Source organism: Nycticebus coucang, chromosome 9, assembly GCF_027406575.1.
Source record: "Nycticebus coucang isolate mNycCou1 chromosome 9, mNycCou1.pri, whole genome shotgun sequence".
NCBI lineage: Eukaryota > Metazoa > Chordata > Mammalia > Primates > Lorisidae > Nycticebus > Nycticebus coucang.
Window position 1 is genome coordinate 116371830 of NC_069788.1, and position 61162 is coordinate 116432991.

The following is a 61162-nucleotide window of genomic DNA, read 5'->3' on the forward strand; positions in this document are numbered from 1 at the left end:
ATGGATAAAAGACTTAAATTTAAGGAATGAAATGATAAAAATTCTCAAAGGGGGAGAGAGACAAGATGGAGGACTGAAGCCAGCTTTCCACAGAGGCTCCCATCCAGAAGGAGAGTTAAGGGACAAAAATTTAGTAAGTATCCTGGTGGATTTGAGCTGCACCAAGAGAGAAGGTTGAAGAACGCACACCAACACCCCTGAGGCAAGCTGTGATCACAAGGACGCAAACAAAAGGTACAAAATCCATCACCAAGTGGACGGGAGTCCCCCTCCCCCATGAGACCAGCTCAAGAGCCCCACAATTAAACAAACGGGCAGAAATTAAAGGCCCTCCCACTACACTCCACGGGAGAGACCTTCAAAAAACTGGACCTACCTCCCCTACTAGGGTGCCATGGCATTCTCCTGCCAGGCATAAAACTGTATAAAACTTTAAACATCCTTTGCCGGCAACCCTGAACCCCCAATACTCCCCTTCCACTCACACTGAGGTCTGGAGGCCTGTCCCCCAGGAGTTTGGATTCTTGGGTGATTTCTCAAGGGGAGTGGACAGTCCCCAAGCTGCAACTGGTCAGCGCTAACTCTGAGGCACGCGAGTGAGGAGAGGGCACCCGGCTAAGGGGGAGTCACGCCTCGGCGGCACTTCCCTGTGGTGCGGTGCAGCAGCCCTCCCCGGGCAACAATACAGCCAGGCATAAAACTGAATGGAACTCTAGCTTCCCCGCTGAGCTCCCAGCACTCCCCCCCACTCTCACTCGGGGTCTGGGGGCCTGTCCCCCAGGAGTTCGGATCCTTGGGAGATTTCTCAAGGGAGTGCACAGTGCCTGAGCTGCGACTGGTCAGAGCTGACTCTGAGACATGGGAGCGAGGAGAGGGCACTCTGCTGAGGGGGAGTCAAGCCTTGGTGGCACTTCCCTGCAGTGTGGTGCAGCAGCCCGCCCCGGGCAACAATATGGTCAGGCATAAAACTGAATAAAACTCTAGCTTCCACGCTGAGCTCCCAGCACTCCCCCCCACTCTCACACGGGGTCTGGGGGCCTATCCTACAAGAGTTCGGATCCTTGGGAGATCTCTCAAGGGGTGTGGATAGAGCATAAACTGCGGCTGGACAGTGCTGACTCTGGAGCGTGAGACAGAGGAGAAAAGGGTCGGCTGGGTGTCCACACCAGAGCGGCAGTTCCTGGAGGCAAATCAACAGCCGTTTTTTCTTTAACAGCAAAACGGCTCACTTCTGGATATTCTGAAGCTACACCCCCGTCTCCCTGGGCAACCAGAGGAGGCCACCAGTGAGCAAAGGATTTGCCTGATGCTGCCCACAAACCTGGGAAGCTTCCAGGGCAGAGCCAACTCAGAGAGGTAATCGGACACAAACCCCCAGCAGCAAAGTCGTTTAAACTCAGAACATCCCGTCTTCTGCAGGCAATTTTAGCAGAAACAGAGACAGAACCCTGCAAAGTCGTCTGTTCTGTTCTGTTAGCAACATCCATCAGGGACGGGGCTAAGCCTGAGTGAACACCTCCCCCCAACCACCTGCATCAAGCACTCAAAGACGTCAGGCCCCACCTGCTCCTCCTAGATAGCAGCAGACTGCAGGGGCCTGGCAGACTTCCTTGCAATTCAGGCAGGTGCAAACCCCTGGAGTATCTGTTCACTACAGGCAACTGGGTTAGCCATCTGCAGAGATACCAGTGACTGGGTCCAACGGAGGGGCAAAGTGGGGAAGGAGGCATCAACCTTCCCAGACTGATCTATTTGCTAGGTGGCTCCTCCTGACTCCACGCAGCACTGGAGTAAGCCATATCAGAGGAGTCACCAGACCCCTGTGATCCAGTTCCCAGAGACCTCTTGAACTCTCCCACCTGAGACAGGTGCCGATTGAGACATTCGATTTGGACCTTTTGAACTGAACTAATAGACTGAGGACTTTTCAGGCAGTGCCCTGGGTATGCGGTTGTAGGAAGGTTTGATTTTCCTTTCCCAATTGGTGACAGAGGTGGGCAGGCGGGGTGACTTAATTGCTGGTTTTTCCACACAGCTGAGACTTCAAGCCAGAGTAAATGTTACAATAGGATCGAACAGAAACGAGCTGAAAACAAGACAGAACCACTTCGTCCCACCACACAAGACAGGGCTCCAGTTTTTCAGGCCACAACACTGTACTACAGGCCCTCAATAAAGCCCCAGGGGGAAAATCAAAGGGAGTAAAATAACCATGGGGCGGAATCAGCGGAAAAACTCTGGTAACATGAATAACCAGAATAGATCAACCCCCCCATGAAAAGATACGGCAGATGTAATTGAAGATCCCATTCATAAACAACTGGCTGAGATGTCAGAAATCGAATTCAGAATTTGGATTGCAGACAAGATTAATAAAATGGAATTAGGAATTCGAGGAGAAATTCAAAAGTTGTCTCAAGAATTTAACAAATTTAAAGACAAAACAACCAAAGACTTAGACACACTGAAGCAAGAATTTACAGCCCTCAAAGATACGAAAAATACAGTAGAATCCCTCAGCAACAGAATGGAGCAAGCAGAAGAGAGGATTTCTGACATTGAAGATAAAGTCTTCCAACACTCCCAATCTCTCAAAGAGGAAGAGAAATGGAGAGCAAAAATGGATTATTCACTCAGAGAACTCTGGGATAATTCAAAGAAAAGCAATATATGAATAATTGGGATTTCTGAGAATGATGAAGTCGCCTCGATGGGCACAGAGGCCCTTCTGCATGAAATTATGAAAGAAAATTTTCCAGACATGCCTAGAGAATCTGAAATTCAGATAGCAGACAGCTTCAGAACTCCAGCACGATTCAACCCCAATAAGTCATCCCCCAGACATATCATAATTAGCTTCACTAAAGTTAACATGAAAGAGAAGATTCTCAAAGCAGCCTGGTGAAAGAAAACCATTACGTACAAAGGAAATAATATTAGAATAACTGCAGATCTCTCTGCTGAAACTTTTCAAGCCAGAAGAGGGTGGTCATCGACTTTTAACCTCCTAAAGCAAAATAACTTTCAACCCAGGATCTTGTATCCAGCTAAACTGAGTTTCATTTATGATGGAGAAATTAAATACTTAAATGACATTCATATGTTGAAAAAATTTGACATAAGTAAACCAGCTCTTCAGGATATTCTCAGACCTATCCTCCACAATGACCAACCCAATCCTATACCACAAAAGTAAACTCACTCAGAAACTTCGGATCAAACTCCAACTTCCACACTGGCGAAAGGATTAAAAATGTCCACTGGACCTTTGAAAAACTCGATACCCAAAATTCCACCAGACTTATCAATACTCTCCATTAATGTGAACTGCTTAAACTGCCCTCTAAAGAGGCATAGGTTAGCTGACTGGATACAAAAACTCAAGCCAGATATTTGTTGCATACAAGAGTCACATCTTAACTTAAAAGACAAATACAGACTCAGGGTGAAAGGATGGTCATCCATATTTCAGGCAAATGGTAATCAGAAAAAAGCAGGTGTTGCAATTTTATTTGCAGATACAGTAGGCTTTAAACCAACAAAAGTAAGGAAGGACAAGAATGGTCACTTCATATTTGTTAAGGGTAATACTCAATATGATGAGATCTCAATTATTAATATCTATGCACCCAACCAGAATGCACCTCAATTTATAAGAGAAACTCTAACAGACATGAGTAACTTGATTTCCTCCAGCTCCATAATCATTGGAGATTTCAACACTCCTTTGGCAGTGTTGGATCGATCCTCCAGCAAGAAGCTGAGCAAAGATTTAAACCTAACCATCCAATATTTAGCAGACATCTATAGAACATTCCATCCCGACAAAACTGAATACACATACTTCTCATCAGGCCACGGAACTTACTCCAAAATTGACCACATTTTAGGTCACAAGTCTAACCTCAGTAAATTTAAAGGAATAGAAATTATTCCTTGCATCTTCTCGGACCATCATGGAATAAAACCTGAACTGAGGCACTTCCGCTTCTCTCCCAGCGAGAGAGAGACATGAGTGGCCAGGCCCAGCCACAGCCGCAGCAGCAGCCGCAGCGGTGGCATGGAGGAGCCAGACACAAAGAGAGGGGCTGTTTGCGGGGTGGGGTGGGGGGTTTCGCTATGTCGGATGGCGATTCGAGGGCCAGCACCAGCTCCTCCTCATCTTCGTCCTCTAACCAGCAAACCGAGAAAGAAACAAACACCCCCAAGAAGAAGGAGAGTAAAGTCAGCATGAGCAAAAACTCCATACTCCTCTCCACCAGCGCCAAGAGGATTCAGAAGGAACTGGCAGACATCACTTTAGACCCCCCACCTAACTGCAGTGCTGGTCCCAAAGGCGATAACATCTATGAATGGAGATCAACCATTCTAGGGCCTCCAGAAACTGTGTATGAGGGCGGTGTATTCTTCCTTGATATTACTTTTACACCAGAATATCCCTTCAAGCCTCCAAAGGTTACATTTTGGACCAGAATCTATCACTGTAATATAAACAGTCAAGGTGTTATTTGCTTGGACACATTGAAAGAGTCCAGCACTAACCATTTCTAAAGTTCTCCTTTCTATCTGCTCACTTCTTAAAGATTGTAATCCTGCTGCCCCGTTGGTAGGAAGTATTGCCACTCAGTATATGACCAACAGAGCAGAACATGACAGGATGGCCAGACAGTGGACCAAGAGATATGCTACATAAATTGGGTTTTCACAATTCTTAGATTATTTGTCTGTCACAGAAGAGAGCTGCTTATGATTTTGAAGGGGTGGGGGAGGGTGGGAGTTGGTAAAGAGTAGGGTATTTCTATAACAGATATTATTCAGTCTTACTTCCTAAGATTTGGTTGTAACTTAAGGTATCTTACTACAGTAGACAGAATTGGTAATAGCAACTTTTAAAATTGTCATTAGTTCTGCAATATTAGCTGAAATATAGTACAGAAAAGAATGTACATTTAGATACTTGGGTTCAGTTGCTTATAGTCTGTAAATTTAAAACAGCTTAATTTTGTACAGGTTACACACACAGCCATTTCTGTAAAGTCCTCTAAGACTACATACTTTTTCTTTTCTTTTTTTTTTTTTTAAGGAATTTGTTTTCCCTTCTTGGAAGGGAACATTGATATTTAACAATTTTTAGAGACTGTCATCTTATATATATAAAATGGGCACATGGCTATAAGACAACTTATAGGAAATGAGTAGTTAATGTATTTCACTTTATATGCCAATCTACTTTATTGTTAAAAGATTAAACATTGAATCAGGATTTGTGGAAACCTGTAGTGAAATACCTTAAGCTGTTAACTGTAACACGAGGAATAGGAATTGCTCAGTGGATTGGTTGTATGTTGTGGACTACTTAAGTCTACATTTGTTACTGTGCTAATAAACAATATTAAAAAAAAAACTTGAACTGAGTAACAACAGGAATCTGCATACTCATACAAAAACATGGAAGTTAAATAACCTTATGCTGAATGATAGCTGGTTCAGAGATGAGATTAAGAAAGAAATCGCCAATTTTTTGGAACAAAACGACAATGAAGACACAAACTATCAGAACCTCTGGGACACCGCAAAGGCAGTTCTAAGAGGGAAATTTATAGCACTGCAAGCCTTCCTCAAGAGAATGGAAAGAGAGGAAGTTAACAACTTAATGGGACATCTCAAGCAACTGGAAAAGGAAGAACATTCCAACCCCAAACCCAGTAGAAGAAAAGAAATAACCAAAATTAGAGCAGAATTAAATGAAATTGAAAACAAAAGAATAATACAACAGATCAATAAATCAAAAAGCTGGTTTTTTGAAAAGGTCAATAAAATAGATAAATCTCTGGCCAACCTAATCAGAAAAAAAAAAAGAGTAAAATCTCTAATATCATCAATCAGAAACAACAAAGACGAAATAACAACAGACTCATCAGAAATCCAAAAAATCCTTAATGAATATTACAAGAAACTTTATTCTCAGAAATATGAAAATCTGAAGGAAATTGACCGATACTTGGAAGCACGTCACCTTCCAAGACTTAACCAGAATCAAGTGGAAATACTGAACAGGCCCATATCAAGTTCAGAAATAGCATCAACTATACAAAATCTCCCTCAAAAGAAAAGCCCGGGACCAGATGGTTTCACGTCAGAATTCTACCAAACCTTTAAAGAGGAATTAGTACCTATATTACTCAACCTGTTCCAAAAGGTAGAAAAAGAAGGAAGACTACCCAACACGTTCTATGAAGCAAACATCACCCTGATCCCCAAACCAGGAAAAGACCCAATAAGAAAAGAAAATTATAGACCAATATCACTAATGAATATAAATGCAAAAATATTCAACAAGATCCTAACAAACAGAATCCAGCAACACATCAAACAAATTATACACCATGACCAAGTTGGTTTTATCCCAGGGTCTCAAGGCTGGCTCAATATCTGTAAATCTATAAATGTAATTCAGCACATAAACAAATTAAAAAACAAAGATCATATGATTCTCTCAATGGATGCAGAAAAAGCTTTTGATAATATCCAGCATCCCTTCATGATCAGAACACTCAAGAAAATTGTCTAGAAGGGACATTTCTTAAACTGATAGAGGCCATATACAGCAAACCCACAGCCAATATCATATTGAATGGAGTTAAATTGGAATCATTTCCACTCAGATCAGGAACCAGACAAGGCTGCCCATTGTCTCCATTGCTTTTTAACATTGTAATGGAAGTTTTAGCCACCGCAATTAGGGAAGAAAAGGCGATCAAGGGTATCCACATAGGGTCAGAAGAGATCAAACTTTCGCTCTTCGCAGATGATATGATTGTGTATCTGGAAAACACTAGGGACTCTACTACAAAACTCCTAGAAGTGATCAAGGAATACAGCAGCGTCTCAGGTTACAAAATCAACATCCATAAATGGGTAGCTTTTATATACACCAACAACAGTCAAGTTGAAAAAGCAGTTAAGGACTCTATCCCATTCACAGTAGTGCCAAAGAAGATGAAATATTTGGGAATTTACCTAACAAAAGACGTGAAAGATCTCTATAAAGAGAACTATGAAACTCTAAGAAAAGAAATAGCTGAAAATATTAACAAATGGAAAAACATACCATGCTCATGGCTGGGAAGAATCAACATTGTTAAAATGTCCATACTACCCAAAGCAATATATAATTTCAACGCACTCCCTATTAAAGCTCCGCTGTCATACTTTAAAGATCTTGAAAAAACAATACTTCGTTTTATATGGAATCAGAAAAAACCTCGAATAGCCAAGACATTACTCAGAAATAAAAACAAAACAGGAGGAATCACACTACCAGACCTCAGACTTTACTACAAATCGATAGTGATCAAAACAGCATGGTATTGGCACAAAAACAGAGAAGTAGATATCTGGAACAGAATAGAGAACCAAGAGATGAATCCAGCTACTTACCGTTATTTGATCTTTGACAAGCCAATTAAAAACATTCAGTGGGGAAAAGATTCCCTATTTAACAAATGGTGCTGGGTGAACTGGCTGGCAACCTGCAGAAGACTGAAATTGGACCCACACCTTTCACCATTAACTAAGATAGACTCTCATTGGATTAAAGATTTAAACGTAAGAAATGAAACTATAAAAATAATAGAGGAGAGTGCAGGGAAAACCCTTGAAGAAATCGGTCTGGGTGAGTATTTCATGAGGAGGACCCCCCGGGCAATTGAAGCAGCTTCAAAAATACACTACTGGGACTTGATCAAACTAAAAAGCTTCTGCACAGCCAACAACACAGTAAGTAAAGCAAGCAAACAGCCCTCAGAATGGGAGAAGATATTTGCAGGTTATATCTCTGACAAAGGTTTAATAACCAGAATCCACAGAGAACTCAAACGCATCAGCAAGAAAAAACAAGGGATCCCATCGCAGGCTGGGCAAGGGATTTGAAGAGAAACTTCTCTGAAGAAGACAGGAGCGTGGCCTTCAGACATATGAAAAAATACTCATCATCTTTAATCATCAGAGAAATGCAAATCAAAACTACTTTGAGATACCATCTAACTCCAGTGAGACTAGCCTATATCACAAAATCTCAAGACCAGAGATGTTGGTGTGGATGTGGAGAAAAGGGAACACTTCTGCACTGCTGGTGGAAATGCAAATTAATACATTCCTTTTGGAAAGATATATGGAAAACACTCAGAGATCTAAAAATAGATCTGCCATTCAATCCTGTAATTCCTCTGCTGGGCATATGCCCAGAAGACAAAAATCACAACATAACAAAGATATTTGTACCAGAATGTTTATTGCAGCCCAATTCATAATTGCTGAGTCATGGAAAAAGCCCAAGTGCCCATCGATCCGCAAATGGATTAATAAATTGTGGTATATGTACACCATGGAATATTATGCAGCCTTAAAGAAAGATGGAGACTTTACCTCTTTCCTGTTTACATGGATGGAGCTGGAACATATTCTTCTTAGTAAAGTATCTCAAGAATGGAAGAAAAAGTACCCAATGTACTCAGCCCTACTATGAAACTAATTTGGGGCTTTCACATGAAAGCTATAACCCAGTTACAACCTAACAATAGGGGGTAGTGGGAAAGGGAGGGGAGGGTGGGGGGTAGAGGGAGGGGGATTGGTGGGATTATACCTGTGGTGCATCTTACAGGGGTATTTGCAAAACTTGGTAAATGTAGAATGTAAATGTCTTGGCACAGTAACTGAGATAATGCCAGGAAGGCTATGTTAACCATTGTGATGAAAATGTGTCAAATGTCTATGAATCGAGTGTATGAAGCCCCATGATCATATCAATGTACACAGCTATGATTTAATAAAGAAAAAAAAATTCTCAAAGAAACCATAGGAAAAACACTGGAAGATATCGGCCCGGGGAAAGACTTCATGAAGAAGACTGCCGTGGCAATTGCAACAACAGAAATAAACAAATGGGACTTAATTAAACTGAAAAGCTTCTGTACAGCTAAGGAGACAATAACCAAAGCAAATAGACAACCTACACAATGGGAAAGTTTATTTGCAATTTTTTTTATTAAATCATAACTTTGTACATTGATACATTTACAGGATTCAGTGTGCTGCTTTGATATACAATGTGAAATGCTTACATTGAACTAAGTAACACATCCATCACAATTATACTCATTTTGTAATAGTTTTGAAATGTACCATTGCATCATGTACATTAGGTGCGGTCCCTCCAAATACCCTCCCTCGTCCTGTATCCTCCCTCCTCTCCCCTCTTTCCTCTTCCCTTCTACTTTCTGAACTATAGTTATGTTTTGCCATTTATATGAATGTATAGGTGATTACATATTGATTTCATAGTAGTATTGAGTACATTGAATACTTTTTTCCCCCATTCTTGAGATACTTTACTAAGAAGAATATGTTCCAGCTCCATCCAGGTAAACATAAAAGATGTGAAGTCTCCATCCCTTTTATGGCTGCATAGTATTCCACAATTTGTTAATCCATTCATGGGTCAGTGGGCACTTGGGCTGTTTCCATGTCTTGGCTATTATGAATTGGGCTGCAATAAACATTCTGGTGCAAATGTCTTTATTGTAAAATAATTTTTGATCATCTAGGTATATACCTAGTAGAGGAATTGCAGGATTGAACAATAGGTCTACTTTTAGTCCCTTGAGTGTTCTCTAAACTTCTTTCCAAGAAGGTCATATTAGCTTGCATTCCCACCGGCAGTGTAGAAGTATTCCCTTCTCTCTGCATCCATGCCAACATCTGAAGTTTTGGGATTTTGTGATGTAGGCTAATCTTACTGGAGTTAGATGATATCTCAAAGTGGTTTTGATTTGCATTTCTCTGATGATTAAGAATGATGAGCATCTTTTCATGTATTTGTAGGCCATGAGCCTGTCTTCATCAGAGAAGTTTCTGCTCAAGTCTCTTGCCCACATAGGAATGGGGTTATTTGTTATTTTCTTATTGATAAGTTTGAGTTCTCTGTGGATTCTGTTATCAGACCTTTGTCATAAGCATAACCTGCAAAAATCTTGAAGGTTGTCTGTTTGCTTTACTTACTGTGTTCTTGGATGTACAAAAGCTTTTTAGTTTGATCAGATCCTAGTAATGTATTTTTGGTGTTGCTTCAATTGCCCAGGGTGTACTCCTCACAAAATATTCTCACAGGCCAATTTCTTCAAGTGTTTCCCCTGCACTCTCTTCTAGTATTTTTATAGTTTCATGTCTTAAGTTTAAATCTTTTATCCAGGGAGAATCATTATTGTTAACCGTGAAAGATGGTGCCACTGCACCCAGCCTTCATTTTTTCTATGAATCAAAGGGATGTTGTGAATACAAAAAAAAAAGAAGAAATCAATGTGAAAGTGCATGGTGTGGTATATAAAGGGCTCAATAAGAGATGGCCGAAGCAGAGTTCTTTGCTTCGTACCTTAGAGGAGAGAACAGTGGGGAGATTCAAAACTAATCTTTCAGAACCTCAGCTGTGCTGCAAAGTCCCCCTCTCCCTTCTCGGGAGCCTCAGCTACTTTCCTGCTGGAGTTTGCAGGCCCGGCTCAGAGCATGCTGCCATCTGCTGGGACGAAGGAAGAAGTGCACACTGACACTGCCTCAGCCCCAGGCCGCAGGGGACACACCTGGAAACTGAGAAGGAAAGACTAGACAGAGCTCCTGCGCCCCCTCAGTTGTGACCCTCCTGTCCTTCAAGACAGTAGGGGCTCCCCCATTGACTAATAATTTGTTAGAAGAGCAGTATTTCAATTTGTTTTTTCTAAAAGTGATCAGATAGTATTCAGTTTTTAAAAGGAAGGGCCTTCTGACCCATGCTACAATGTAGATTGTAGAACCGTGAAGTCATGATGCTGAGTGAAACCAGCTGGTCACAAAAAAGACAAATACTGACTAATTCCACTTATATGAGGTATCCGAAGTAGTCAAATTCACACAAACAGAAGGTAGAACAGTGGTTGCCAGGGGCTAGGGGGAGGTGGAATGGGGAGTTAATGTTGAATGGGATCAGAGTTCAAGTTTTACAAGATGAAAAAGTTCTGGAGATTGGTTGCACAGCAATGTGAATATAGTTAACACTACTAAACTGTGTACTTAGAGATGGTCAAGGTGGTAAATGCCATTATGCATATTTTGCCACAATTAAAAAAAAAAAAAAAGCCCAGTAAGTGATAGGGATTAGCACCAGGCAGGTACTTGACTTCACACAATAGAATCTCAATAAATATGTGTTGAGTGAAGATGGAAAGAAGTGATGCTGACCAAGGCCTCAGATGCCAGGGTGGACAGGACAACTGACATCTTCCCTTTCCAAACAACCATGATTAGTCACAGTCACCTTTTCCTTGAGATGATAAATTTAATTGTCTTTCCTGTTCTCATCTTAAAACCTCCTGAGCCAGAACTTGACCTTGTGTGTTCTTGCTCACTAGTGACAGTGACAGCCAATTTTCAGTTGATTCCAGAGCTGCCAGGTCCCAGATCAGAGAACTTTAAAATCTCAAGGGTTCTGAGCAGCCTCATGTGTAAATTTAAAAAAAAGAAAATTAAAAAAAAAATGGATAAATATATTTTAAATAGTGATCTTTCAAAAGCTACAGAGCCAGCAAGTGACATAACAGAGGCCTAGCCTTTACCATCAGAGCCCTCTCCCAAATCCCCCCAGAAGCTACTGGCAGAGTGTGTGGCAAGCTCCTCTCGTCCCTGTCTTATCAATGGGGTTACTGCTCGGTAAGGGGGAAGGTTCTTTTTGTAAATACTCCAAGGCTCACCAGCCATAGCTTTTGCCAAGATAACAGAAGCACGTTAAGTCTGTTCTTAGAGGACTCTCATCCCAGAGGTGGGTGTCAGATCCTCCAGAGCAGTGGTCCTCAACCTTCCTAATGCCGTGACCCTTAATACAGTTCCTGTGGGTCGCGACCCACAGGCTGAGAACCTCTGTTATAGAGGAAGAAAGCAAAGTCGGCCAGGCGAGGTGGCTCACGCCTGTTATCCTAGCAGTCCAGGAGGCTGAGGTGGGTGGATAGCTTGAGCTCACGAGTTCCAGACCAGCCTGAGCAAAAGCAAGACCCTTGTCTCTACTAAAAATAAAAAAACTGAGGCAAGAGGATCACTTGAGCCTAATAGGAGGTTGCTTTGAGCCATGATACCATGCCACTCTACCCAGAACGACAGCTTGAGACTCTGTCTCAAAAAAAAAAAGAAAGCAAAGTCCCAAGACAGCATGAGCCCCCAGACATACCTGGCTCTGCAGCTGTCTGGATGGCCCCTAGACCCCCTGATGTCAAGTCTTTTGCCTGTGAACACCTGAATCACCCCAACTTTCCTGCCTAGTTACCAAGTCTCACTCAGAGGCAAAGCCAGAGAGACACAGAATGCTAGACTACATTTAAACCTTTGGTGACAGTGGAAAGTAGAGTATGCCACAAGGGGATTTAGTAAATTATGACCCTCATCTCCTAGGATTCCTGAGCTTGGAAAATTTCCCCAATTTGTCCTGAGTGCCTTTAATCCAGCATGGGGTGGTGAAACTCATGTCTGAGTCAGAAGAGTTAGAAGCCATCAGCAGAAGCCCAAGTCCAGGAAGGGGAAGAGGAGGTGTGATGTGCAGTCAGGAGGACTGGGAACACCGCACCCATGTGCACTCACTCAGGAGTTTGAATAACCAGTTTCTCCCAGTTGCTTTGGACGTCTGGGAGTGGATCTCTCTTCTAAGAGGCAAAAACAACCATTGAGTCCTCTCCCAAAGACTTGCAAAGGATACCCCTCCATTCCTGCTTGCCAGGAGTAGGGTAAGAGAAGTCAAAAGCTTTTCCTCCAGGAGTCAAAGCCACAGAGTTTGGGGCAACCTTGCAGAGGCCTGGGGGTCGGAGAAGCTTCACCATGGCTGACTGTGGGAGCATAGTTCCCATGGGGCAGCTGGACTTCATCTGATGGCTCCAGGGCAGTGTTGTCCAATGGGTTTAATGACCTTGCCATTAAATCAAATCTGACACATCCCTGGGTTGTCTCCCTGAGACTTGAGCAAGTTTTTTTTCCACTATTATCATTCATCGTGGGCTCCAAAACAGGTGGCCTAGGCCATGCTGAGCTGGGTGGGATTCTTGGGGCAAGTAGTGCGTCCCTGCAGGGATGAATAGAGGTGGTACCTCCCTCACAGTGGGGGAGGCTGGTGAGTGGGTCTGATGCCAAGTGTTTCCCAGGTCTCCTGCCTCATCCATTAAGATCTCCCTGGGGGGAAAGTACACAACCCACACAGGAGGAGAATCCAGTCCTGACCTTTTCTCACAAACCTCTCCTTATCAGAGCAGGTAAAACTATTTCCTATAGTGATGCTGAAACTAACAGTAGTTTCAGTCTGCAGCCATCTGTCTGTCTCTCACGAAATTCAGGTGTCCTGTCTCCCTGAGGCTACTCTCGCTGGCACAGTCAGCTCTGTCCCTTTGGTTTATTCTCTGAACAAAAGAAAACCCAGCTGATCGTCCTTGTTACACAGGGACAGCCAGGATCAAGGGTGGGAAGGCAGATTTTTCTATTAATTATTAAGAAGCCTCTCACAAGCGATGCAGTGGTGGGAGCACTTCCTTCAATGTTTGAAGGAGTAGTTTTGTTATGAAAGAATCAGTTTGGCAGAAGTGTGTCTGGGAGTGTGCAATGGAGACAGCTGGAAAGGTGAGGCTAGAGTTCTACCTTTGGCCTGCAGGGAGCAACTCCTCTCTAGCAATGACCACACAGAGTACTCAGGAGGTTCTGCATTTATTTGGCCAAGGAATAAGAGTTTTGTTTTTAAAAATTAAAAAACAAATCAGATCAATATATTTCCACTAAGCAATTTCCACCCCTATATCCTTTCATATAGAGGTGTCGCTTTTTTCCTATTTACAGTGCTAGGTACAGTGAGGGAGCATTTAACAAATACACAGTTATGGATTGCTCATTTGGTTGAAGGTAACCCCAGCTTGCCTGAGGCATGGAAAGCATAGGGTGAGAACAGAAGCAAACTAGAGTTTGGTGAATGTACACAGGAAAGTGCTGCCCTGGTTTGAACGTTTGTCCCCTCCCAAGTTCATGTGGAAATTTAATGGCCATTGTATTGGAATTAAGAGGTGATGACTAGGCCGGGAGGGCTCTGCCCTCATGAGCAGATTAATTTTTGAGGGAGTAGTTTTGTTATGAATGGATCAGTTTGGCCCCCTCTCTCTTGCCCCCTCTTTGCTGTTTGGCTCTGGGATGACACAGCAAGAAGGTCCTTGATGTTGAGACTTCCCAGCATCCAAAACTGTGAACCAGTAAGTTTCTGTTCTTTATAGATTTACCCCATCTCAGGTTTTCTGTTACAGCAGCACAAAATGGACTAAGACTAGTACTTTCTTTCTGGTTAATGACTTGCCCAGGAAAAACAAATGCTTTAATAAGTTTTTAAAAGACCTTTCTCCAACAGCAAGTCACTATTAATTTAATTCTTTAAAAACAAACAAAAATAGTAATCTGGGTTTTATAAATCTTCCCCTTCATACATAGTAGATAAACGAGTTCTGGGTTTATGCAGATTTATGTATGTTTAAACTTTTATGTTTATACTCAGCCCTTTCAAATGCATTGTTTCTGAGGTACCTACCCCTGACCCAGCTAAGTTCTGCAAAGACTGGATGAAGCCTTCAGAGTCCACCTGCCCCTGGAGAGCACCATGTAGGTGATTTTTACCAGGTGGCCCTGAGTACAGAGCAGGTCAGCCAGCTGGACTTGGCCAGCCTAGCAGCAGATGTGCACAGCCTCAGAGGTGGCGATGTTCCTCTTCCCATAGGATGGGATGCAGGCTTCCCGGGGCCTGCCTCTGCTGCTGGGATTTGTCCTACAGCCATCTGTCTGTCTCTCAGAACATCTTGGCTTTCCGAGCAGTAGAGAATTGGCACCTATTATAACACCAGTGTCCTAGAGCACCCTGATCCCAGGTAGACCCTCTTTTTTGGATGAAAGGCCAACAGAGAGGCAGCTGTGGAGGGTGGGTCTGCAAGGAGAAGGGCAGGGCAGATATGGGTGAGGGACATGATCTATAGCTCTCAGCCCCCCAGAGGGTAGTGGTCTTCCGTGAAAGTTCCAGATTGGTGTGTCAGCTCCATCCCTAAGGACTCTGAGCTGATCACTGGCTTCTAGTTTCATCACAGCCCATCTGAAGAGTGCAAAGTCACATTGTCTCACTGGGCAAAGCCTCCCTGGAAGAGGAGGCAGCAAGGCCACAGAAGCTGGGAGGGAGACATCTGTGCTCTCTTGGCTGTTCTGTGGCAAGTGTATGTGTGCGGTGAGCCCAGAGGCTGTTGCCCTGGACCCCTTTCTTCCCCACCCCACTATGTGGTATAAATGAGGGGCCTCAGCTGAGGATGTCTCACTGAATGCCAGAAGCAGAGAGGGTCAGGAAACCTGGGGGAAAAGGAGCGCCAGGGTAGGAAGGTAAGGCCTTTATACACAACCAGGGCAGGGCAAGAGAGTCAGAGTCACAGAAGAATGTGGTGGGCCCCAGGAGGGGCTGCAGTCTCTGTTAATAGCTAGCTCTGTTCTCACCTCGCAAGACAATCAGGAGGCACCCAGCTCAGGCCTGCATGGACCCAATGTAGACCCCAGGGTAGGGTGGGGGTGGGTGGAGGGAGTGTGTCCCTGCCCTTTAGGGGTGAGGCTGATCCCCAGGGGCCTACCAGAGGAGAGGAGCCAGGCAGAGTCGGGTTTCCCTCTGCTGCCCCTTCCCAACCCTCAGCCCTAGGCCCAGAGGAAAGATGGGGAGGCAGGGAGAAAATGCCCATCACTTTGCACCCCGGGAAAGCGCTGAGGGGGCCCCGGGCTGGGCAGCCATGATGTGGTAGACAGATTCCCTGAAGCGCTGGTCCCTGCTGAGCCGTTTGGCCACCTCTTTCAGCTCCTCCATGTTGTTGGCTTCCAGCTGCGAGGTCATGAAGGACTGGGACGGCTTCACTGTGGAGGCAGGACCCAACTAGCCCAGTGAATGGTCCCACTCACCAAGGCTTGGCCATCCCCAAACTTGCCCCCATCCTCTGTACCATTGAGCTCTTCCCAGCTCTTCCCACCCCTGGGCCTCCAGGAACCCAGTGCCCCGAGATTGCCCCACTTGCAGAGGACAGCAGAGCCAGGCTTGAGGCCATACTATCTGACTTTCCAGCTGGACCAAGCCTGCTCACTGCCCGCCTTGCCCTCTTCCTGCCTTGTCACCAACAGCCTGTGACCATCCCACCCCCCAGGCCTGCAAATGGCTACACTCACTGTCATTCCAGGAGGTGCTGGACCTGCGCCGGTGGAAGCGGCAGCTCTTGATGCGGCGAGTGGCAGCTTTGTGGATGTACACAGAGTTCTTCATGATGACCGGCATCTTGGCCTCCAGCTCGGCATTGCGGATACACTCCTCAAAGAACCCTGTGACGGCAGGACCAGGGAGGATGCTAAGCCACTGCATCCTTCCCTCCAGTCCTGGCCCTCCCCTTCCCTGGACCCTGGCGAGGCTGAGTGGGAAATACATCCACCTTATTCCTTGAGAGACCAGGGCTACCTGCTGAAGGCTCGCCCTTTGCCCCTCAAACCACAATCTGCAGCCATCTCAGAGGCAGCTCTGCGGAGAACAGAGCTCTGAGCTTTTGAAAAGGGGAAGATACTGGGGGCTTTCCCCATCCCAGACCCCCACCCAGAACCAACAGCCAAAGAGAAGCAGCACCAAGGAGCTGCCTGCAGGCAGGGCTGAGAAGAAACCCCATCAATAGCTGGGGGACGCCACATGCACCCAGCCCCAGTGTGGGGCTCCAGGCCCTGTTCCAGGCTGGGGCCTGGACTCTGGCTGGGTGTGAGCTCCAGAGCTGGGGGATTGGGCCTTGGAGGGCAGGGCTTACTTTTCAGATGGCTCACATCAGCCCGCATCCTCTCCTCCTTCTCCTTATTCCGCACCTTGGAGTTGAGCCCTTGTTCCAGGCTCCGCAAGGCCCCCTCTGCCTCCCGCAGGCGTCTCTCCAGGTCCATGCGGATCTTGACCTCAGCCTGAGGGTGTGGGGAGAGGGAAATGAGAGGGAATTCAGGTCCTGCGAGCAGGTGCCATCTATTCCGGAAGCCTTCCCTGGTCACCCCTGGCTCAGTGGGCTTGGATGGAAGTTGCCACATCCTGCCTCTGTGTGTCTCCCCCTGAACCAGATGGCCTAGACCAGTCCCTGCATCCAGCAGGCCTCTGTCACTGATGGCTGCTTCCCCTCATAGGTGGTGTCTCCAACCCCAGACCTGACTGCCTGGTCAGATGAGCGGAGATAATTCAGGCAGCTACCTGGTAAAGTGCAGGGATGTGAGAGAAGTGTCCAGGTGGCAGGAAAGGCCTGAGCCTTTCCCCACAGGTTCAGCCGTACCTTGAGCTCCCGCTCAGCCTGCTGCTTCTCCGCAGTCAGCTCCTGCAGCGAGCTCTGCAGTGCCTGGGACTGGCTGGAGTAGAACTCACGCTCCTCCTCCAGGGCCCTTGAGCGCTCCTCATTCTCCTTCATCCTGCAGGGACAGAAGAGGCACTTACTCGACGCTCACTCGCCAAAGGAAGTGGCCTCTGTGTGCAGAGCAGCCCCTCTTAGAGATCTGACTAGAGAAGCCCTGGTCCAGGCCCCCTGGTGTGCTTAGCAATGGGGGCCTTTAGCTTCCAGTCAGAAGCCTGGACTTCTGGTTCCCCAGCTTGCTGGTTGTGTGACCTCAGAAAAGTCACGTGACCCCTGAGGCTATTTCCTCACAAGTAAGAGGGGGCTAAGAGAACCTGCTCAGCCTGCCACCAGGCACCATTACCAGTTACCAGGGCCGATGCCTCTGTAGGGTTCACACCCTTGCAAGAGATAATTATCAATCAACTTTGGGAGGTGAAGCCTCCCTTCCCATTGAATCCTAGGCCAAAGGAAGTGACTGGCCATCTGGTCAGTGCCAATTAAAACCTGAGAGTCCAACTGTCCAGTTCCCCAACTGTCCAGTTCCAGGAAGGTTGCCAGCCTCCAGGGCTGACCATGGACTCAGGGCTCAGGCTCACCGCTTCTCGGCCAGGAGCTTCTCCTCCCAGAGCTGCTGCATCTTCTCCTCAATCTGCCTCAGGTTGCTGTGGAGGCCCCCACCGGGTGGGGGCTGCGCACTCTGACTGGCTGGTGTCCGCAGCTGGTTCTCATTCTCTTCCAGCATTTCCAGGGTCTTCTTCTTCTCTATGGAGAGTTCCTGGCATGGTAGAAGGAAAGGTAAAGAAAGAGCCTAATTTTGGTTCAGCAACATGGCTGCCCTCACCTTTTGATTACAGGGAGTGATTCGTGCCTCTCTCAATCCTCTGTGATAGCTGGAATGTCTTCATTCCTCCCCTGAGGTAAAAGGCCAAGGTTGGGGCGGCGCCTGTGGCTCAAGGAGTAGGGCGCCACTCCCATATGCAGGAGGTGGTGGGTTCAAACCCAGCCCAGGCCAAAAACCACACACACACACACAAAAAAAGGCCAAGGTTGGTCTTCCTCACGAGGAGGCAAGGCTACTCCGCCATGGAGGGAGTCAGAAAGGAGCCTACGTGGCTTCCGGTAGAGGTGGCACCAACTAGAACTGTCCCCAAGGCCCAGGGGCACCATGACCTTCCTGGGAGAGGGGGCGTGCATTGGGCTTATGTGAACACTCCCACAGGAGCCAGCCCATGAGCAGGTTTAGATACTGTCCTCATTCATCAGACTGGGATCTTGTACCTCAGAGAAATCTTAGATGTGAAAATATCCATGGGAACCACCTTCCACGATGAGAGACAGAGAAAGAGAAACAAAAAAGGCACCACAAACAAGGCTCCAGCCAGTCAAGGGAGACTAGGAACTCATGCAGCCTGCAAGGCAATGTGTGGGTTCAGCACACACATGGGTCACATGCCATGTGCCAGACCCACTTCAGAGACTGGGGTTAGAGGAACATTACGACACAGTCCACTGAAGTTCACAGTTTGGAAACACACCTAGAGTGTCAGGTCCCACAACAGATACACAAAATGCCATGGCAGCCCAGAACACAAAGTAAATACTGCTTAGAAGAACTGAGGAAGCTTGACGAAGGAGACATTTGAGCTGAGCCTTAGATGGATGAACAGTTTGTTCTTACCGGGTGTGGTAGCTCACTCTTAGCACTCTGGGAGGCTGAGGTGGGTGAATTGCCTGAGTTCACGAGCTTGAGACAAGCCTGAGCAAAAGCAAGACCCCATCTCTAAAACTATCCAGGCGTTGTGGCAGGTGCCTTGTAATCCCAGCTACTTGGGAGGCTGAGGCAAGAGGATCACTTGAGCCCAAGAGTTGGAGGTTGTTGTGAGCTGCGATGCCACAGCACTCTACCCAGGGCGACAAAGTAAGACTCTGTCTCAAAAAAAAAGGAGTTTGTTCTCCAGGCAGCAAAGAAGAGAAAGGATGCACTGTGTGGAAGGCACAGCTATGGAGGCCGCCGGGGGCATCTTAGCTCAGTGGAGTGGGTCTTTGTGCCAGGTGTAGAGGGGCAGGCAGAGGGAGAGTGGGTGGGAGGAAGGAGAGGCTGGGGTCAGAGTTCATGCTTTTGTGTCATGGTAAGGATTTGTCCTTGACACATGCCCCTCCCCCTCTCCTTTTCTTTCCGTGGAATGAAATGGAGGTGACTGGGGACTCTTGATTTCCCTTCACGCTCAGTTTCATGCAAGAACAGCAAAGTGAACAAGCCACAAGAAGGAAGAGGTGCACAACCTCACTGCTCACGCTACCCAATCCTCCATCTATCATAAACATATAATAAGCACTGAAGGAGGTGGATTTCCTGAGGGCATGGTCCAGGCAAGGATGAGCCTGGATTTGCCCTTCTGGATCTAGGACCGGCCACTTCCTGCTTTGAGCCTCATGCATCAGCTGGAGTTTCCAAGGACCCACAGAGAAGAGACCCTTTCAGATCAGGGCCCCGTCATGCCCATCCTCCTAGCAAATTACTCCTTGGGGAAACACTGTTGGAAAAACCAGTATCCAGTGGCCCAGCCAGGTAGCCTGCCTCCCAGTCAGCTGCCCACCAGGGCCCTCACCTCCAGCGTCTGCTGCAAGGACTCCGTGAAGTGCCTCAGCTCCTTTTTCTCTTGTTCCACACCCTTCAGGCATCTTGCCGTCAGTTCCAGCTCCCTGTAGGGACAGAGGGCTGGGTATGGCAGTGTCCACCTCTCCCAGCCTCCTCTGTACACTGAAATGCTTGGGCTTCACCTCCCTATAGATCTCAGAAAGGCCCGACAGCAGTTGTAGGGGCCTGGGGCTGAAAGAAGAAGATCCTAGCCCACTGGTGTTGGAGTCACTTGCTCCAGGTACACATGCATCCGTCAGCTGAGGTAAACCTGGGGCCACCCCAATGACAGAGAGAAGCACTGGAGAAACAACGGGACCCCAGCTGTACCCCACCTTCCTTGGACAGCACCTGCTAGAACCCACACTCATTCCAACATGGGACAAGGCTAAGACCCCGCTCTAGGGCAACACACTCCTTGCTGCCTTCTTGACGAAACTTGGCCACATCAGGCTTTGATACAGGTTTCCCCTCATCCTGCTTACGTTATCTTTCTTCTCCTGCTCAATTCTTTGAATCCTACTTGCCTTTCAAGGCCCAGCTCAATTTAACCTCTATTTAAGCCAATAATGATTATACATATCTTAATTTCTAAAACACAGGAAATCGGCACTATGCCTTCTAGCCCTGTTTATATATTATTGCATTAATGCTTCCTGAGTGTGAATTTGGTTTTCCCAACTACATCATAAGGTTCTCAAGGAAGGGGACTAACCTTTCATTCATGTGTCTGGCACAATTCTGGAAGCTGAGTAGGTGCCTAGCTATTTAATTGGGAAGATCCTCTGAGTTTCTCCCTCCCCAAAATACATGTCTGATTGACTTCCTTTTATAAGGTGGTAGCAAGAAAAATTCTATTGGGCCTATCACTGACGATGAGTGATGATGCTGATAACTATAGTGATAATGATTATGGCCACTACTGTCAACACTATTCAGAGAGGTGGCCTCCAAATGCCTGGTTAGGCTGTGTCAGAATCAGCTGGGATGCTTTTTTGAAAATATAGATTTCTGGCGGCGCCTGTGGCTCAAGGAGTAGGGCGCCGGTCCCATATGCTGGAGGTGGTGGGTTCAAACCTAGCCTCGGCCAAAAACCACAAAAAAAAAAAAAAAAAAAAGAGAAGTTATTCTACGGGTCTAAAAATATAGATTTCTGGGCCTACTATCAAGAGATTCTAATTCAGTAGATGATTGTAATATGCAACTAGATTTGCAAACAATACATGGGACTAAAGATCCCCAATGACTTCATTGGCAAGATGTGGAAGAATTGTGCAGGAAAGACAGAAAATGTTGGAGGTCTTCGCCAATAGCACCCCAGGCCAGCTTGCTCCTGTCTGACCCTGGGTACAGAAGGTTTCATGGAGGCAGGAGGGCTTTGTCACTTGGAGGGTTGCCTGTCTGTGCTCACCAAGCCTCATGCTCCGGTGGACAGAAGTGACCCATTTGTAAAGGGTATAGTGTACAGATTCTTCTGGGCACACCCAAGGCCTGAAGACTCTAACCAAGTCAAAAGTATCTCCTGGGTGGAGGCCTGACAAGGGGTACTCTAACCTAGGACCACGCTTTCCCACTCCTGTCCCGGACATCATACGTACCTCTTGATCTGTTCCTGTTCCATTCTCAGCTCCTGCACTACCTCCTCAAACTGCTGTTTCTCAGCCTCCAGCACTTGGTTAAGGCGCTCAAGCTCCTGGAGAGAACCACAAAAGAAGAGAAGAGTTGCAGGCAGCAAAGGGCCCTGAGATTAGGAAGCTCCACTCTTACCCAGGACCCTTTGGGATTCAGCACAGTCTGGGGCACATGCTGGACCACACTTGGAATTAAGTCCATAGAGTAACCCAGGGCCCCACTCAATGACAGAGTCCCAACAAACACAAAATCTTTGATGAACCTGGCCCATTTAAAACACATTTCACATGTTGAAGACAGGGTTCAGAAATGATGCCAACATTATTTCCTGAGGCTAGATGTAATTACAGAAATAATTCTAGATGTCTACTCTTCCAGGCAAGTCCAGTCTCTAATGAGCTAAGGTGGGATCGCCGGCCCTCCAGCCTGAAGGACAAAGTGGTGAGTGCTGTGTACTTCCACCAAAGATCCCTGGAGTGATGTCTGTTAGAAGCCGCAGGGAAAAGCCATTTCCAAACCAAAAATCAGAAAATAAGGATTCTTCTTTTTTTTTTTTTGAGGTAGAATGTCTCTCTTGTTGCCCAGGCTAGAGTACCATGGCATCAACCTACTCATAAGAACCTCAAACTCTGGGCTCAAGAGATCCTTCTGCATCAGCCTTCCAAGTAGCAGGGATTACAGGCACCCACCACAATATCCATTTAATTTTTCTATTTGGTCTTGCTCAGGCTGGTCTTGAACTCCTGATCTCAAGTGAGTGATCCTCTTGCCTCAGCCTCTCAGAGTGTAAGGATTATAGGCATGAGCCACAGAACCCAGCCCAAGAATTCTTTTTTTTCTAAGGTACCTGGGAGGTAACCACCCAGGTGGCTAGAGGTTCCCTCTGCTCAGCCCCAGAGGTACAAAAGAGACAGAAAGCCCTGCAGAGGCTCCAGGGGGGCAGGCTAGTCCCTTCAGGAATGCTGGCAACCAGTCGTCCAGGGGTGCTATTTTCCTGGGATCAGTGGCAGGTAGCATTGAGGGACACATTTCATGTGAAGTTTGGCTGGAAAGGTTATTGTGACAACTTTGCTCCTCCACATTTTACGCTGGGGGTGGTGGTTATTTCTACATCCACTTTCTTTCTCAACTACCAGCTCCAAATTATACTCTCCTTTTTGCTTGGAGGGCTTCGTTCCCAAAGGGAATGGAAACCCCACCAGGGAGGAGTTGCCGTTGACTTTAAGATGATTCAGAGAAGGAATGAACTATGAGGTAAAGGGAAGAGCCTCATTCCAATCCCCAGGGCCTCCATCCCTAAACTTCTTACCCAGAGTGCTGCTCTCTCTGGCCCTTCTAGTCATTACCGGTACTTTCAGTGTGGATCACTGGTTACAAACTGACCTCACTCTACCACATGTCCCCACCAGGGCAGCCACTGGTATTCTGCTGCTCCCCCTGGGCACACTGCATACCTACAGTGCATCTGCTGGGTTGGGTTGGCTCATGAGGCCAATGAATATAAGCAGAAGTGAGCTACTTCTAGGCAGATGCCTTTAAGAGACCATGTGTTGCCACCATGGTGGCTCACGTCTGTAATCCTAGCACTCTGTGAGGCTGAGGCAGGCGGATTGCTTGAGCTCACGAGTTAGAGACCAGCCTGAGCAACGGCAAGACACCATCTCTAAAAACAGCCGGGCATTGTGGGAGGTGCCTGTAGTCCCAGCTACTTGGGAGGCTGAGGCAGGAGGATCACTTGAGCCCAGGAGTTTGAGGTTGCTGTGAGCTGTGACTCCATTGCACTCTACTGAGGGTGACAGATACTCTGTCTCAAAAACGAGAGAGACATGGGTGGCGCCTGTGGCTCAAGGAGTAGGGTGCCGGTCCCATATGCCAGAGGTGGTGGGTTCAAACCCAGCCCTGGCCAAAAACCACAAAAAAAAAAAAAAGAGAGAGAGAGAGAGACAGTGTGTGTCTCCGTGTGCTCTGTTCCCTTCCCTCTGCCATGTGTGCATTGTGTCTATGCATGAGAAACCGTATATAGACACAACATAAATGTAATTGAAATGTTATTCTCGTAGACCCTACCCCACTGCAATATCATATGCAGACACATGATCTTGTTGATAACGATGATAAACCTCTACCGTATATGGACACAACGTAAATGTAATTAAAATGTTATTCTCGTAGACCCTGACTCCACTGCAATATCATATGCAGACACATGATCTTGTTGATAACGATGATAAACCTCTCTGTGGCCTCAGATTTGACCAACCCAACTTACTCCCTCTCTGGTGGCCCCTGCCTGCCATAGCAGGGCTGTTTCAGGGCCTAAGAAAATGACAAGAATCCCTGAGCAACCTGAACAATCACACAGCCACCTGGTTCTTACAGGTCTTGAGGCTCCTGCTGCTTCAAAAATGACCCCGCAGGACCCAACTGGGAAATCTTGGCCCACCACAATTCTCTCTCTCTGGAAAGCCCTTTCTCCAACACTCCAACTTGCAAATATTCCCCTTGACTTAATATCACCATAATTACTTAATATTATCTTTTCATAATTGAAAACGGGGAAAGAGCAATTAAAATGCCACCCCTTCCATCTTTCGCCAGCATTTAAGCACCTCACGCGATGCCAGCAGGTCCCAGCTACAATTCTGAGAACCAGAGAGTGAGACTAACCTACCTGCAAATAATATGGCAGAACCATCATTTGATTTTTCTTATCTGTACCCCCACCCCCCATGGTCCCAGCCATAAGCTCTGAGATGCTTTTTCTACCTGAGTCAATCACTACACCTGCAGGGCAGCATTTATTGCCTGTGAAAGAGTCAGAGAAACAGGTGCCAGTGAATCAGAGGCCTCCAGGGTCAAGAAACTTTAAAACCAATCAGAGTCTTCCTCAGATGGGTCAAGTCCCCTGCTTGTTTTTCCTGCCCAGAGATGATCCAAGCTCTGTTTGAATGGCTCTCACCATCAGGAGACAGCTCCTTTCTTCCCCTGAAGAACCTGATAAAAAACCTTTCTTGGCTCAGCACCTGTAGCTAAAGCAGCTAGGGCGCCAGCCACATACACGGGAGCTGGCAGGTTCAAATCCAGCCTGGGCCCACCAAACAACAATGACAACTACAACCAAAAACTAGCCAGCCATTGAGGCCGGCACCTGTAATCCCAGTTACTTGGGAGGCTGAAGCAAGAGAATCACTTAAGCCCAAGAGTTTGAGGTTGCTGTGAGCTGTGATGCCATAGCACTCTACCCAGGGGGACACAGTGAGTCTCTATTTAAAAAAAAACAACAAACTTTTCTTTACAGTCTCCACTCTCTGCCAGACTCAGTGCTGCCACTCTCTGAAAGCTACACATACAACACATTGGTGAATGATGGAAGATTTTGTTGAAAGCTTTGTGGGGCTCCAATGATAGGGTTATATCTCTTTTATGGAGCTAATCTTCTCTTCAAAACTCCTTAAGCCATCCTATCTTTGGCCCAAATCTTCTCTCCCTTCAGTAGCTGCCTCACTTTCCAACCTTTCTCCATCTCAGCCACACCCTCCCCTGCAGCCCATCTCCTCTGCTAAGATACCTCTGTGTCCCAGACAACAAAGTAAGAATGAACAGCTCTTAGCAAAACAGAAGACAGATGAAGCAAAGGACAGCTGCCAACACCTGGCACTCCAAGTTGCTCAAGCACACTTGGGACAGGGGGTAGCCCATTTCAACTCCCAGCTCTTTTTAGTCAAAATCTGCCTCCCTTTAACTCCTTCTATGGGTCCAACTTCGCCCCCAAGGGGCCATAGAACAAGACTAATCTGTTTCCCTTCAAGTATTTAAAACACCTACTATGTTCCCAAGTCTCCTTCCCTCTGTGCCAAACAATTCTGCTCACCACGGTTCATAGAAAATGATTTCTAGTCCTCAAAAAGACTAATTATGCTTTCTTTCCTTTCCTTTCTTTCTTTTTTATTTATTTACAGGCTGCATCCTCCCGAGATCTTGTGCAGGTTATGGCCCCGAGTCTCAGCCCCCCAACCCACCACTGTGATCCACACCTCAGATGGTGAGGGGGAGTTGGAATGTCCAGCAGGGTAGATTAGGAAAATAGTCTGAGAAATGTCTAGAGATCAGCAGCTTAACGACAGGCTATAAATAAAGCTAAAGAACAGCTGACAAATACCCTGGAGCCATAACTATCTAATCTGTGGGCTGTAACTTTCCCTCATTAAGTCCCTACAATGGTGCTGTTTAAATCCCTTATTTAGTGCTCCTATGTTCCTTAGCCTGATAGCTTGCTTCCTTGAATAAGAACTCCCTGTTTAATTGAGACATGAAACTGTTACCTTCTCACTTTTTTTTTTTTTGTAGAGACAGACTCTCCCTTTATCGCCCTGGGTAGAGTGCCGTGGCATCACACAGCTCACAGCAACCTCCAACTCTTGGGCTCAAGTGATTCTCTTGCCTCAGCCTCCCGAGCAGCTGGGACTACAGGCGCCCGCCACAATGCCCGGCTATTTTGTTGTTGTTGCAGTTTGACCAGGGCTGGGTTTGAACCCGCCACCCTCGGCGTATGAGACCCACGCCCTACTCACTGAGCAATAGGCACCGCCCCTTTTTGAGACAGTCTCACTTTGTCGCCCTCCGTAGAGTGCTGTCCCGTCACAGCTCACAGCAACCTCAAACTCCTGGGCCCAAGCAATTCTCCTGCCTCAGCCTCACAAGTAGCTGGGACTACGGGGGCCGGCCACAACCCCCGGCTATTTTATTTTTTGTTGCAGTCGTTTAGCTGGTCCGGGCCTGGTTCAAACCTGCCACCCTTGGTGTATATGGCTGGTGCTGTAACCACTGTGCTACGGGCACCAAGCCCCTTCTCACTTTTTGCCTTGTGTGTGCATGCCCCCTGAATTCCTAATAAAACGCCTTGAATAAACAGGTCAGGTTGGCTGGATTCTTGGGTCGCAACATTCAAGTATTTATTTATCTATTTTTTTTTTTATTAAATCATAGCTGTGTACATTAATGCAATCTTGGGGTACAATGTGCCGGTTTTATATACCATTTGAAATATTTTCATCAAACTGATTAACATAGCCTTCACCGCATTTTCTTAGTTATTATGTTCAGACATTTATACTCTACACTTAGTAAATTTAACATGTACCCTTATAAAATGCACCGAAGGTGTGGTCCCACCAATTACCCTCCCTCCACCCATCCTCCCCCTCCCCTCCCTCTCCTTTTTCCCCTTCTTCTTGGGTTATAGTTGGGTTATAGCCTTCATATGAAAGCTATAAATTAGTTTCATAGTAGGGCTGAGTACATTGGATACTTTTTCTTCCATTCTTGAGATACTTTGCTAAGAAGAATATGTTCCAGCTCCATCCATGTAAATATGAAAGAGGCAAAGTCTCCATCTTTTTTAAGGCTACATAATATTCCATGCTGTACATATACCACAATTTATTGATCCATTCATGGGTTGATGGGCACTTGGGCTTCTTCCATGACTTTGCAATTATGAATTGGGCTGCAATAAACATTCTGATACAAATATCTTTGTTATAAAGTGATTTTTGGTCTTCTGTATATATACCTAGTAGAGGAAGGATCAAATGGCAGGTTTATAGATCCCTAAGTGACCTCCAAACTTATTTCCAAAAGGAATGTATTAGTTTGCATTGCAGCAGTGCAGAAATGTTCCCTTTTCTCCACATCCACGCCAACATCTATTCTTTTTTTTTTTTTTGTAGAGACAGAGTTTCACTTTATGGCCCTCGATAGAGTGCCATGGCATCACACAGCTCACAGCAACCTCCAACTCCTGGGCTTAAGTGATTCTCTTGCCTCAGCCTTTGGAGTAGCTGGGACTACAGGCACCCACCACAATGCCAGGCTAGTTTTTGGTTGCAGTTCAGCCGGGGCCGGGTTTGAACCCGCCACCCTCGGTATATGGGGCTGGCGCCCCATGCCAACATCTATGGTTTGTGATGTGGGCTAATCTTACCGGAATTAGATGATATCTCAAATTGGTTTTGATTTGCATTTCTCTGATGATTAAGGATGATGAGCATTTTTTCTTGTGTCTGTAGGATGTGCCCCTGTCTTCTTCAGAGAAGTTTCTCTTCAAGTCCCTTGCCCACCCTGAGATGGGATCACTTGTTCTTTTTTCTTGCTAATACGTTTGTGTTCTCTGTGGATTTGAGTTATTAAACCTTTGTTGGAGACATAACCTGCAAATATCTTCTCTCATTCTGAGGGCTGTCTGCTTTACTTACTGTGTTATTGGCTGTGCAGAAGCTTTTTAGTTTGATCAGATCCCAGTAATGTATTTTTGGTGTTGCTTCAATCGGCCGGGGTGGGGGGTCTTCCTCATAAAATATTCACCCAGGCTGATTTCTTCAAGTGTTTTCCCTGCACTTTCTTCTAGTTTCCTGTCTTAAGTTTAAACCTTTTTTTTTTTTTTGGTAGAGACAGAGTCTCACTGTACGGCCCTGGGTAGAGTGCCGTGGCATCACACGGCTCACAGCAACCTCTAACTCTTGGGCTTACGCGATTCTCTTGCCTCAGCCTCCCAAGCAGCTGGGACTACAGGCGCCCGCCACAACGCCCAGCTATTTTTTGTTGCAGTTTGGCCGGCTCTCACTGGATTAAATCTTTAATCCAGTGAGAGTCTATCTTAGTTAATGGTGAAAGATGTGGGTCCAGTTTCAGTCTTCTACAGGTCGCCAGCCAGATCACCAAGCACTATTTGTTAAATAGGGAATCTTTTCCCCACTGAATTTTTAAATTGACTTGTCAAAGATCAAATAACAGTAAGTCGCTGGGTTCATCTCTTGGTTCTCTATTCTGTTCCATACATCTACGTCTATGGTTTTGTGCCAGTACCATGCTGTTTTGATCACTATCGATTTGTAGTGTAGTCTGAGGTCTGGTAGCGTGATTCCTCCTGCTTTGTTTTTATTTCTGAGTAGTGTCTTGGCTATTCAAAGTTTTTTCTGATTCCATATAAAACAAAGTATTATTTTTTCGAGATCTTTAAAGTATTAAGTAGAACTTTAATAGGGATTGCATTAAAATTGTATATTGTATTGGGTCATATGAACATTTTAACAATGTTGATTCTTCCCAGCCATGAGCATGGTATGTTTTTCCATTTGTTAACATCTTCAGCTATTTCTTTTCTTAGAGTTTCATAGTTCTGTTCTCTTTATAGATATCTTTCACATTCTTTGCTAGGTAAACTCCCAAATAACATTCAAGTATTTAAAAGAGCTACTGTGGGGCAGTGTCTGTGGCTTAATGGAGTAGGGCACCAGCCCCATGTGCCGGAGGTGGTGGGTTCAAACCCAGCCCCAGCCAAAAAACTGCAAAAAACAAATAAAATTAAAAAAAAAAATTAAAGAGCTACTGTGTTCCCAAGTCTCTTTCCCTCCATGCCAAATAATTTTGCTCACCATGGTTCATAGAACATGATTTCTAATCCTCAAAAAGACTAATTATACTTTCTTTTCTTTCTTTCTTGACTTCCTTCCTTCCTTCCATTCTTTTCTCTCTCTCTCTCTCTCTCTCTCTCTCTATCTATCTCTCTCTTCCTTCCTCTCTTATTTTATTTATTTAGAGACAGAGTCTCACTCTGTGGCCCAGGCTGGAGTGCAGTGGTATGATCATAGCTCACTGCAACCTCCAACTCCTAGCTCCAGCCATCCTCCCACCTCAGCCTCCCAAGGTGCTAGGACGACAAGGGCTATATTCTTTCTGAAAAGAATGCAGTGACAGGGTGGTGCCTGTGGCTCAAGGAGTACGGTGCCAGCCCCATATACAGGGGGTGGTGGGTTCAAACCCGGCCCTGGCCAAAAAAAGACTTAATACAGTAAAGATTCTTCCCAGTTAATTTACAGACTCAATGCAATTCCATTAAAAAACCCTGGTGAAGACTTTTTTCTTATAATTCCTTTGTGCCACACATATTTATTGAGTGCTTAATGTGTCCTAAACACCTGATAGGCGATGCACTGAGGATGTGAAGGTGAGCAAAACAAGCATATCCCTTCTCTCCTGGAACTTAGAATCTAGTGTAGCTCTTAATAAAGTCAGACCAGGATTTTAGATCAAATGCAAAAATCAAATATTACTAATATAAACACATTAGAGTAGCATTGCACACCAAGACACACGGTATGCAGGACAGGAACACAGTTCTGTGCAAAGCTGCTCTGATGGGAAAAGGGCCGGGGGGAAGTTCAAGTGATTCTGGAGCTAACAGGTGAGATGAATCAATAGAAGGAAGAAAAAGGAGCATTCCAGGCAGAAGGAACAGTGTGTGCAAAGGCCCTGTAGAAACCCACCGCCTTGAAAGAACCAAGACAAACCTATATGGGTGGGCCCAGGGCAAGAGAGGATATTGTTGGCAGGCCTAACGCACTCCCACAGGACTCCTTCTCACCCTCCTCTTCCTCCTCTCCTCCCAAGACAAAGAACACAAAGGACCTAGTTAGCCCCAACTCCCTGGAGCCAAAGAACCCTAACCCACCAAAGCCCTCCAGGCAAGCTGTGGAATTTACCCAGCCCCCATGGCCCAGTATAACAGGGGTCTCTAACTCTCCGTGGGCACAGATGTCATCTTTGCAATGCCCAGGTGGGTCGCTGTCCCTTTGAATAAACGTGGCCTTAACTTCTGCGCTCTAGTCTCATCGGAGTAAGGAGAAGAGGGCAGGTAACATGATCTTGTGTGAGATGTGGAGAAAAGGATACAGAGGGGCCAGAAAGAGTTTGAGGAGGTGGGAGGCCACTGCATGAATCCAGGCAACACCTAATAGCAGTGTGAACAAGAGCAGGTGAAGAGAAGTGGTGGCCGTAAAGATTCTAAAGTTGAGGGGGGGATGCAACCTTAACAGGCCTTGAGGGTGAGGCAGATGGGGATGAAGGGAGGGGACAAGGTGAAGCATGACTCCCAAGTCTCTGACCTGAACAAACAGCACATGGCAGTACCTTCCTAAAGACAAGGAGCTCCAGAAGGCCGCTGGGTTTGTTGGGGACGATCACAAATCCAGTCTCGAATGTGTGCTTGTGGTATCTTTACACATGTGGCTGGAGATGGGAACAGTTAGACATAAGAGGATGGAGCTCTACAGAGAAGAGGTGTCAACATCAGAGTCACTCGCACATAAGAGGCAAATGAAGTGGGGGGGTTAGGAGGAGCCTAGAACACCTTGGATCTACTCCACAGGGAGGAGAGAGGGCACGGGTAGTACTCTCTGAACTCCCGGGTAGGACTACTGGGAAGCATATGTAAGCTGAGCCATGCAAAGTGCTTAATAAATACTAGTTAGTATTACAAACTAAAACTCTGTAGTATCCATTCAAGAATGTACCAAAAGGCCAGATGTGGTGACTCATGCCTGTCTCAGCACTTTGAGAGGCTGAGGCAGGAGGATCACCTGAGGCCAGGAAGTCAAGACCAGCCTAGGGGCCAGGCGGTATGGTTTATACCTATAATCCTAGCACTCTGAGAGGCAGAGGTGGGAGGATTGCTTGAGGCCAGGAGTTCAAGATCAGCCTGAGCAAGAATAAGACCCTGTCTCTACAAAAAATACAAAAATTAGCCAGGCTCAGAGTCACACACCTGTAGTCCCAGCTACAAATAGAGGAAGCTAACAACAAGTGAAAAACTAAACAATGTGAAAAATCAACAACTCTTCTTAGATCTGCCAGAGGTCACAGGGCAAACTGCTATCTCCAAAATTGAAGTGACGAGCGGATACAGAGAATCAGACCAATGGAATAGAAACCCACCAGCAGACGTCCCAGGCAGAAAAACCTGAACTTTAACTGATGAATTCTAAGAGGATCAATGTGGGCAAGTCTGAGAGGTAAAAACTCTGGTTGGGGAGTCTTTCATGAGTTTAAAACTCACAAAAGCGACACTTTTATGAGTTTTACATTCACAAGCCCTACCAGGTTCTTGCAGTGAATATCAGAGAAAAATCCTTTTGTGCTTCTGGCAGGGGAAGAGGAAAGCAATTATCTGAAATATAACAAAGCATTCTGTTCTTCTTCACAAAAATCTGCCCTCATGAAATACTATTTTACCAGAGCCTAACCTGCTGTGGTTTTATCAAAGTCTAACCTACCTGGGAAAAGAGACACATCCCAGCCCTCTCTAGCCATCCTGCCCCACCCAAGTCGGGGGGGAAACACTGAAAAGCACCGTGAAGTTCACAGTCCGGGGCACAGGCTCACCAAAAGACAGGGACTTGATGGCAGGACTGTAGAGTGCTTCCCCTCACCCACACCTCACCGCCACACTACTAAAGTCCTGTGTGCCTGGCACATCACATCCTCTTTTCAGCAGAAAGTTACAAGGCATATTAAAAGGCCAAAAACACAGTTTGATGAGGTTGAATACACATCAGCCCCAGAGTCACACATGGCAGGAATATTGGAATGATCAAATCAGGAATTAAAAAACAAAATAAGACAAAAAAACCCCCTATGATTAATATTCTAAAAGCTTTAATGGAAAAAGTAGAAAAAATGCAAGTAGATGAGTAATGGAAATAGATGAAAATTCTAAGAACGAATCAAAAAGTAATGCAAAAAATAAAAAGCACCATTAACAATGAAAAATGCCTTTGTTGGGCTTATTAGACATGGCAAAGGAAAGAATCTTTAACCTTGATGTTATGACAATAGAAACTTCCAACACTGAAAATCAGAGAGAAAATCAGGAGAAAAAAAAGAAAACACCAGAACAGAATATCTAAGAACTGTTAGAGGGACAACTGTAAAAGTTAAACATGGTAACATGTTTCATAGGAATAACCAGAAGAAGAAGGAACGGAAAAAACAGAAGCAATATCTGAAACAATAATAACTAAAAATTCACCCAAATTAATATCAGACACCAAACCACAGATCCAGGAATCTCAGAGAAAACTAAGTGGATACAAGTCCCAAGAAATTATACCTATGCACTTCATATGCAAACTTCAGGAAATCAAAGATAAAGAAAAATTTTGGAAGAAGTCAGAAGAATAAAAACACCTTACTTATAAAAGAGCAAAGATAAGGATTACTTCCAACTTCTCCTTAGAAACCACGAAAGCAAGAAGAGAATGGAGTGAAATATTTAAAGTGTTGAGAAAAGAAAACTACCAACCTAAATTCTATATCCTGTAAAATCATCCTTCAGGTATAAAAGAGAAAGAAAGACTTTCTCACACAAACAAAAATACATGAAATTCGTTGCCAGCAGACATACCTTGTAAGAAATGTTGAAAGAAATTCTTCAGGGAGAAGGAAAATCATATAAGACAGAAACTCAGATCCAGGTAAAGAAATGAAGAGCACCAGAGATTGAATAAGTGAAAGTGAAGTAAAAACTTTCACTTTTTAAATTTATAATTGATCTAACAGCAGTTGTTCAAAATAAAGAATAGCAACAGTGTATTTGATTAGGTATGCTCATAAGCATCTCTGTGTGCTATGTATGCTTATGTATAAGTGAAATTAATGACAATGATATTACCAGAAATGGGAGGGAGGAATTAGTAATATTTTATTATTATCAGGTACTTGCACTACTGGCGAAATGATATAGCGTTGTTTGAAAGTAAACTTGGATTAGTTGTATATTGCAAACTCTAGGATACCCAATAAAAAAGGAAAAGAAGGAGAGGAAGAAGAGGAGGAGGAGATAGTTCACGTATAATTGAGATGCTAAAAAAGGAGAGAAATAGAATCATATAAAAATTGTATTTAAAACCACAAAAGTGGGTGGCACCTGTGGCTCAAAGAAGTAGGGTGCCAGCCCCATATGCCGGAGGTGGTGGGTTCAAACCCAGCCCCGGCCAGAAACTGCAAAAATAAATAAATAAATAAACAAACCACAAAATCAGAACATATGTGGAAGACAAAAATAGGAACAAAGGACAAGGGTAACAAACAGAAAACAAATAGATATGTTAGAAACATACCTAACAAACAGGGTAGATACACATATCACTCCAACTAAATCAATAGTCACTTTAAATACCAATGGTCTAAACACACCAATTAAAAGAGATTGTTAGAGTGAATCATAAAACAAAACCCAACTATGTCTTTAAGACACCCACCTAAATATAAAGACACACATAGATTAAAAATAAAGAGATGGATGCTAGCACTAATTAAAAGAAAGCAAAAATAGCTATGTTAATTTCAGATAGAGAAGAATTGAGAGCAAGAAAAGTTATCAGGATTAAGAGGAGAATTACATTATGATTAAGGACCAATACTTCAAGAAAACATAATCTTATGGCCAGGCGTGGTGGCTCACGCCTGTAATCCCAGCACTTGGGAGGCTGAGGCTGGTGGATTGCCCTGAGTTCACAGGTTTGAGACCAGCCTGAGCAAGAGTGAGACCCCGTCTCTAAAAAATAGCTGGGCGTTGTGGCAGGCACCTGTAATCCCAGCTACTTGGGAGGCTGAGGCAAGAGAATTGCTTGAGCCCAAGAGTTTGAGGTTGCTGTGAGCTATGACACTAGGGCACTCTACTGAGGGTGACAAAATGAGACTGTCTCAAAAAAAAAAAAAAAAGAAAGAAAAGAAACATAATCTTTAATGTGCATGTGCCTAACAACAGAACATCAAAATACATGAGGCAAAAACTGACAGAACTCTAATGAGAAATAATTGAGTAATTATTAGATATAAGTTGGAAATCAACTTCTATCCAAAATTGATAGATCCAGTAGGTAGAAAATCAGTAGGGACATAGTTTAATTCAATAGCCACATAAACCAATTGGATATAATTGACACCTATTATGGACTAAAGGTTGATATTCCCTTGAACCCCAGTATGATAGTATTTGGAGACAGGGCCTTTAGAAGGTAATTAGGGTTAAATGAAATCATACAGGTTGAACAAAATGAAACCTGTCTTGCTGGTACTTTGATCTTAGAATTTCCCATCTCTACAACAGTAAAAAATAAATTTGTTTGATTTGAGCTACTCAGTCTATAGTATTTTGTTACGGCAGATCACACTGACTAAAAAATCAATAGGCTGCTTCATCCAAAGATTAAATCTCATCCAGCAGATTATACATTTTTCTCAAGCTCCCATGAAACATTCACCAGAACAAACCATATTCTAGACCATAAAACACACTTTCAATGTATTTATTTATTTATTTATTTAAGACAGAGCCCCACTGATGCCCTGGGTAGAATGCCACAGCATCATAGCTCACAGCAACCTTAAACTCTTGGGCTCAGGTGATCTTGCCTCAGCCTCCTGAGTAGCTGGGATTATAGGTGTCCACCATAATGCCCAGCTAGTTTTTAGAGATAGAGTCTTTCTTTTGCTCAGGTTGGTTTCAAACTCCTGAGCTCAGGCAATCCACCTACTCTGGCCTCCCAGAGTGCTAGGATTATAGGTGTGAGACACTACACCTGGCTATCATCTTAAATTTAAAAAATAGAAATCATATAATGTCCACCGTTAAACCACAGTGGAATTAAACTAGACATCAACAACAGAAAGACAACCGGAAAACTCGGTTATTCAAAGTTCACTTAAATTATATATTAAATAACACATTTCCAAACAACACATGAGTCAAAGATGAAATCTCAAGGGTAGTTTTTAAATACTTGGAATTAAATGAAAATGAAAGTGCAACTCATCAAACTCTGCAGGATGTAGCAAAAGCAGGGCTTTGAGAGAAGTTTATAGCACTGAACCCATGTATTAGAAAACAAGGAAGATCTAAATGCAAACAATGTAACCTAATCATATGTACCCTCATATTAATCTGAAATTAAAAAAAAAAAAAAAAGAAGATCTAAAATTTAAAATCTTAGCTTTCAGGCCAGATGTGGTGGCTCATACCTATAATCCTACCACTCTGGGAGGCCGAGGTAGATGGATTGGTTGAGCTCAGAAGTTAGAGACCAGTCTAAGCAAGAGCGAGACCCCATCTCTACTAAAAATAAAAACCGGCCCAGAATTGTGGCAGGCTCCTTTAGTCCCAGCTCCTCTGGAGGCTGAGGCAAGAGGATCACTTGAACCCAAAGAGTTTGAGGTTTCTATGAGTTACAATGACGATGCCACAGCACTCTGCTGAAGGCAACGGAGCAAGACTCTGTCTCAAGAAAAAAAAATCCAAAAGAAGTACAAGATCTATATGTAGAAAACTATAAAATGCTATATAAAATACCAAAGACTAATTAATAAATGGAGATATATTTCATGTTCATGAGTAGAAAGACTCAATATTGTCAAGATATTTCTTCCCAACTTGATCTACACTTTTGCTACAATCACAGTTAAAATTCTAGCATGTTATTTTGTGCATACTGACAAATTGATTCTAAAGTGTATATGGAGGGCGGTGCCTGTGGCTCAGTGGGTAGGGTGCTGGCCCCATATACTGAGGGCAGCAGGTTCAAACCTGCCCCGGCCAAATTGCACCAAAATTAGCTGGGTGTTGTGGGGGGCACCTGTAGTCCCAGCTACTTGGAAGGCTGAGGCAAGAGAATCACCTAAGCCTAGGAGTTGGAGGTTGCTGTGAGCTGTCACGCCATAGCACTCTACCAAGGGTGATAAAATGAGACTCTGTCTCTAAAAAAAAAAAAAAAAAGTATATATGGAGAGGCAAAAGACCTGGAATAGTCAAATCAATATCAAAGAAGAAGAAAATTGGAGGACTGACACTATCCAACTTCAAGACTTATAGAGCTTCAGTAATCAAGACAGTTTGGTATTGGTGAAAGAAGAGACAGAATAGAGTCCAGAAATAGAGATTCATATAAATATAATTAACTCAACTATGACAAAGGAAAAAAGGTAATGCAATAGTATCAGATAGGATAGTCTTTCAACAAAAGTACAGGAACAACTGGATAATTACATGCAAAAGAAATGAATCTGGACACAGACCTTACACCATTCACAAAATTTAACTCAAAATGGATCACAGACCTAAATGTAAAATTTGAAAGTATAAAACTCCTGGGAGGCGCCTGTGGCTCAGGGAGTAGGGCGCCGGCCCCATATGCCGAGGGTGGCGGGTTTGAACCCAGCCCCGGCCAAACTGCAACAACAAAAAAAAAATAGCCGGGCATTGTGGCAGGTGCCTGTAGTCCCAGGAACTCGGGAGGCTGAGGCAAGAGAATTGCCCTAGCCCCAGAGATGGAGGTTGCTGTGAGCTATGACACCACAGCACTCTACCGAGGGCGACAACATGAGACTCTGTCTCAAAAAGAAAAAAGTGTGCTCTGTGAAAGACAATGTCAAGAGAATGGAAAGCAAGTCATATATTGGCAGAAAATATTTGCAGACACATCTAATAATGGACTGTTATCCAGTTCAAATAACGCTTAAAACTCAACAATAAGAGCAACCCAATTAAAAATGGGCAAAAGACCTTAAGAGACACTTACCAAAGAAGACACATAAATGGCAAATGAGCATACAAAAACATGCTCAACATCGTGTCACCAGGAAATTGCAAATTAAAAACAATGAAATGCTACTACATACCCATTAAAATCATCCAGATCCAAACACTGACACCACTAAATGCTGACAAGGATCTAGAGCAGTGGTTCTCAACCTTTGTAATGCCATGGCCCTTTAATACAGTTCCTGTGGGTTGTGACCCACAGGTTTAGAACAGCTGATCTAGAGCAACAGGAACTCTCATTCATTGCTGGGGAGAATGCAAAATGGTATATCCACTTTGGAAGACAGTTTGGTAGCTTCTTTAAAAGCCAAACATACTTTCACCATATAATCCAGCAATCACACTCCTTATTACTTATCTAAAGAATTAGAATGTTATGTCTAGAGGCTGGACACCAGCTCATGCCTGTAATTCCAGCACTTTGGGGGGCTGAGGCAGTAAAGAAGCTTGAGGCCAGGAGTTCTAGATCAGCCTGGGTCTGTTAGTGAGACCCCATCTCTTTAAAAAATTAGCTAGAGGCTGGGCATAGTGGCTCACACCTGTAATCCTAGCACTTTGGGAAGCTTAGGCAGGTGGATCACCTGAGTTGAGGAGTTTGAGACCAGCCTGAGCAACAGTGAGACCCCATCTCTAAAAAAATAGCTAGATGTGTGGCAGGTTCGAACCTGGCCCTAGCCAAACTACAACAAAAAAATGGCCAGGCATTGTGGAGGGTGCCTGTAATCCCAGCTACTTGGGTAGCTGAGGCAGGAGAATCACCTAAGCCTAAGAGTTGGAGGTTGCTGTGAGCTGTGACACCATAGCACTCTACCAAGGGCGATAAAGTGAGACGCTGTCTCTAAAAAAAAAAAAAAATGAAGCCAATCTCCAGCTGTAGCATAAAAATGCTGAGTAGAGTGGAAGCTACAACTTATAAACCTGGAGTAGCCAGAACTTTCTGTTTCTGAAGCCAACATGGGACGAGATTTGTAGCAGCCCATCACAGATGGACCTGTCAGCTAAGACCTGCTGCAACTAAAGCCTTTCTCTACTGTATGGAGTTGTTCTGCTGAGTCTTGGACCTGACTTAAGTTTTAGGAGTACAAGGGTGGAAAGAAGTCACCAGAGGACAAATTTCAGCTCAATGAAAAAAAGAGCTTTCAAATGGCTACGAAACCAAAGGACACTTCTAGAGGTAGTGAGTTGCTCATCACAGAACCAGGTACAAAACCCATCAGGGAGGTCAACAAACAGCTTCCTTTAAAGTGGGAAGTTCTTTCCAACTCAGAGATCCTGTATTCTCACTGGAAGCACCCTTGGCAGCAAGAAGCCTGCTGGAAATGCTGTCCTGCCCTGGGCATTTCTGATTTCCCATGTGCCTAGCCACATGCAAGGCCAACCTCTCATAGCTCAGTTGGAAGAGGAAAGGTAGGCAGCCTGCCTGTCCCCAGATGGTGAGAGAGACGGGCCTTAGGAAGCCGAGAGCCTGACACCCCAGGGAGGGCACAGTCTTCTGGCTCTGGGAAACATGCCAGGTGGCTTCCCCCTGCACTCTGCTCTTTCCCTCCAAGTCCCAAGTCCTTTCTGCTACATGAAAGATGTCAGCTGCACACTGCACAGCACACATGGGTCTTTCCCGCTCACAAATCACCTCCCTGCATTCTATTTCATTAAGCCTCCCAGCAATGCATGAGGTAGGCAGCAGCCAGCATGTCTCTTATCAGACATCCCCGATGGAGAAACTGAAACACGAGAGAGACTCTAATTGAGGTCTCCTGGTTCCAGACCCCAAGTTTTCCTCTCAGCAGGCTGTCTCAAAGGGACCACACGAATCATTAGGAGACTTTATCTTGTTGTTAGACCATTGTACCAAATGCCTTCCTCAGTGGCCCAAGGCACACCCACTCAATCTCTGAACTGGAAAGGACATGGGAAAGATTCAGGGCACAGGTGGACCCATCTACAGATGAGCAGGTTAAGGGAGGAAAGGCTTTGACAGAAGGACTCAGTGGCAAAGAGTAGCCTCTGAGCTCTCTTCTGACCCAGGGCACGCAGCTGACAAGGAATGAGAGGCTGGCACAGTCTCCTTCCTGCCTGCCCAGAGCAGCCCTCATTGTGGGGATCAGGTGACTCTCACTCACATTTTATACCAAAAAACCAGGGAGCCCACAACCAGCAGGCCTCCCTCCTTCAAAATGCTGTGGCATTAAGGGAGGCCTGTGTGTAGCAGGTCTCCTCTGTCCTAATTTCCTGGCTAAAGACCTAGATAGAATATCTAAATTTTCCTCCAGCCAACTGCTGCCCCAGATTTAGCCTCTCTGATGGATAAGTCTGTCTCTCGCCCGCCAGTGGCTGAGTCTGTCACTCCATCCCATCCCTGGGCTTCCTGAATTGCCTCTTTGTAAGTTGTTGAAAACACAGGAGAAGGCTTACTTGAAGTGTATAGAATTGTTTGAAGGAAATGCCAAAACTCTAATTTGAGACCGAGAGGAGGGACTGGAGGCACGGAGGCCCAAACTCAGGGGTGGAGGAAGACAGCACTACCTCAATGCCAGTCCTCGCATCCCTGCCACCCATATACAAATCCTCAATCTTTTTTTTCTTTTTAATCAACAAAAATGATTCTGAAGTCCTGCTGGAATGATAAAGGAGCAAGATGAAGTGGGCTTCAGTGGCCCACCACCCTTGAAGGAGTGACAGTCTCCACTGGCTGTCTCAAGCCAACGCCTGGGCCCACACTCAGAGAACGAAGGGACTTTTTATTGTCACACCCAATCATCCTATGGGGCCAGAAGCCATTACAGCCACCTGTGAGCACTGACAAGCTGCTTGGGACCAAGCAGCTTATAACAATTCTGGATGGCGCTTTTTCACCCTTTTTGCTTTCTTCCCAGGGGTTGGCAAGAAGACACTTCTTGCCAAGAAACTATGACAAGTCCCAAGCAAGCACCATCATCCCATTTGGCCTCCCTGCCCTGTCCCCTGAGCGTCCAGCTCGTCTGCTCTGTTCCCCAGTGCTGGGAACACGAGCCAGTGCAGTTGGGTGTGCTGCAGAGCGGGGCAGGAGGGGAGCCTGTGCCTACCTCTCTCTGCTCCCTCTGAAGGCACAGCTCTTCCGTCTCTTCCATCAGTTTGTCTGCCAAAGCAAGAACACACACGTACACACTCACAAGGGGCTCACTCTGGATCTGAGGCCCTAAGGTGGCCTCTGTCACTCCCAGCACCTCCTAAGGGAGAGGTCAGCAGCCCTGCCTGACAGAAGGTGGGGCAAGCTCCTGGGAGTGGAAGCCGCCTTACTGGCCTGAGATACTGCCATCTTTCCCGCCATCATCCCTACTTCTACATCTTCCGAAGCTCCAGTGGGTCCACACGGTAGGTGGGCTTGTCCCCACCCTCTGCCCCCCTGCATCGGTGTCTGACTGGCAAGGGAGGGCAGAGTCCTAAGTGTCTGGAGCAGTCAGAGGGATACAGTGTTGGACCTCAAGAGTCTAAGCAGGTGGAAAGGAAGAGGGTCCCAGGGAAAGGTGCAAATCCTCAGTCTCATCGCCTTCTCTTTCCAATAAAGCATGTTTACTAACTAGTCAGGCACATAGGGCCCTGGAACCCTGTGGCCAAGTTTAAAGTGGTGGTGGGGGCTGGGGGACATTGGTTCCAATTGCAGGCGCCGGGGACCCAGAGTAGGATAACAACATCGACTCTACTTACGGAGCCCTTACTGAGTGCCTGGCACAAGCACTTAGAGACATTTTCTCATTTAGCCAGATCCTCATACCACATCTAAATAAGGGAGTATTTTTATCACTATTTTAAGGATGAAGAAATTGAAGCTGAGCTGCCTAAAGATGCATCCAGCAAGAGGAGTGATGAAGCTGGATGCAGAGCCCAGGCCCCTGACCACCAAGCACTCCTGCCTTCAGCCACGGCCAAAAGGATACCTATTGCCCCATAAAGCCCTCCAGGTGCCGACTGGTCTCTGGTTCTTCATAGCCTGCTAAGCCCCACCCTAGACACTTCCAGCCCGGCCGGCCTGAGGCCTCCATCAAAGACCCAGCTGTAGCTGCAGCCCAGACCCTGAATGCCACCATCAGGGAGTCTCAGCTTCCAGTCCCTGCTCCAGCCAACCTAAATACTCCTGCTTTTCCTTAGCCAACTGCAGCCCCTGGGCCTCCAGGCTTTTGATCATGGCTTCCCCCAGCTGGGCATTCTTCCAGGTCCTGAGGAGGAAGGGCAAATGGGACAGAGGAGAGAAGGGGAAGGAACAGAAAATCATTACAATGGAAGGGGAGAGGAGAAAGAGGGTGCACACATTTTGTATTCGCCCATCCTTTCTCCTCCAGAATCTCAGTTTGCGTTCTCCCTGGCAGCCATGGCTCTGGGCACACTACCAGCACTGATCACTTACAGTAGCTGGAGGCTGACCCAGGCCACAAAGTGGGCCATGGGGGGCTGGGCCAGCAGCACTTTTAGAGCAGGGAAGAGATCGGGTCGCAGGTAGATTTCTACACGGCAGCACGGCCTGCGCCTGCTGCAAGACCTGACACAGGGCGCACAGTCAGTCTTGTCTGTTGGACGATGAGCGTGACCCAGCTTGAGCAGGGAGGGTCTGTGCAAACAGGTTGTGTGAGGCTGGGGATCTTTGTGGTCCAGACCCTGATTTATAGACCACTGGCTCAGGTCTTTGCTAGAATGAATTATGGCCTGGAGGGATGGGGGGGTGGGGAGAAATGAGTGTGAGAAGGCACCAAATATGAGCAGTGATGCTGAAATTACTCCTAAGAGTTGGAGACAAATGGTGCCCATGTCTGTCATCTGTGACTCTATACACCTCCTGAGCCCACTTAGGGGACCATTCATAGATGCCTTATACCACCCGACCTGTCTCCTCTCACCCATCCTAGCCAACTCCCACAGGCCTGTCCCTGTGCCCACCAGGATCCCAGCAGAGGCAGGGAGTTCAGGGTTGGCCCCTTTGACCCTCAGGCTGCCCCTCCTGGATGTGACACTTACACCTTCCCAGACTCCTGCAGCATCTCCAGCCACTGGATCTGCTCAAACTCAGACTCAGCAGCCAGCAAGATGTTCCCCTGCCAGGAAGAGGAGACACAGTTTGGCGGAGATATAGCCACTCTGCCGTGATAGAGGCCTAGCTCTGCTCTCTCACATGTCCCTGGGCACTGACCTCTCTCAGGCCAGGCCGTGGAGGGGTTACCCCAAGGGAGCGCAGGCTGAAGGGAGAACATTACTCACGTGGAAGTCCTGGTGGGAGATCTTCATGGCGTAGGGCATGCTGGGCTCTTCCTTGGCCTCCACCAGGCAGCCCCCAAGAGGGATGACACCCTGAGGGAGAATCAGAACAGGCAGCCCCCACCCCACCCAGCTCAGGTCACTCATAGCCTCAGCAGCCCAGGGACAAAGCCAGGCCCTGGGGCTACTGTACAGAGGACAGAACTGACTACCAGGATGGGGCAGGAGACAGGAGGGTAGGCATCTGGCCTAGCAGGGGCCAGGGGATCTTTCTCTCCAGACTTTCTGTCAGCAGCTGGTCCCCATCCCTCACAAGAAACACCCCTTGATGTCCCCACTGAGGCCCTGGCGAGGGGCCGCCTCACCTTGGGATGGATGTTGAAGTATTTATTGGTTTCAAAGCTCTTTTTTTCACTCTCAGAGTAGTAAAGCAGAAAACTCTCTTTGATGATGAAAAACCTATAGTGGGTGGTGGGATAGGAGGGACAACCAGGAGAGAAGAAGTGAGGTTTCTCAGCACAATAAGGGTGCCCCGGGGGGTCTTGGACTCTACTCAAACTCACCCTCTCCAACTCACCTTCCACATGCGCACAAAGGCCTCAGCTGGCCAGCCGAGCTTCCCAGGCAGCCTGACCCTCACACCAAAGGGCAGGCAGCTGAAGTGGGAGCCCCAGACTGGCTGCTCTGTCCCGCATAAATCACCACCCAGGTCCTTCCCCTCAGGCACCTCCAGCCCCGAGAGCTATCACCTCCAGTCACTTAGGGTCCCCTTTAGGAGTGGAGGGAAGGAAAGAAGATGCAGGATGCCAAGATGAGTCTTCGGCAAGTAATGATGAAGGCTGGCGACCAAATGGAATTGGGGTGCCAGCCTGGCAAGACCAGGTCTGCAGCCCTGAACATCCCCCAGTGTGACACCTACATTCCCTTTGCCTCTCAGACTACTCTCCAGCCTCCTGTGGGGACTTGGATCTAACTGAATGTCTCTGTGACCTGGGGACTATTCCAGAGCTAATGATGACAGCTGATGAGATAAGACACCAAGTGCCATCCAGAGGCAGATCCAACTGAGTCCCGAGGCTCGAAGAATCAGGCACACCCAGAGTGGCTGGCTGCCTCCTCCAGGGCCCTGCTGATAGCACTGTTGTAGTGACGGGATGTGAGCAGAAGGTGGAAGAGATTGTGAAACTTGTTGAGTGTGTGTGTGCAAAGCATGCAAGTGCATGCGTGTGTGCACATGCGTGTACATCTGGGAGAGAGTTTAAAGCAGTGCTGTCAGCTCAGGTGGTGCACAATGGCCAACAGTGTCCCTCTCTCCCCTGCTCTATGTTCAGCAACATGGCATTGGTAGCTTGACAATGGCCATGGGAAGAGTATTATACCATGAAAGTCAAATACTACGAAACTGTTGCACTCCCTCCCCAAGAGTGTGGGGCTGCACATTCCACTAGCACACAGCCAGTTGGCTGCAAGAGCCTTCTTGTAAGGGGCTTGAAGAGTTGCTGGTGAGCATGACGAAGTCAGTGAATCACAGAAGATCCTGCCAGCTGTGTGATCTGTCTAGAGGCCACAGCAGCCAGGACTGCTGACTGCTGCCCTCTGTCCTCTCCTGGGGAGAGTGAAGCTCAGCTTTGCGTGAGCCTCCTGCCAACCCTTTTTCTTCATTTGCGCCCACCCTCTCTGCCCAGCACATAGAGTTGCACCCCTGTGGTCCCTGCTCAGGGGGATACCCAGCTAATGCCAGCTCTTCCCCCAGGGCTTTCTGCCTGAACTGCAGCAAGAGCACAAGAACACCCACTGCAGAACCGCAGTGACATTCTGGGCCTGCCAGCACCTGACTGCTGCTCGCCTCTCAGCTTTCTTACCATGTCTGCACTTCCATGGTCTATGCTCCAGGGGACCACTGCGCACACTGCCTCTCTGCACCAGGCCTGCAGGGCCCTACATGGAGTCTGGGCTGCTCTCCCCAGAAACGCCCTCTCTCTTCATCCGGCCGGGCCCTTCTCACTGACTAGCTGGCCCACACTGACTCTGAACTCCTCCAGGACTTGCAGGCTGGGCCATGCACCTGGCACCCACTCCCACACCCTATGTGCTCAACTTGTCCTGACAGGGTGCTAGGCCCCCAGAGGCCAGAGCCATCCTACCTTGGCCTACCCTTAGGCCAAGGTAATGTCCCTGCATCTGTCCCCTGTTTCAAAGGAATTTCACAGGGTAGTTAAGAGCACAGGCTTTAGATCAGACAGACCTGCCTTGTTTCAGCTGGGAGACCTTAGGCAAGTAAGGTCCTCCATGGAATGGAGGTAACGGCACCTACGTTACGCGGTTATTGCAAGGATCAAGTGAGATTGTGCTCCTCACCCTGCCGTTGCAGAGGACTCAGGACAGAGCTGAGAAGTGTTCCCACAGTATGAACATGCATTACTGCAGGGAAGGGTGAGGCAAGCAGACAGGACTGCCTCCTGGGCCGCTGCCTCACCCTCCTCAGCTTCAAAAACACTGCTGTGGACTGAATTGTGCCCTGCCTCCACATTCCTGTGTTGAAGCCTGACCAAATGCGACTGTACCTAGAGATAGGGTCCTCAGGAGGTGATTAAGGTTAAATAAAGCCATAAGGGTGGGGCCCTACTCTAGCAGGACTGTGGCCTTGAAGGGAAAGAGCTCTCTCTCTCTTTCTCCCTCTCTCCCCGCACCATGTGAGGACATATCTAGAAGGCGGCCATCAGTAAGCCGGGAAAAGAGCCCTCACCAGATCCTGACTTATGCTGACCCTGATCTCAGGTCCCCAACCTTCAGAATTTTGAGAATATACATTTGTGTGGTGTACGTCACCCAATCTCTGGAGGGTGAGTGGATAGATGATTACTACATGTGAAGGCAGGCACAAAGCTGAGCTGTGGGGTCCCACAACCCTCAATCCTCAAGCTGCAGCCTCAGGCAAGCTCCCAGACCTCTGAGCCTTTTCTTCCTCTGTAAAATGGAGGCATGGATATCTGTCTCATCGGGCTACTGTGAAGATTCCTCCAAGGATTCAGCAAATAATTTCTAAGCACCCACTCTGCACCAGGATCTGCTGTAGGTTCTAGAGATACAGTTGTGGATAAGAGTGACAGAAATCCCTCCCCATGGAGCTTACACTGCTTGCATATAGTGGAGGCAGATGGTAAGTAAATGAGAGAGATGTCCCATGTCAGGAGCTGATAAGTGCTAATTAGGGTGGGGGTGCAAGTGAGGGGTGAGGGTGAGGTCAATATTAAAGAGGTAGTCGGGGAGAAGCTTTGTGGAGAGGGAAGAGAAGGTCTTCTGGGCAGTGAAGCCACAGGTGCAAGGGCCCTGAGGTGGTAGCTGCAAAGCTGAAACAGGCCAGACTGCAAGGCCCTATGGCTACGGTAATGACGATGATGATCAAGCTAACATTTATGTAGACCTTACCACAAAGCACACCTTATTCCAAGTATTTAACACTCACAACGATCCCGTGAGCCAGGTGTCCCTTTTACATGGACAGAAATGAAGCAGAGGGGTGGCACAACTCACTGAAAGTCATATCTCTGGTTGGCAGAGGCTGGTTTTTCTCTGAGTAAGAGAAATAGCTCCTGGAGGAGGGCTTGGAGCAGGGGCAACACAGCTCACCCAAGATGTTGAGGTGGAGGCAGGGTCTCTTAGGGGCTCTGGCCACATGTTGTTAGGGGAACAAGAGAGGATCTAGTGAGTGGAGATAAGTAGAGTCCTCAGCACTTGCCTGGTACACAGGAGGGCTTCCCAAATATCACACCCTCCCTCCCCCTCTTGCCTCAGGGGAAGGAAGCTGAATGTCCTCTCCCTGTGGTGACTATACTTCAGGGGGCCTAGAAGCCTGTAGGTTGTATGGATTGTGAAGGATTGTGCCGGGATCATCCCAGCTTGGCTTGAGTGGAGGCAGGGGCCCAGAGAGAGGAGCTGGTATGGACTTGGGGTACGAGGGTGACTGCCTAACTGGCAGGGGTGAGCTCTGCCCACACAGGGCCCATCTGGCTGGCATACCTCCAGGACCCCCACAGCAGCTTTGCTTATGACCTGCCCTGGTGACAGCCCCGATGCCCCAGCTGATAATTCTTACTCCTTCTCAGCAGCTGGAGTCCCAGCACCCCTCCTTCCATCCTTCCTTCAAAGTCCCCTTGATCTCACACACTGAGTAAGCCAGGGGCCCCCTCTTTCTGGACTCTGTGGAGTTGGGCTAGCTGTGCCCAAGGGCCAGAGATGGTCACTCTTCTGTAGCCATTCTCATGCACTGGCTCCTGTGCTAGGGGTTCATTACACTTATATCAGAGTCTTTGATGCACAGGATAATCCTGGATGTTAAGCTTTTCATTCCCATTTTACAGATAAGGAAACTGCACTTAGAGGTGAAATATGTGAGCAGAGCCATACATCCAGGGCACAAGCTGGGGTTGGAACCCATGGGCTGTAATTGTGCCTATACTCCCCACCCCATACCACCTATGGAGATGCCAGAAAACAGATGGGTCAGAGGCAGCAGGTTTGGAGCTTGGGGCAACCAAGGGTTACAGCCTGCTGTCAGCAGAGCACCTAGGGCAGGTCACCTGTTTAGGCCTCAGGGGCTGCCTATGAACTGAGGATAATAATACCTCTGTCTCTCAAGGTAGTGGGGATACTGGGTTTGCTCACATAGACTTCGAACAACAATATTCAACAAATGAATACGTTCTATTATTATACTATTGTTATTTATTATCACTGGGCTGCTGTCTGCCCAAGTCTCCCCTGACCTCCCTTCCCATGTGCTCACCTGGCTGCTCCTGGAGGGAGCACTTGTCTCCAGCCCAGCTGGCAGCACCCTGTGCCCCAGACACACGGTAGGTCCTTCCCCACACCACCTTACAGGCCCAACATCAGTCCTGTGAGAAGTTTTGTCCGCTAGCCCCAACCCTCACTCCTTGCATGCCCTATAGTGTGGTAGAGCCCTGAGAATGTACAGGACCAGGGGCTTGGGTCAACCCTGGCTGCCTCCTCGCCCCAAAAGCACTTACAAGGTGTCAAGGTAGCACTCACTTTGCTAAATGTTTTACTGATGTTATCTCACTTAAATTTCTCTCCACAACTGTAAAAGATGAAGGTGTTGTTTTCTATTCCATTGGTAAGGAAACTGAGGCACAGAGTGATTGAGCAATTAGTTAAGCGGCAAACTTGAAACTCAGCTGCTGACAAAGCTCAAGCTCTTGACTGCTGAGACCTGGCTCTCCTCATCACATATGATCTGGAATTTCCGAGAGCTTATCTCTGTAGAGGGACTGGGCTCCTGATCGGCTGAGGTCAGAGGGCATTAAGATTCCCTTGGTACAGCCAGGTCCTATGTGAGGCCCTGGGGTTTCACTGCCCTCAAGGCACTAGTGGAATGCAGGACAAAAAGTCTAGGAATCAATAATTAAGAAAATAAATGGTTGGGCGGCACCTATGGTTCAGTGGGTAGGGTGCTGGCCCCACCCACTGAGCAAAGTGAGTGCTACCTTGACACCTTGTAAGTGCTCTTGGGACAAGGAGGCAGCCAGGGTTGACCCAAGCCCCTGGTCCTGTACATTCTCAGGGCGGGTTCGAACCAGCCCCGGCCAAACTGCAACAAAAACAGCCAGGCGTTGTGGCGGGCGCCTGTAGTTCCAGCTACTTGGGAGGCTGAGGCAAGGGAATCACCTAAGCCCAGGAGTTGGAGGTTGCTGTGAGTTGTAACACCAGGGGCACTCTACCAAGGGCAATAAAGTGAGACTCTGTCTCAAAAAAAAAAGAAAGAAAATAAATGGCTAGGTGAAGTGGCTCATGCCTGTAATCCTAGCACTCTGAGAGGCCAAGACAGGAAGATCCCTGAGCTCAGGAGTTCAACACCAGCCTGAGCAAGAGCAAGACCCCATCTTTACTAAAAATAGAAAAATTATCCAGGTTTTGTGGCAGGCACCCATAGTCCCAGCTACCTGGGAGGCTGAGGCAGGAGGACTGCTTGAGTTCAAGAGTCTGAGGTTGCTGTGAGCTATGACACTACGGCACTCTAGTCTGGGCAATAGAGCAAGACTCTTGTCTTAATAAATAAACAAACTAACTAACTAACTAATGTTTGCTTCTGAGCCTGGCTAGGCACTGTTCTAGTAACAGCTTAAATGTGCTAACTTGTTGACTCCTCACATGAGGTAAGTGAGGAAACTAGAGCAGAGAGAAGTTAAGTAACATGCCCCAGATGACACAGCTGACAAACCGGGGAGCTGGAATAATTGTGGAGCACCAGGCTATCCCTTAACACTGCAAAGTGCCAGAAGAATATACTGCAACTCTCTTTTGATTTAATTTTTTTCAGATAGAATCTCACTTTGTCACCCTCAGTAGAGTGCTATGACATCATAGCTCACAGTAATCTCAAACTCTTGGGCTCAAGTGATTCTCTTGCCTCAGCCTCCCGAGTAGCTGGGACTACGGGCACCTGACACAATGCCCGGCTAGTTTTTCTATTTTTAGTAGAAATGGGGTCTTGCTCCTGAGCTCAAATGATCTACTTGCCTCAGCATCCAGAGTGCTAGATTACAGGTGTGGGCCACCGTCCCACCCTGTATTGCAACACTATAATGCACAGAATTTGTTGCTGGTGCTTTATATATTGTGGTGAAGAGTTGCATCTCCGGTTGTGCAACAAGGACCATATACACTGGATAGCAAATTAATCCTTAAACAAAGAAATAAGAGCCTAAAGAATCTTAGGGATTAGTAGAAATTGCTGGTGAAGGTTTCAGATTTCAGCAGAATGTGGGATTTGAACTTGGGGCCAACACTGTAAGTCCAGATAAGGTACCAGAAGAGTGCAGAATAGGGAGGAATAAGTGATTTAGGGGTACAGACAAAGGAGTTTTCTGAAAGGAGGTAACAACTGAGCGGGGTTTTGAAGAATGAGTAGGAATGTCTTAGGAATTTGGGAGGAAGTGGAAGGGGGAAGATGCATTCCAGAGAAATAGCATAAGCAAAAAACAGTGTGTTCAAGGTTATCGCAATGGATCTGGTATTATCTGCAGATAATTGCAACAGGGGCGGGTGGACGGTGTTGTGGACCAGAGGATAAGAGCAAGTTTAGGTCAGCAAGCGAAGCAGGAACAAGTGTGAACCAGAGCATGAAGTTCTGTCAAGAGGCTGGACTTCTGCCTACAGATGAGGGGAGCTTCCATCACATTTCAAAAAGGGTACTTGCCACAGTGTGGTTTTATACATGGGGAGAGTGAGGGATCCACAGCCAGGCAAAGGGCAAATCAAAGTTGTTGGGATGTACAAATCAGGGCTTGGCGGATAATTAGACAAGGGTAGGGTGAGCAGAGTCTGGGATGACACAGTGACTAGGACTCTAGCCTGGGTGACAGTTGGACATAGTTGTCATCCACATGAATTAGGAGACCCAGGAAGGGTTTTCTTTTTTTTGTTTTGTAGAGACAGAGTCTCACTTTATGGCCCTCGGTAGAGTGCCATGGCATCACACAGCTCACAGCAACCTCCAACTCCTGGGCTTAAGCGATTCTCTTGCCTCAGCCTCCCAAGTAGCTGGGACTACAGGCGCCCGCCACAACGCCCAGCTATTTTTTTGTTGCAGTTTGGCCGGGGCCGGGTTTGAACCCGCCACCCTCGGTATATGGGGCCAGCGCCTTACCGACTGAGCCACAGGCACCGCCCAGGAAGGGTTTTCTTTAAGCTTTGTCCCCACTTTTCTCTGTCATCCCAGAGCTCTGAATGCAACAAAGGCTCAACTGGAGCTTGGTGGCTAACACTGGCCTCATGAAGGATCCAGCTAGAGCCACGGAAAATGTCACTTAGAGCCACATTGGGCAGGCCTATTAAAGAAAGGCTCATCCTCTCTAGGTCCATTCCGCTGAGCTCCTCAATGTTTGGAGATGCAAATGCTTCTGAGCTCAGGAGTAGGCCCCAAAAGGCTTTGAATAACAAAATGAAAGAGATTTGAATCCTGGAGGGATTCAAACCCTGGATGGGAGGAGTGAAGGGAATGTGCAGAGAGAATCCTGGGAGGTTGCAACAGCTGGGGTCCTCAGGTGTCACAAGAGAGTAGTGAATGCCTTCTCTCATGGTTTGAGGGGCGGGGCACTAACACTCAATGTGGAGATGCTTCCCAGGTCTGTGATTTAAATGCCCCCCCTTGCCATGCCTTCCCTGCAGCTCAGGCTGCTAGTCTCTCAAATTCCTTATGTGGCTGGTGTGTCTATGTGGTCATGGGGAAGGGTGGAGAAACTAAGGCATAAAGCTGAGCTAGGTCTCTGCTTCTGCAATAAGGACCACCTACACTGGACAGCAAATTAAATCCCTAAACAAAGATATAAGAATTTTGAGTCTCTTAGAATTAGCAGAAACCCTGGTGCAGGTTTCAGTCTTCCCCAGGATGTGGATTTGGTTGTGGGGCCAAGTGTATCTCACTCTAAAGTGGGCATCCAGAGCCCAGCAGACATGTGAGTTACATAGGGGTTTCTTTTCCCAGGAAGGCGAATGTCCAGCCCAGTCGCTCCCTCTACCCTGGCACAAACTTCCAGAGTAGGCCCAGCAGCCAGTTTCCCTCATCACTGAGCTCCTCCGACACTGAGAACAGCTATGTGGGTACTGGAGCTGGGGAAGGACAGCCTAGAGGAGTGTCCTTGCTCACACCTGTAATCCTAGCACTCTGGAAGGCCGAGGTAGATGGATTGCTTGAGCTCAGGAGTTTGAAACCAGCCTGAGCAAGAGACCAGACTGAGCAAAAGCGAGATCCTGTCTCTAAAAATAGCCGGGCATTGTGGCAGGCATTTGTAGTCCCAGCTACTTGGAAAGCTAAAGAGAATTGCTTGGCTCGGCGCCTGTGGCTCAAGTGGCTAAGGTGCCATTCACATACACCTGAGCTGGCAGGTTCGAATCCAGCCCAGGGCTGCCAAACAATGACGGCTGCAACCAAACAATAGCCGAGCGTTATGGCAGGCGCCTGTAGTCCCAGCTACTTGGGAGGCTGAGGCAGGAGAATTGTTTAAGCCCAGGAGTTGTAGGTTGCTGTGAGCCAAGATGCCACGGCATTCTACCCAGGGTGACAACTTGAGGCTCTGTCTCAAAAAATAAAAAAAATAAAGAAAATTGCTTAAGCCCGAGTTGGAAGTTGCTGTGAGCTGTGACACCACAGCACTCTACTGAGGGTGACAAAGGGAGATTCTGTCTCAAAAAAAGAAAAAAAGTGGCAGAAGGAAAGTAGATAGGACATAGCTCCCAGTGTATGTCCCCTCTAGGCCATTCTGGGTGACCTAAGTTCAGGAACACTCATCCTGACCCATCTGGACACAGTGGCACAGCAGGGACCCACCTGGGAAGTTCCTGAGTCACGACATGCTGCAGTTCATGGATAGATCAAGTCCAAGGCAGCCCACAAAAATTTTTAGCAGTACTTGCCAAACAATATGGTAAAGACAGGTTCAGTAAGTAAGAGTGATGCCAGTACAGAGGTGTGGGCTGAAGTGGGTGGTGGCCTTGAGGTGGTGGCCTTGAGGCTCTGCACCCTGCTCCCCATGGCTGGGAGTATATTCAAGGCACACTAACAGTCATCTGTGGAGCACAGTTTTAAAGCCACCTCACTCCCACTGTGCAGAAGACACATTGCTGGCCAGTGAGGTGACAGGCCATGGCTTGGGTCATGCAGCTGGTGCCTGGCAGGGCTAGGACTGGAACTCCTGCCTCCAAGCCTAGATAGATTCAGTTTCCACCACGCCCAAGGCTGCTCTGAGAAATTGTATATTTTTAAGTCCCAGACATAAGGACGCTGAGCCACCTGCCAGCTTGAGATACACAGAGGTGAGGCTTTCAAACAGGCCATTAGCTACCACCCAGGCAGCCCCTTGAAGAGGGGAGTGGGGAAGGAGCATGGCTTGTTTACACAGTCTGACTCACTTCACTTTGGCAGACCTGGGCTGGGCAGCTCCTCAAATGACCCCAGTGAGGCCTGACTTAGCCAGCATTATTTCATTTCACGGCTGCATGGTCTGGAAATTGTGCCCATTTCCTTAACCTTGAGCCCACCACCTCAGAAGAAGCAGAGGGTTCTGGGTACAGGGACCTAGGGAGATGCAGACAAGTCTTCTTACCCCTCCTCAGTCTGCCTCTGTGCCTGGGTGAACAACAGCCCTGAAGAGAGAAGGCAGAGCCAGAGAACGGAAAACACTATGAAATCTTCAGAGTAAAGTAAATTGATCATTGTTTTTTTCTGGAGGCAGAAACACTGTCCTCCAAGCCCCTCCCCTTCATCAATGTCCCTGCTCTGTCATCTCCTAGCCTTCCCACATACTGTTAGCAGAACCCCTGCTCCACACCCTACCTTTCTAGTAGAAATCCAGAGAGTAGAGGTTGATTTAAAAGGGGGATCCTCCAGGCACCTTCCACAGCGGAAATGCTACAGTTGTGCTTGTGGGACATCTCTCACAGCCAGCTGTGGGGAATGCCATGTGAGCCAAAAAACGAGATCAAACCCAGAGTTATGAAGGTGAGGGTGAGCCTGGGGCCATGCAGCTGACACCTAGGCTTTTCCTTCAGCTCTCTGGGAAAATCCCACATTAGTGTCTCCTCTGGGAAGCAGTGCTCAAAGCCAAAGACAAAACCCTAGGCCTCAAATCCCTGTGGGAAGAAAGGCTCCTCAAATCTTCTTGGTATGGTGACCACCACCTGCAGGGATAATCTTCTCACACCTGAGCAGGGGACAGCCTGAGATTAGGGACATGTGGCCACTATTTCTATGGCTCCTCTTGTACCTGGTAGACACCATGAAACTTAGCTCCTTGAGTCAGAGATCACCAATATTCTGCAAAAGAAAACTGCTACTAGGCTGGGCTCAGACCACCTTGTCCCTGGGGAAGGAGGAACGAGCAGGAATATAGATGCCCTTGCTGCAGGAGGGGATTGGTGAGGCCCTGCTCATCAGAGGCTCTGGCCTTAGAAGATGTTTGGGAGGGGATTTGGGAGAGGGCCTTGGTGAAAGTGTTAAACCCCAGAAAAGTGTCAGCCTGGCTGACCTCGGCCAAGGCTCAGACCCCCTACTCCCTTTCTCCATGTCTTGTAGTTGCCCATGTCCTCATACTTGTATCTTTCTCCACAGTTCACAGACCAAGGGGAGGATAGAGCTGTCAGCTTTGCCTTCTAGACATGTCTCTCTGATTCACTTATCTCTACTAATTAATTATTTTGATTCCCTTTCCCCTTCTTTGCCTATGGGAAAACAGTCTGAACCTTCAGCTCAAGGTCATCTTCCTTCCTCAGGAAGGCAGGGCTGCTTGGTCAGTGAGGGCTGGAGGCACGCGTCCTAAGACACACGCTGAGTGGAAGAGATTTTTAGAGAACCCAGCCAGCCACAACCGGTTCTATCCCGCCCACTGGTTATTAATACAGCTCAAGCCTTAGCTGTCCTAGCCAGGGCATCGATTGCTCTAATTGCAAGACTGTGCAGTGGAGGGCCTGAGCTGCTCTGTCCCCAATCCTTCCTGTGGCTGCTAATTACCTCAGTCAAGAGATTCCACTTGGGAAGTGGAGTCTTCCCAAATGGGAAACCGGGGACTAGAGGGCCCTGATGGGAAGTAGGGAAGCAAGACAGAGATGAGCATTATGACTCCTCTGCACCCCGACTCTCCTTGGCTGTCTCTGTCACCCATCCAAGGCTAAATTGTGTGTGTGTGTGTGTGTGTGTGTGTGTGTGTGTGTGTGGTATATTCCCAGAACTGGGAAGATGGACAGAGGTGGTGGGATGTTAAGTTCCTGAGCCTCAGGGAAGGAAGACTCTGCACAGTTACAGCCCCAGCATTCCTAGGCCAGGGACCCAGGATGGCAATCTCCTTGGAAGAGAGTTGGAGGACTTGACTTGAAGCCGTATTTGCAGACCATTCACATGGTTGTGACTTAGATTGGATTCTTTAGGGTGTCTGTGGGAAGTACTGATGGAGATTCTTGGGGTGGAGGATGCTAAAGCCCTCTAAACTTTGCTCATCCCCCCACCCCCACTGTGCTTTTAGATGGGTGCCTAGAACCCTGACACTGGTCAGGAACCAATAGTGGGTACAGGGACCAGGTTCCCAATGTGCTTCAGTGGTGAAGGGGACAAGGAACATGCCCCAAGGGTCATAGGCAGCTAGCATTTACTAGGAATGATGAGACCAGGTGAAAATGTCTGGCAAGAGTGGTCTTAGTTGGCAAGACCCAGAGGCAACACCACCCACAGAAGCTGGACCCAATGGAGAAGGGTTGGCTGCCTGAAGCGGCTGGGGCAGAAGAGAGATGGGAGTGGGGGAATATTCTGCTAATGGTACTTGAGTCTCCATGCACCCTTCCCACCCCCACTTGAGTGCCCTGGCAGAGACAAGGCTGCTCCTGGCTCCCAGGGACTGCAGCTCAGATAGGATGACTGTGGCAATCCCCAAATACTCTCCATGCTGCTCTGAGCCTCTATTCAGGGGATCAGAGACAAGCTTAACTTTGGTGGAATTCAAGGAGACCGTATGCCATTAAATCCCAGAGGGAAACCCATCAGAAGTAACAAAAGTCCCTGAAACCAGCTATGTAAAATGTAAGGTACTGACACTGTCCACAGCTCCATTTGTTCTGCAGTCTTATAGAAACATTAAATTATTCATCAGAATAGAACGTCAGCACCAGCAACCACCACATCCACATTATCTGTGGTCCTGGGAACATTTGAGGTCTCCTCTCCTCTGCTCAGGGACAGACTCTCACTCATAGTGTGGTATGGGAAGGGAGCATCTGGACACCCCTTGTTTCCTGGACAGGTCTCAACTCCAGGGAAGGGCTGGGACAGGATCTGAGTTCTCTAGGTCACACCAGTAACAAATCTCAGAACTGAAATTGACTTGAGGGCAAAAACTATCCAGAAGATGGCCCACAGCACCTGATACAAGTTGGGAGCTCCCAACACCTCCCAGGGCCATTTGTAAATAGACGGTGGGGATGGCCGTCGGGGTACTGGAGAGTTGGTGCTGAAGGACTGGCTATTGCAGTTCTGGCTCTCCACATCACAGCCTCCACAGCATCCGTCTTTCCACTGGATCAGTCTACCCCTTCTCCCCCATACCCCACTCCCCCTATCCCTGCCTGAAGCACTGGAATCTCTTTTCCTTCTATTCTTTTTAAAAAATTATTTCAGGCTTGGCACCAATCACATACATCTGAGGCTGGTGGGTTTGAACCCTCCCTGGCCAGCTAAACAACAATGACAAATGCAACAAAAAATAGCCAGGCACTGTGGTGGGTGCCTATAATCTCAACTACTTGGGAGGTTGAGGCAAAAGAATCGTTTAAGCCCAAGAGTTTGAGGTTGCTCTGTCAGGGAGACACAGTAAGACTCTGTCTCAAAAAAAAAAAAAAAATTGGGCCTCTCCTGTGGCCCAAAGGGATAGGGCGCTGGCCCCATATGCCAGAGGTGGTGGGTTCAAACCTAGCCTCGGCCAAAAAAAAAAATTATTTCAAGGGACAGTTGGAGGGGTTGCCAACATCCCTTCCTCAGGGGTGAGCACAGCCCCCCCAGTACAGCCTTTCCTAAGGGCCATGGCCACCCTCCCAAGGGGGACACTAGTGCCCCACTTCTGAGCCTGCTTCTCAGAGCGCCGGGAGGGGGCTTGTGAAGAGGTTGACACTAGCAGTGGGGTCCCAGGAGAATATCTTTGTTTTTTTTTTGTTTTGTTTTTGCAGTTTCTGGCCTGGGCTGGGTTTGAACCCACCACCTCTGACATATGGGACTGGCGCCCTACCCCTTTGAGCCACAGGCGCCGCCCCCAGGAGAATATCTTTGGCTAGAGATGGCGTTTCTCTCTCCAAGGCAGAGCCTGGCCGGACCTGAACCTTCTGGGCTTCGACCAAGCCCACGATCTCTTCCGCCCACACCCAGCTTCTTCACTGGGTCCTCATTCACAAGCATCCGGGCCGGTGGTCCCACCCCAGACCTCCCAGCCCAAGCTAAAATCTGCATCTTCCAGGGGAGCCAGTGTAGGGTGAAACAGGGGGGACCCAAGGTCATACAGGAAGACCGAGGCAGGACGGTGACTGGAGGGGTGGGAGGGGTCCTTAGGCCGGGGAATCCCTCCCCGGCCGTTCTGTCCCGGCACGGGGTGGGGCGCACTCACCGCCGGGACCACTTGGCCGACGGCCTCCCGAAGGGCCGCTTCCACAGCACCCCGTAGAGCTGCACTTTGGTGCTGATGTCCAGCGCGTCCGCGTCGGCTTGCTCCAGGGACGGCGAGGGTGACACAGAGTTGGACTTGGACATGAACATCCTGCCTCAGCCGGGCTGCCCCTGGCCCAGAACACCCTCTTCCCTCCGGCGTGGGCAGGGACGCGGGGCTCCGGGCAAGGGCGAGCAGGGGGAGGTAGGGAGGAAGCGGCGTCCACTAGCGGCTCTGGGTGCCGTCGGGGCGCGTCCTCGCAAGCAGAGACGCCAAGTGACTCCGGCCAGGTGCTGCCTTATGAAAGCGCGCTGGGGACCTGGCGCGGGGCCGAAGGGCGCGGGGCGCGCAGCCAGCTCCAGATTGCGGACTGGCGGGAACTCACCCGGAGGGAGGTTCAGCCTCGGGCCGGCAACATCTTCTCCTCCCTCCCGGCTACAGCCCCAATTCTGGTGGCCTCGATTGGCTGGGAGTGGCAGGTGAGAGGGTTGGAGGCCACCTAGAGCGCCAATCAGGGCGGGCGCCGACTGGAGGGCCGGGCTCCAAGCTTCCGGAAGGTCCCCCGGGTCGCCAGGCCCCAGGCCCCAGTCCCACTCCACGCAACCAACACTCCCCCCAGTTCCTTCTCGCGTACAGAGCCCATATGGAAACGGGGACACGTCTGCGATGTGGTGGGCTTGGAGTCACTCCAGCAAATACCTACTCGTCTCTGGGTGGAGGAGAGGAAGGTGCGAGGGTGTGGTGACGGACAACCGGGCTCGGAATCCCAACTCAGTAATTGTGGGGAGCCTTGGTTTTCTCACCGGTAAAATAGAGATGCGTGTGTCTCCTAGGGCAGGCGGGTGGCCAGGTAAGACTTCGGTGAAAGCCCGAAGTGCCTGCCCGGAGAGGAGGTTCCTTCAAGGTTGGTGGCCCCTGCCCGCCCACTCTGGTGGGTTTCGCTTTGCTCCGCAGCCGCCTCACGCGGATCGGATTTCCTCCCGGGAACTTGACTCTGTCGGTATTTGGCCCTCAGTGCCAATCTCAGTGCAGTTTGTCTATGATCTATCTGCGCTCCTGGTCCGTACTCCCTGGGGCCTAGTGCTCCATCCACTTCCGTTCCTTTCTGGGGAGGCATTTGGTGACGGTCTGGCTTTCAGGCCAGGGCAGACGTCTGACCAGACTGGCGGGCGAGCGGGGGGGACAGCCTACCTCCCTCTTGGCGATAGAAATGCTAGGTTGGCACAGCTGCTGGCTTCACGCCAAAGGCAAGGATTTGAGATTGCGCAGTAAAAGGCTGCAAAGCTCCATCAGGCGGCAGTCACCCTTTTGCTAGCTAGCAGCTGCAGGCCGTCTCTACTGGGCAGTCAGACTCACCTGTGCCCTTGGGGCAAACCACCCGGTCTCTAATTCCTCAGGTGTAATATAAAGAAGTCAGATTGGAGCAGAACTTTGCAAATAATCTGAGAGCCAAATAGGAGTTTTTCCCTTTTTCTTTCTTTCTTTCTTTTTTTTTTTTTTTTGAGACAGACACTGTCACCTGTGGGATAACTGCTCACAACAATCTCAAACTCTTGGGCTCAGGACATCCTCTTGCTCAGTCTCCTGAATACCTGGGACTGTACAAGCGCCTGTCATAACGCCCAGCTAACTTTTCTATTTTTAGTGGAGAGGCAGTCTCACTCTTGCTCAGGCTGGAGAACATTTCAGTTACTCTCAGAAAGTTCCCTCATTCTCCTTTTTAGTCAATCCCCCACCCACCACCACTTCTATCATTCTAATCACCATTTGCACAGCACTTTAAAATTTTTGAACTTAAAGCCTACACCCTATCATTCCCTTGTGTCCTCCCTGCAGGCCTTTGGATTTGTGACTCTAGATCAGTGGTTCTCAACCTTCCTAATGCTCCAACCCTTTAATACAGTTCCTCATGTTGCAGTGACCCCCAACCATAAAATTATTTTCGTTGCTAGGTCCGGCATTAGGAAGGTTGAGAACTACTGCTCTAGATGCTCCCCAAGGCTTTCCAGGTCTCACATTTAATGACTCTGTTAAGAAAGGGCCTCTGGGCAGGATGAGGTGGCTCTTTACTATAATCCCAGCACTTTGGGAAGCCTAGGCAAGAGGATCACTTGAGGCCAGGAGTAGTTTGAGACCAGCCTGGGCAATATAGCAAGACCCATCTCTACAAAAACATTTTTAAAAATTATCCAAGCATGATGGCATGGACCAGTAGTCCCAGCTACTCAGGAGGCTGAGACAAGAGGATGGCTTGAGAACAGGATACACTAAAGTTACACTGAGCTATGATTAGGCCACTGTACTATAGCCCGGACGACAGAGTGAGATACTATCTCAACCACAAAAATAAATAAATAAAATAAAGAGCTTCTAGAGGGGCTTCCCAAGTCCAGGCAGCATCCCACTGTTGCTCACTGTCCAGAGGAGCCCCTCTGAGTTCCCTGTGCTTCTCTCATGGCTCATGTTCCTCTGCAGAACATCTCAGGCTGGACCTTACGGTAGGGTCCAGGGCCCTGGGCCACCATGTGGAGGAGACAGCACTGAGATGATGGAAGCCAGGCCTAGAACACAAAGTAAACATTTCACATGGGTTTGTGGCTTTTTTTGGGGGGGGTTTGGCCTAGTTTTGACACATGTTCTTATGCATGGAAATTTTCCCACTTTAGGAGTCTTGTTTTTCTAAGATGGAAGCTGAAGAACTTGCTTTAGTATTCTGTGGTATGGAGCTCAGCAGTGAGGGGCCCTGGGACAGAACTTTGATTTGTAGTGACAAACATGAGGAAAAAGCACGCACAGGCACGCAGTTTTCAAGGGAACATGGTAGCAAAAGCATCTGACTTGTTCTGGATGTCAGCTCTGCATTCCTGAGGCTGAGTGGCAGGTAGCAGGAGGTGGCTCTGGCGGATGGTGCATATAGCAGCAGGTGCTCTGTGGCAGGTAGCAGGAGGTGGCTCTGGTGGATGGTGCACATAGCAGCAGGTGCTCTGTGGCAGCTATAGCTTTCTCAGTAGAGAGCTTTGCAGCTTGGTTTTGGCCATAGTTCCTGGAAGCTTTACCCTCAGGCCTGGTTCTCTGGCTCTCCCAATATCCTTTTAGTAAATTCATTTATTCTCTGCTGAATCAAGTCAGTAGCAGCTTTGGCTGTTTGCAATAAAGACTAGTAGGTGACAAGCTTGTGAGCCATGGGCCCAGAGGAAGGGAGGATACCTAGAATCATTGAAAAGAAATCCTTCACAAGGAGAAGGGTGAGTGTTCAGAAAACCCTGGGAAAGGCTTGGTTTCCCCCATGGGAGAAGTGGAGCACCAGTCTCTTCAATGGCAGAGAGAAGTGAAATCTTTGCCAATTCCAAACTCTGCATACAGGACATCTGAAAAGACCTGACTTAGCAGTGGTTAAGGCTGTGTGGAAAGACCACCCTTAGGCCAACAGCAGAATTTTTTGTTTTGGGTTCGGTGCCTGTAGCTAGCCACATACACTGAAGCTGGCAGGTTCAAATCCAGCCTGGCCCTGCCAAACAATGACAACTGCAACCAATAAATAGCCAGGCGTTGTGGTGGGTGCCTGTAGTCCCAGCTACTTGGGAGGCTGAGGCAAGAGAATTGCTTGAGCCCAAGAGTTGGTTGGAGGTTGCTGTGACCTGTGATGCCACGACACTCTACCAAGGGCCACATAGTGAGACTATCTCAAAAAAAAAAAAAGTTTTTGTTTTGTTTTGAGACAGAGTCTCTGTTGCCTAGGTTAGAGTGCAATGATGTCAGCCTTGCTCACAGCAACCTCAAATTCCTGGGCTCAAATGATCTTCCTGCCTCAGCCTCCCCAGTAGTTGGGACTATAGACACCCACCACAGTGTCCAGCAAATTTTTCTGATTTTTCAATAGGGTCTCACTCTTACTTGGGCTGGTCTCAAACTCCTGAGCTCAAGGGGTCCTCCCGCCTCGCCTCCTAGAGTAATAGGATTACAGGTATGAAGTTGCTGTGAGCAAGACCAACACCATCGCACTCTAGTCATGGCAACAATTTCAGCAGAAACTACATTCTCATGTTCCTGTGGACCATTGCTCAGCCACCCATTCTAGCACTTGCTAAAAGGAAGGAAGGAATGCTCAGCAGGAAGGAATGCTGGTCAGCTGTCTTAGCTAAACCTCAAAAAGGAAGGCTCAATTCCAAGATTGGGCTCTCTGTTTAGCCTTTGGGAAGAAAGCTTGATGGCTGTTAGAGAGGGACCTCTCATAGCATCATGGGGAACTCAGTTTTAAGGTTTCTCTGAGGTCCCATTGGCCAGCATGGGGTCTGTTTGGCCAGTGAGATGGCTTAGTATTTTATTTTAGTTCACACCTGCCCCCCACCCAGCTACTTTACAGTATCAACAGGAACTCTGAGTAGCCAAGGGCATTGCTGTGGGAAGCATAGTGTTCCCTCTCAGGGGTGATGTGTGGATTAAAACATATACATTAATTTGGCTTCTAAGAGCAAGCATGTTTTATTTGTGGTGGGAAGTGGATGTGTTGAGGCTGGCCAGTAAGTCCATAACCATTTATTTATTGAGATAGTCTCACTATGTCACCCTTGGTAGAGTGCTGTGGCGTCACAGC

At 47.5% G+C, this 61162-nt stretch overlaps 1 protein-coding gene and 1 pseudogene across 3 annotated transcripts; one reads left to right on the forward strand and one right to left on the reverse strand.

The window, feature by feature from the left end:
- The first annotated feature begins 3984 nt into the window (after positions 1-3984).
- Positions 3985-5321, forward strand: LOC128593350 (ubiquitin-conjugating enzyme E2 E1-like; annotated as a pseudogene). The gene has a single exon (XR_008382333.1). The product of XR_008382333.1 is annotated as a ubiquitin-conjugating enzyme E2 E1-like (transcript).
- Positions 5322-13747: 8426 nt separating this feature from the next.
- On the reverse strand, positions 13748-56893 carry PLEKHD1 (pleckstrin homology and coiled-coil domain containing D1). 2 transcript variants are annotated; one of them, XM_053601284.1, is made up of 14 exons: positions 56530-56661; positions 52728-52838; positions 42742-42835; positions 42380-42469; positions 42140-42216; positions 41255-41346; positions 40216-40268; positions 21687-21781; positions 20060-20153; positions 18047-18225; positions 17394-17526; positions 16893-17037; positions 16276-16425; positions 13748-15969 (listed from the first exon to the last, which is right to left on the reverse strand). In XM_053601284.1, the coding sequence occupies exons 2-14, from the start codon at positions 52823-52825 to the stop codon at positions 15800-15802; spliced, it is 1470 nt and encodes a 489-aa protein (XP_053457259.1). In that variant the 5' UTR covers positions 52826-52838; positions 56530-56661; the 3' UTR covers positions 13748-15799. The 2 variants fall into 2 exon arrangements, with proteins under 2 accessions (XP_053457259.1, XP_053457258.1); XM_053601283.1 differs by lacking the exon at positions 52728-52838 and having other exon boundaries at positions 56530-56893.
- Positions 56894-61162: the final 4269 nt, after the last annotated feature.

Coding starts and splice junctions, on each gene's coding strand:
- PLEKHD1 (XM_053601283.1), bottom strand. CDS start 56,678: ATGTTCATGTCCAAGTCCAACTCTGTGTCACCCTCGCCGTCCCTGGAG. Junction 42,836..56,529: donor TCGGCCAAGTGGTCCCGGCG/GTGAGTGCGCCC, acceptor CACCCACTATAG/GTTTTTCATCATCAAAGAGA. Junction 21,782..40,215: donor TTCAGAGGGAGCAGAGAGAG/GTAGGCACAGGC, acceptor GGTTCTCTCCAG/GAGCTTGAGCGCCTTAACCA.